Here is a 72089-nt window from a genome sequence, read left to right on the forward strand (position 1 = left end):
GAAAAACATACCATGCTCATGGATAAGAAGAATCCATATCCTAAAAATGGCCATACTGCCCAAAGTAATTTATAGATTCAATGCTATTCCCATCAAGCTACCATTGACTTTCTTCATAGAATTAGAAAAAACTACTTTAAATTTCATATGGAACCAAAAAAGAGCCCATATGGCCAAGACAATCCTAAGGAAAAAGAACAAAGCTGGAGGCATCACGCTATCTGATTTCAAACTATACTACAAGGCTATAGTAACCCAAACAGCATGGTGCTGGTAACAAAACAGATATATAAATCCATGGAACAGAACAGAGACCTCAGAAATAACACTAAACATCTACAACTATCTGATATTTGACAAAACTGACAAAAACAAGTAAGAGGGAAAGGATTCCCTATTTAATAAATGGTGTTAGTGAAACTGGTTAGCCATATTCATAAAACTGAAACTGGACCCCTTCCTTACACCTTATACAAAAATTAACTCAAGATGGTTTAAAGATTTAAACGTAAGACCTAAAACCATAAAAACTCTAGAAGAAACCCTAGGCAATACCATTCAGGACATTAGCATGGGCAAAGACTTCATGACTAAAAAAACCAAAAGCAATTGTAACAAAATCCAAAATTGACAAATGGGATATAATTAAACTAAAGAGCTTATGCACAGCAAAAGGAACTATCATCAGAGTTCAACAGGCAACCTACAGAATGAGAGAAAATTTTGCAATCTATCCATCTTACAAAGGGCTAATATCCAGAATCTACAAGGAACTTAAAACTAATTACAAGAAAAAAACAAACAATCCCATCAAAAAGTGGGCAAAGGATATGAACAGACACTTCTCAAAAGACGGCATTTATGCAGCCAACAAACATATGAAAAAAAAAGCTCATCATCACTGGTCATTAGAGAAATGCAAATCAAAACCACAATGAGATACCATCTCACACCAGTTAGAATGGTGATCGTTAAAAAGTCAGAAATAACAGATGCTGGAGAGGATGTAGAGAAATAGGAACGCTTTTACACTGTTGATGGGAGTGTAAATTAGCTCAACCATTGTGGAAGACAGTGCGGTGATTCCTCAAGGATCTAGAACTAGAAATACCATTTGACACAGCAATCCCATTACAGGGAATATACCAAAGGATTATAAATCCTGCTACTATAAAGACACGTGCGCACATATGTTTACTGCAGCACTGTTCACAATAGCAAAGACTTGGAACAAACACAAATGCCCATCAATAATAGACTGGATAAAGAAAATGTGGCATATATACACCATGGAATACTATGCAGCCAGAACAAAGAATGAGTTCACGTCCTTTGCAGGGCCATGAATGAAGCTGGGAACCATCATTGTCAGCAAACTAACACAGGAGCAGAAAACTAAACAACACACATTTTCACTCATAAGTGGGAGTCGAACAATGAGAACATACGGGCACAGGGAGGGGAACATCACACACTGGGGCCTGTCGGGGGTTGGGGAGCAAGGAGAGGAATAGCATTAGGAGAAATACCTAATGTAGATGACAGGTTGATGGGTGCAGCAAGCCACCATAGCACATGTATACCTATGTAACAAAGCTGCATATTCTGCACATGTATCCCAGACCTTAAAGTATAATAAAAATAAATTTTAAAAATAAATTAATTAAAGAAAAAAAATCTGAGTCAGTGCTCTTGCCTTTGCCAATAATACTGGGACATCTTTTGTAATAAAACAGAGGTGGGCTCTGAACTGAAAGTGGCATTTATTTAGTTATTTATTTATTTTAATGGAGTTTCACTCTTGTTGCCCAGGCTGGAGTGCAATGGCGTGATCTTGGCTCACTGCAACCTCCACCTCTCAGGTTCAAGTGATTCTCCTGCCTCAATCTCCCAAGTAGCTGGGATTACAGACATGCACCACCATGCCCGGCTAATTTTGTATATTTAGTAGAGACGGGGTTTCTCCGTGTTGGTTAGGTGAGTTGCGAACTCCCAACCTCAGGTGATCTGCCCGCCTCAGCCTCACAAAGGGCTGGGATTACAGGCGTGAGCCACCGTGCCCAGCTGAAAGTGGCATTTTTGAAAGTGAATTGCCCTGTACAGTAAGAGGTAACTCCGGATCACTAATGACCCCATACATACAGTAGATGAAAGCTAATATTTTTAAGTTATGTCTCCCTAATTGTCCAGGTTGCCTGGTAAGGGTAGAAATGCATCCCACATTGCTAGGCCAAGCCAGATTCTTACTAATAATTTTATATTTTTTACATGTACATTTACGTACCACCTTCTGCAACTATAAATCTTCAGAAAGTATTGAGATGTCATTTCAACAGAACTTTGTTTCTACATTTCATTTTGGCAGAACTGTAAAATAACCAAATATTTGGCAACACAAAGTGCTACTGAAGGGAATTTCTTTTTAGTTTAGTATGTTTTTCTTCCTAATTCCTTCCTACATGCCTTGTCACTCTGCAGCCAGAAAAACCTTTCAAAATACGCCACTGTTATGACATGCTTTACCCACCAGATCACGTGTGGTACACAGTAGGTGCACACGTATGTGCACACACACTCTCGCGCACCTCTGCAATGTTTACAAGCAGTGGTGATCTTATTGTTGTGACCCCGAGAAGTAAATCATAACTGCTTATGGAAGATAAAATGGTGAGATGTGTTTTGAATCCTGATCCCTCCACTCCAAGTCCTGTATGCCTTCCGGGTCATGGTGGCTCCAAGTCCTGTATGCCTTCCGGGTCATGGTGGCTCCAAGTCCTGTATGCCTTCCGGGTCATGGTGGTGCTCTGCAGATTTCAGCTCATGAACTCGTGTGGACGCCAACATCCTGGAGTGCTGCCCTATCCACCAGCTGTTTCAATCCTCTGCTAAAGCCCATATAGCAATAAGGATGTTTCACAATTCCCCCACACAGCTTTTCATTCATCTAGATCAAGTCGCTGTGTTTCACACCAAACCCTTTCGCACACACACAATTAGCTGTATTATTATCCCACCAAATCTCAGCCCTACAGACGTCAGTCAGTAAGCATTTTCAGAGTACCTCCCGCAGGGTAAGTATTTCAGAGGAGATGCAAAGAGGGCTAGGTGGAGCCCCCTGCCTGCAATGAGCTTGCGATTGTGCAACGCCGTCTTGGAATCCTTTCCACCTGTCACAGCCCACGTGTGGTCCTCTGCTTTGGTTATCCTGTTATTCCTGACAGTTGCGGCAGAGCTAGTGCTTTAATTGCTCTTTAATTGTATGCTTTGCAGTGTGTATCTATTCCCTAAACTCAGTTGGGAAACTCCTTAACAGATCATATACCATTTAGGAAAGAATTTACCTAGGTTTGGGGGAATTAGATACATTCCCCATCAGTGGAATGCTCAAATTTGGCAAGCTTACCTCTCTGAAAACCAAGGCCTTAAGAAAAATTAACCATGTGGGATGGAAATCTTTCTAAAACATTTTACACATGGAATGGCCTTAAGAAAGAGAACATTTGAAATATATATTATCCTGTTTCTCCTGACTCAGGTCTTCATGAGCTCCAGCTGTTACATTCACACATACAGTGATTTTCTTCCCTACTGATGAGAGGGGAGGCGCGGTGAAAGCAGACAGCTCCTGGCCTCAGAATGTGTGATTTCTTTGCTCTCATGATTCAGGAGAATCGGCACCTCGCTCTCTACCTGGGTATCAATGGGTCCTCAGCTGCTGGTCACCAAGGCCGCCAGATATCCTCTGCCCACTTCCTCCTCACTCCCAATCTGCTTCCAGTTGTTGCAGCCTAGGAAAGCAAGGGTCAAGCTCATTGGAAATTTTAAAGACTTTAAATGAGAACAAATGGGCCAAAAGCCGCTTTCCAGGAGTTAAATGCACACAGTTTAGCACAAGGATTTGGCATGGATTTTGCAAGCTCACTGGCCCCTTTTTGCTTTTATTTAGAAAACATGGCAATTGTGCATCTCTGCAATGTTTACAAGCAGTGACAATCTTAGTGTTGTGACCCCTGAGAAATAAATAATAACCTTTTTATGGAAAATAAAACAGTGGGACAGATTGAACCCCAGTCCCTCGGCTGCAAGTCCTACATACCTTCCGGGTCATGAGGGTGCTCTGCAGTCCCTGAACACCCACTATAGGCCAGGTCCTATGCAGGAATAAAGAAAAAAGAAGACACATAAAAATTCCTGCCTTGATGAAGTTCACATTCTAGTGAGGGGGGAAACAAAGATAAATCCATAAGGTATATGTTACTTTAGCAAATGATGAGGGCAATGAAGAAAAATAAAGCACGGATAAGAAACAAGGAATGTTAAGAGCCATAGAAACTGCAACAGGCATATCTGAGCAGGGACCTGAATGAAGCAAGGCAGCACAGCTGCAGGTATCTGCAGGAAGGAAGTCACAGCAGGAGGGAGAGGACAGGGCAAAGGCTACGGGGAGCTCAGGAGATGATGGAGGCCACTGGCGTCCCCTGGACCTGAAGCAGGTCAGCCAAGATGGAAGGAGGGACCCTTGCAGGGTCTTGTAGGTGACTCTTACAAGGTCGGCTTGGACTTGGAGTGAGATGGAAAGCTATCAGAGTTCTGAGCAGAAAAGTGATGTGAAAATTTCTGTTTTGAAAGGATCCCTTCCAGGCAAAGTGGCTCACGCCTGTAATCCCAGAACCTTGGGAGGCTCAGGCGGGCGTATCACTTGAGGTCAGGAGTTTGCCCAGCCTGGCCAACATGGTGAAACCCTATATCTACTGGGGGAAAAAAAATGAGCCAGTCATGGTGGTACACGCCTGTAATCCCAGCTATTTGGGAGGCCGAGGCAGGAGAATCATTTGAAACTGGGAGGCTAAGGTTGCAGTGAGCTGAGATTACACCACTGCACTCCAGTCTGGGTGACAAAGTGAAACTCTGTCTCAAAAACAAAAAAAATTCCCCTGCCTGCCAAGTTGAAAATACAGTAAAGTAAGGAAAGAAAACATGAGAAAATCCAAGGAAAACAACTTTGAGGCCACTGCTGCCATCCAGCAAACTGGACCTCAGTGGTGGCAATTAAGGTGGGAGTAGGCTGTCTGAGCCTGTGTGGAAGGTAGACCCACTACGGCTTGCTGCTATGTTGAATATGGGATAAAAGAAGAAGAGGTGGGGAAAAAAGATGACTACAGGATTTCAGTCATGAGCAGCTGGAAGAAGAATTAAGCTATTTACTGGGATGCAGGTGGAACTGATTTGTGATGCCCTCAGGTAGCCAAGCAGAGAGATCAACAGCAGTTTCTGTGTGATTTGGGATCTCAGGGAACATATCTGGGCTGGGGAGTTGTCAGGGGCAATGGTATAGAAAGCTGTGATACTGAGGTTCAAAAGGCAGAGATTCCCTAGGGTAGAGTCCTGCGCCACTCAACGTTCAGAGTCCAAGGAAATGAGAAGCAGCTGAGAAGTCTGAGAAGGAACAGGGAGTGAGGCCAAGACAGAGGTGAGGAAGCTGGAGCCAGGGTCACCTGAAACGACCAAAAAGTGGGCAACAGGAAGGTCATCAGGAACCAAGACTTACACAGCTCAGGCGTCCATGAAGGAGTTCAGGGAGATGATGCAGACCACGCATGTGGATAACTGCCCACAAGCACTGCTACGAAGACAAGGACAGACACATGGGAGTGGTAGGAGGGAAAACAGTCAGAGAAGGGATATGTCTGTGTGCTGAGGGGAAGGTCCTATAAAGAGGGAAGCATTGATGCTGAAGAGAAATACAGGAAAGAAAAAGAGAGAAGGAAAGGGAAAGGAAGGAAACCAGGAAGGGAGGGAGGGAGGGAGGGAGTGGGGAGGAAGTGGAGAAGGAAGGAGAGAGAAAGAAAAGAAAGAGAAGGAGAGAAAGGGAGAAAGGGAGCAAGAGAGAAGAAAAGAAAGAAAGGAAAGAAAGGGAAGGAAAAAAGGAAAGGAAAGGAAAAGGGAAAGGGAGGAAGGAAAAAAGAAGGGAGGGAGGAAGGAAGGAGGGAAGGTGGGAGGGAGGGAGAGGAGGGGAGGGAAGGAAAGAAAAAAGATGGCTGAAGCGATGTCCTTCAAAGGGCGAGTAGAGCTCAGGTGCTTGCCCCACAAGGAGGGTGGTCTTCACTGCCAGCAGAGCCCACCCCCGTCACAGAAGGAGGGCAGAAAATGGGGCATAGGCTCAATGCCAGGAGGCATGTTGTGCTAGGGTTAGGGTAAAAGACTGAGAAAGTTCTCTATTTTCTACTAGTTTCTCACTAAAATAGAAAGCAGGGTCATCGGCCGAAAAGATAGTTTGAGAGAGAGAATGATATTTTAAAAATCACATAGAAAGAAAGCAAATGTACTAAGGAAATTCAGAATACCCAACCAAGCAGTGCAGTGCCCCACCACCGGTCAGTGGCTACCATGCTACAGGCAGATGGGCAGCAGGCAGCTGGCTTTTCCAGAGGCACATTCCACTGTGTGGTGCAGCTATGAGTAGGCATGGAGGTAGATATTATTCCAACTAGGCAAGAGAGGAGTGTGGAAGAGAAAACAGCCAACTCTTGAGAAGAATGGAGGGAAGCAGATCAAAAAGGGAAGCTGCCTGTGGGCAGGTGGAGGAGGCAGAGAAGCATTCAGAGAACAGCTGATGGCAGAGGAGACTTTGCAAATGGTTATGTGCAAAGAGTTATGGTTAATGCAATGGCATGCTTGATATCATTAATGTAACAAGGTAATGTAACATGAAATATATGACATAACATAAAACATAAGAATCAGTGTTCAAGGAACGTAAGCGAAAGCACTGCCAATGTTAGGTTACTAGAAGGATTGAGCCGGTGAAACATGAGCTGGCCTCACAGTAGACACCAATGCCACGAAGGCATTGCAGTTACCGGCAATGGCAGAGTCAGGGGTGTGACCTTGTGAACAAGCACTTGAGATGGGCTGCAGGACAAATAGGAGGCAAAGAGGTCAAGGAAGTGAAAGGCCAGGAATTGCAAGAAGTTCTAGGAACCATTTTGAAATCAGCAACAATTCAAACAACCGCTGTTGAAGACAGTAACAGTACTGGAGCCTAAGGAATGGGGGTGGGGGTGGTAAGCCCAGCATCTGTAGATGACAGTGAGCACAGGCTTGATGATGTGAGATGCATACCTGGGAGTTTTAGAAAGGAAGAACAGAGAATGGTCCGCAAGTGCAGTGGGGAGCCGGGATGACTGAACCCCATTAACATCCAGGCCAATGGCGAAAGAGCATGGGGAGAAAACAGCCAATCCTTAGGGAGACGCAGGCAAGCAGAGTCCTTCAGGACAAGGCTGCTGTACAGAAAGCAGTGGGAGAGTTGAAGAGGTCAGAGAGTTTGCAAATGACACATGCCAGGGGGCACCCGGTGTGGGTTTTAGGAATCAAGAAGAAGTCGGAGTTGAGGGTTGGAAAAGAACTAGCTACAAATGAAAATTCCTTGTTAAAGATGATTCAGAAGTTCAAGATGGCAACCTCAGCACATTAAACCAGACCTTGGTCTGAGTGCAGGGCTCTCAGTTAAAACTTCACGTTACACATTTCCTTGAAGGATGCCCATGGAACCAGCCTGCGTCCTGCGTCAGAAAGGGGGATTCCAGTTCACAGGGAGAGAGATGCCCTGGAAAGCTACAACAGCTTTCTGAGGTGGCCCAAACACAGGACAAGGGACAGCGGAAGTTATCCTCATGGCTCCCAAATAGATAATGGTGGCATTTGACAGGGGACGGGGGAGGCAGGGGTCGTGCCAGGAACAAGCAGAAGCCTAGGATGTGTGTTCTGCTCTCCCTGATGCAGCCTTGAGAGCCGGAAGAGGGTCCCTGATGCAGCCTCGGAGCCGGAAGAGGGTCCCTGACGGGGCCTTGAGAGCCGGAAGAGGGTCCCTGACGGGGCCTTGAGAGCCGGAAGAGGGTCCCTGATGGGGCCTTGAGAGCCGGAAGAGGGTGACTTCACTCTGGACCCAAACGCTGCCCTGATGAAGCAAGGGTTTCCCTGCCTTTTAAATTGTGTTCCCCACAGAGGAAGCTGCAAGGCCTGCAGGCGACCTGGAAGGGACAATGTTCTTCCCTGGTCCCCAGGGCCCACAGGACATCCTTGGGTCCTTGGAAGGGTTTGAATAATAAATACTCTTAATACATTGGAGGTTTTCAAACATTTCCCTTCCTTGTATTGTTAGACCATGGGAGGTAGTGGCAAAAATCATCAGAGAGGTCATCTAAGTATCAGAGTAGGGGGCTCTGCAGTTACAGGTATCCTCTTCTAAATCTCTGAGCTGCTCAGGATGAAAATCTCCGGAATAAACACTGTTTTCCACATAAACACTGAGAGCACTGGGTATTGGCTTGGGAATCAGACCGATCTGGATTCGATTCTAGGCTCTGCCAGGTACTACCAGGGTTTCTTAAGTTACCAGGTGACTGACTCAGTTCACTTCATGGTTGAATCAAATAGATTAAATGAAAATGGGAGAATGTATATAAAGTTCCTTACTTCTTGAAGATGCGCAAAATGGTAGCTGTTAGTACCACGGCATTTATCGGGGGCAGAGGTGGTGAATATCTTCCAGTGGGAGGTCTTCTCCCCTCTTGCAAGGAATGGGAGGGACCCTGTGCCCCTCCCGGGCATTGCCCAGTTGTGTGCCCTGGCGAGTGACTGGGGATGATATTAGGAGCCTAACCCTGAGCCCCGGGCTGCCTCTTTTCTTGCTGACTTCCCTTGCTGCAGCATGATTTGTATTTATTCCATATTAACGTCACTCACCCATTTAGAGCCACTAATGAAAACAATTTATGTAAGTAATGAAAACAATTATATAACAAATGGCTAATTATGTGACACTTGGAGAAGAATTAAACATTCAGAACATGAAATTCAATCATGTGTACATGTGATATCCAATTTACCACAAATGTGGGAACCAGGGACAGATTTTAAATCAAGTTGATTTTGTTGGCTACCGTCAGAATGAGCCGAGCGCTCTTTCCTTTTCCACAAACCAGCCCCACATCTCCCCGGGGGTGGTAACCTTGGAGGCCGGAAAGAGCATGGGCCCAGCATGACACGGACCTGGGTGCTAACTCCTACTCTACCACTTTCCCAGTTTGCACCCTTGAGGAAGGCACTTAAGTTTTCTGAGTCCCTGTGGGCTCATACATGTGCTTTATAAGGTGCTTGTGAGGATTGGTACTTTACCATGTCAGCAGAGTACCGAGCGCCTGGTCCGCAGCAGGAAGCTGATAAATGTGAGTGCTCTTCTCTCCAGGGTGTGGGCTTCAGAGTGGATGCCACTTAATTTTCTGCACAGCACACTCATCCCCGACACACACAGGCACACGCACACGCACACAGAGATAAAGGTAAGGTGGCAACCAGGCCAACTCCCATGAAGAAGACACCTCAAAGTCAGCCTGAAAGGCAAAGGCGGCACCCGAAAGGATGGTGTCCAGAGGACTCCCTGCAGAAGCGAAGTTTAGCAGACACGCAGAGGACTCTGCCCTCTTCCCCAGGTGTTCCTGGGTGTCAGCTAGAGACAGTTCCGATGGTGCCATGAGTCCCTGCTGTCCTCTTACTGGACTCTGAGTGGCAGGTGAGAAGCAGCAGGGTGTGTGGCGCTGCATCCCAAAGCAGCCCTCAGCTAAGGAGAGGAGAGCGCCCTCCGATGAAACCCCCAGCCCTCGCCCTCAGGGCCCGGCTCTAGGCATATTCCATGTATGCTTTCAGAGGACACTGAGGCACCTGTGCCACGTCTCCTACATCCATCACCTGCTCCATAAAGTGCCTCTTGTTGACTTTGCTCCCTGTCTTACTTCCCCAACCCTAGAATGCTTCCTGGAATCCTTTCCAGAATCAACGAATAGAGTCCTAAACCTGAACTAAGGTCAGCCTTGGGTTGGGGGGTGTTCCGTAGAAGCCATGGTCAAGCCTGCATTGCGTACACAACCTGCTGAGAAATCTCCATAGAGGCCTAAACAATCCCATTCTCCGAAATGAATCCTAGAGGAGCTCAAGTCCTGGATCCTGTCTAAAAGGATGGCTCCTGTAAAAAGAAATGCGTTCACGAAGGGTCCATGCCAGACACTTTCCTGAGAAGGGGCACTTCAGATGTGCCTCCCAAAGCACCCACTGGCCAAACGATGGGACCTATTAAAAAGGAACAAACTACAGACAGAGGCTGCTGAGGAGCAGGAAGATGAGGACGTTCAGAGCACTGTCCTGGCTCTCGCCTAGAACAGACCAGGCTGAGCAGAGTATCAGCGGGTGTGCAGGGCCGTCCATGGTGACAGGTGCCTGGCCGTGGAGAAGTCACAGGACCCCACCCCCTCAACACACACACAGGGAAAACAGTGGGCTCAGCCACGCCAAGGCTCTAACACTTTCACTAACCCTTGGCTGATCTCATTTGCCACTTTCTGTACCTAATAATGCCCGCAGGGACCAGTCAGGTCATATTACTGGTTGCATTATAGACTCAGCCAGACATCGGTGACAGGCCAGCCGAGTCCCTCCCTGCTGTGACTAAACCTCTCTGAACGGGATTCAAGGGTCCAAAGTCCTAACTGGAATAAATAGTACAGATAAATGTGGCACTTTATACTCCTTGAAACATGTCCCAGGGAGACAAACCCTGACACTGCTTCTGCCTGCGTGCTGAAAGGGCTCACCCTGTCACTCCATCCCCTCAGGAACACAACCCATGCCAATGATGACAATATTATCCCAGTTATCCTGTACCCCTTACAAATGTACCTGGCTGTACGTGTGTGTGTTGTACAATTAATAAGTATTTCAAAGCTAAATGGAAACTATTGTAGAGGATCAAGTCAGACACTGGAGCCCCCTCCACAGCTGGCTCTGCTGCCTCTGGAAGGGCAAGCACAGGGCCCCGGCACCCGAGTCCTGCGGCGAGCCCATCTGAAACAGGAATAAGCACCTGCTCTGGGTTTGTGTGAGCCACACTTTCATACGATTGGACGGAGGGGAGGAAGCCCAGCTACACTGGATACACAGCTTCTGTAGTCAGTCAGGTCACACCAAATCGGCAAATGTGACCACAGAAGGCAGCTTTTGCCTCTCACTAGTGCACCAGGGCACTCCAGGGTGAAATGAAGTTCCTACTGCTCCACCCAATATGTTCATCACCAATGTCTTCCCTAAGGTGAGTCACCATGCCCTGCAGGATGTGGCGCTGAGGACAGGACTGTGCCCCACTGACAGAGTGGCCAAGTGTGAGGTTGGAGCCCTTGTTGGGAGAATGAGTCTGACTAGTAACAGGCTCTGAGGAGGAAGGGTGTTTGGTCTTATGGTTTCTTCTCTGTTTTTCTTTTGGTGGTGACACTCGGCCAGAAAACTGCAGTTACTAAGCTGGATTGTTTCCAAACGAATGGCTAAGGCCTCCAATGTACTTCTACCTGGAGAAGTGTTTTGATTCATGAATAAAGCTCTTATAAAATTAGAAGAAAGGGGAACAGCTGTAAACCTACAGGGACAGCTTCTGTGGCTGTTGTGGTCTTCATGTGGCCGTGTCCCTTGTCCACACCTGGAAAGGGGCAGAGTTTCTCTGGCCACTTCATAAAAGCACATTAACAGACCCCGCTCTGAGAATCAGGACCAGAAACCTATACATTTTAAGGCATCACATTCTCACTGTCAGGTTCCGGGTTTAATGGGTAAAATTGAAACGCCCTCGTCCAACATCTGAGGACTCCCTCGTGTGGCATCAGCTCCTGTTCTCACCTCTTCTTCCTCCTTGTTCTTGACATTTTGTCCCCCAGATTCTCTATTTGCACTGAGCACCTCCACTTTTCCCTCTGTTACAGGTTAGGTTGTGTCCACCACATATCTTGAAGTCCTAATCCCCAGCACCCTGAGAATATGACCTTATTTGGAAGTAGGGTGGGCCCTAATCGATGTCTGGTGTCTGATAAGAAGGAAGAGGACCGCATGAAAACACAAATACACAGGAGATGGCCACGTGACCACAGAGGCCGAGATGGGGGAGAGGCGTCCACAAGCCAAGGAATGCAAGGATCAGAGCAACACCAGAAGCTGGCACACAGCGTGGCTCTGCCAACCCCTGGTCCCCTGTGCCTGTGAGACCAGGCGTCCTTGCTGTTTGAAGGCACCCAGCTTGTGGTATTTTGCTACTGCAGCCCTAGGACACAAATCCACTCTCCTTTTAGAGAATCTACCTCAACTCCCTACCACATTCCCACTCACATCAAAGTCAAGCTCCACGTGCTGTTTCCAAAGCTGTGTCTCTGTCTGTTCTGCAGCACCCGCTGTCTAGGGCCCCTCTGGCCCAATCATGAGCTGCATCCTCCTGCACCTGCCCATTCTCCAACATTTCTTTTATTATTATTATTATAGTTTAAGTTCTAGGGTACATGTGCACAATGTGCAGGTTTGTTACATATGTATACATGTGCCATGCTGGTGTGCTGCACCCATCAACTCGTCATTTACATCAAGTATAACTCCCAATGCCATCCCTCCCCTCTCCCCGCTCCCCACAATAGTCCCCGGTGTGTGATGTTCCCCTTCCCGTGTCCAAGTGATCTCATTGTTCAAGTCCCACCTATGAGTGAGAACATGCAGTGTTTGGTTTTCTGTTCTTGCGAGAGTTTGCTGAGAATGATGGTTTCCAGCTGCATCCACATCCCTACAAAGGACACGAACTCATCCTTCTTTATGGCTGCATAGTATTCCATGATGTATATGTGCCACATTTTCTTCCTCCAGTCTGTCACTGATGGACATTTGGGTTGATTCCAAGTCTTTGCTATTGTGAATAGTGCCGCATTAAACATACGTGTGCATGTGTCTTTATAGCAGCATGATTTATAATCCTTTGGGTATATACCCAGTAATGGGATGGCTGGGTCATATGGTATTTCTAGTTCTAGATCCTTGAGGAATCGCCATACTGTTTTCCACAATGGTTGAACTAGTTTACAATCCCACCAACAGTGTAAAAGTGTTCCTATTTCTCCACATCCTCTCCAGCACCTGTTGTTTCCTAACTTTTTAATGATCGCCATTCTAACTGGTGTGAGATGGTATCTCATTGTGGTTTTGATTTGCATTTCTCTGATGGCCAGTGATGATGAGCATTTTTTCATGTGTCTGTTGGCTGTATGCATGTCTTCTTTTGAGAGATGTCTGTTCATATCCTTTGCCCACTTTTTGATGGGGTTATTTGTTTTTTTCCTTGTAAATTTGTTTGAGTTCTTTGTAGGTTCTGGATATTAGCCCTTTGTCAGATGAGTAGGTTGCAAAAATTTTCTCCCATTCTGTAGGTTGCCTGTTCACTGTGATGGTAGTTTCTTTTGCTGTGCAGAAGCTCTTTAGTTTAATTAGATACCATTTGTCAATTTTGGCTTTTGTTGCCATTGCTTTTGGTGTTTTAGACATGAAGTCCTTGCCCATGCTTATGTCCTGAATTATATTACCTACGTTTTCTTCTAGGGTTTTTATGGTATTAGGTCTAACATTTAAGTCTCTAATCCATCTTGAATTAATTTTCGTATAAGGAGTAAGGAAAGGATCCAGTTTCAGCTTTCTGGTTATGGCTAGCCAATTTTCCCAGCACCATTTATTAAATAGGGAATCCTTTCCCCATTTCTTGTTTTTGTCAGGTTCATCAAAGATCAGATGGCTGTAGATGTGTGGTATTACTTCTGAGGGCTATGTTCTGTTCCTGGGTACATAACGAAATGAAGGCAGAAATAAAGATATTCTTTGAAACCAATGAGAACAAAGATACAACATACCAGAATCTCTGCAACACATTTAAAGCAGTGTGTACAGGGAAATTTATAGCATCTCCAACATTTCTTATGCACAGACCCCGCCTCTCTAACCTCACTCCTCAAGGCAGGAACGACAAGTTTCATTTATCATTCTCCCTCATCTTGCCTAGAACTTATGCATCCAGTAAATAATGAACACTTGTTTAACACCTTATTTTGAATCAAGAAGTGGAATTAATTGACAAAGCTGCTTCTCTGGTGGAGGAGTTTCTCTGCTTTTGTCTTCCTTTTCCTCTCCATTCACTGAGACAAGGCAATAAAAAGGCCCCAGCCACTGATCATGCAGAGTGTAGCACAAATGTGCTGTCACTAAGCGTGGCCCATTAAATACTACGTAACGTGTAGTGAAAATTACAGCCTCCCCTTCCATTCCTGATCATGGAATAGTCTATTTATTTATAAAATGGTTGACATCATGAATAGTTATTTTGCCTTTGATTAACGTGTGGTTAATATTTATCACTTAATTTTCCTGTCCTAAGAAAAAGAGAAAATCAACATTTGTGTGACTTCAAAAATTACAAGGGCAATTCATACTCAATAACAATCTGAGATAGTCCTTTACAACAAATGGTGTGAAATCCATGCAGCACCAGCCCTAAGTCCAATTTCATTATAAATAATTGTGGAAGACTTCTGCAGTGTGAATAACTGAAGTCCACAGAACATTCCAAATTGGGGGCATCACTATTCCCGGGTAACAAGTTGCTCTGTGTCTCCTCAAACACAATTGTCACCAAATCATGTTTTATGATAATATTATAAAGCTACCCTATGATCAAAAAACAAAACAAAAAAGAGAGCCAAAATAGGAATAATTCATTTATAACAGTTAATATAAGAACAGGATTGCATTTTAAATAATAAAAGGTTTGTTTCCAGCCAGGCGCGGTGGCTCACACCTGTAATCCCAGCACTTTGGGAGGCCGAGGTGGGCAGATCACGAGGTCAGGAAATCGAGACCATCCTGGCTAACACGGTGAAACCCCGTCTCTACTAAAAATACAAAAAAAATTAGTCGGGCGTGGTGGCGGGCGCCTGTAGTCCCAGCTACTCAGGGAGGCTGAGGCAGGAGAATTGCAGTGAGCCGAGATTGTGCCCCTGCACTCCAGCCTGGGCGACAGAGCAAGACTCCGTCTCAAAAAAAAAAAAAAAAAAAAAAAAAAAAAAAAAAAAAAAAGGTTTGTTTCCATATGAAAATAGTGACTATTTTGAGAAATGACTAAAATTCTTTTTTTCTTGCACATATGTATAAAGCTTTAATGTCACCCTAGCAGCACAACACCACGATAGTGAAAGATGAGCTTGTTTTGTTTTTGTTTGAACTTTCCAGTGGTTGGCTTAAATTGTGAAGACTACACAACTTTGTAAGGCTTCAAATAATTAAGAATCTCTTGTACAATCTACAAAATACTAATATGAAGTTAACTAGAGCGGAGATATCTATACTCTTAGACTTCCTCTTAAGAAACACCTTTTTCCAGTTATGATTTTACAACATGCAATGCAAGAATATCCTGCATTTTATGTCACATTTTCAAGTTTCCAAAAGTAGCTGCTGTATGTTCCGTGAGCATAGATGTGTTTAGAGCATCAAAATTATTAATATATTTAAATTCATAAATACCTGCTCCCTCCTCAAATGCAGGCCCAGCGTCAATCATTTTGGGGTCCATCATTCTTACCCCATGTAGAGAAATCAGGAAGCCGACCTTAGGTGGTCTGGAAGTAGGGCTGTCCTGTGAATGTGGGTCAGTAGGGGTGTCCTGTGACCCTCTGGGTCAGTAGCGGTGTCCTTTGACCCTCTGGGTCAGTAGGGCTGTCCTGTGAATCTGGGTCAGTAGGGGTGTCCTGTGACCCTCTGGGTCAGTAGCGGTGTCCTGTGACCCTCTGGGTCTGACCACATGAGGTGAGACTTAGGGGAAGAGATTTCTGAGAATAGCACCTGAGACAGTACCATGTACAGAATGCAGGTCCCACTCTGTGGCATACACAGCTGTATAAACCTCAAAGAGAAACTAGATCCCCCAAGCATCTGGCAATGCCCTGGTTTAACCAGTACTTCATCCTGAGGCTTTAGTGCAGCTTTACATATTCTGAAGATTCCACTCTTGGCTTACTTATGCCACTAAAAATTAACGGAAGGAATAAGATTTTCACCATACCAAAATTAGAGGGTTAGTAGTTTTTCTTAAGTAATGAAGAGAGATCACCAAAAGAAAAGAGAACGGAAAATCTCTCAAGCCAGGAATCAGGCTGGGCACCCCTGTGGTGTGTAACCCGTAGCATGCTCCCACACACTGACACACATACACTTTATTTCCACATGGGGGAAAGTTACATGGTGGTTTAGGTTTCTGATTACACCCCACTAGTGTAGATCATTCCATCAATAAAACACACAAACAAGCAAAACATATTAAGCACCATACTAGCTCCTAGGGACCATAAAAAGGCATAATTTTCTAAGTACCTATTGTATCTGGATAATTACAAAGAACTATCATGGTCAATAGCAGCATTTTTTACATACATGACTCTGTAATGTAACTACTTGAATTATAGGAAAGTGGCAAAATTCTCTAGAGTATTTGTGTTACTAGAACAAATCTAGCACACTTTGAAACCAATCTAGAATAATAACTTTTAAAAGAAACAGAATAGGATTTCTGTTTCTAGGTATGAAGGGGAACAGAAATCTAAGATTATGCAACTGGTCAAAATAGAAGCAGCAACAGCTTTCGTGTCTGGGCAGCAGAAAGTGCAGGATTGCAAAACTTGGAAGGAGAGCAGGGGGTCCACATACTCCCCAGGCTCCTTCAGTCACACAGGGTAGAGCCCATGTCGCTGTGCTGAGGAGGTCGACACCATAGCCTCAATTACGATGGCCCAAACCAAACAGTCTAACAGACGTGGAATTGGTCCCCACCATAGCCTCAATTACGATGGCCCAAACCAAACAGTCTAACAGACGTGGAATTTAGTCCCCAAGTGATAGGAAAAAAAATGGAATGGACAAAATATATGAGGAAAAATGGCTTAAATTCCCCAAATGTGTTGCAAAACATCCACCCAGATATCTAAGCAGCTCAGCAAAGCCCAACCATAATAAATATAAAGACAACCACGCCTCACTCAGCAAAGTCTTGAAAACCAAAGAGAAAAAAAACTAAAAAGTCACAAGGGAAAAAAACTATTTTTAATACACAGGAAAACAATGATATGAATTTGAGCTGACTTCTCACTAACACAGTGGAGGCCAGAAAAAATGGGATGAAATAATTAAAGGAATAAAAGAAAAAATATGGTAAACCCAGAATTCTCTAACCAGCAAAAAATATCCCTCAAAAATTAAGGTAAGAGAAATATCTTTTAGAAAAATGAAAATTAAGAAAATGTGTCACCAACATATCTGCATTAAAAGAAAGAGTAAAAGAATTTAAAAGAATTTCTGCAGGATGAAGAAAAATGACACCAGTTAGAAAAATTACAAGAGAAGGAAGAGCACCAAACACAGACATAGAAATAGAACACAGACCTAAAAATCTACAATAAAGAGTATGTATTTACCCTTCTCAATTATTTAAAGAGACTCTTTTCTTAATGACTTTTGGCAGTTTAAAGCAAAAATAAAAATTTGCACTGCAGAGTTTCATAGGAATATCGTGTAAAATATGAATACATTGTACCACGAAGGAACTGTTATGTAAATGGATTACAGTTATAAGATCCTTAAACTTTGCATTAAGTGATACAGCATAGATTCTAGATAGACTATAAAAAATTAAGGATGAATATTAAAATTCTAACAATGACACTAAAAATGCAACACAAGAAGCTATAGCTTAAAAGCAGTAGAGGAATTGTAATGGAATGCAATAAATCAACAAATAACAACAGAAGGGAGTGGAAAAAGAACAGAACAACAAAATGTAACAAACAAAAAGCAGCTGGGATAAGTAAAACAAATAGCAAAATGGTACACTTAAACAAACTACATCAACATGACCTAAAATATCAACAGGCTGAATGCCAATTAAAAGGCAGAAATTGTCAGGATAAAAAAAAAAAGCCAACTGTTTGTGGATATAAACAATATATATTAAACATTAAGACAAACATATCATCTTAAAATATGATAAGAAAGACCTACAAGGTGAATTGTTTGCATAAGAAAGCTCACAGAGGCTGGGCATGGTGGCTCACACCTGTAATCCCAGCACTTTGAGAGGCCAAGGCAGGTGGGTCACTTGAGGTCTGGAGTTCAATACCAGTCTGGCCAACATGGCAAAACCCTGCCTCTACTGATAATACAAAAATTAGCCAGGTGTAGTGGCACATGCCTGTAATCCCAGCAACTCAGGAGGTTGAGGCAGGAAAATCGCTTGAATCCGGGAGCGGAGGTTGCAGTGAGCTGAGATTGAGCCACTGCACTCTAGCCTAGGTGACAGACTGAGACTCTGTCTCAAAAAAAACAAAAAACAAAACAAAACAAAACAAAACTCACAGGCTTGTTCATATGACACAGAGCCTAAGTCAAGGCAAAGAGAGATAAGGAGAGAAAATGCATAATGAAGGGGTTAATGTTGCCAAATGTGAGTGTTCCTACTAACAGAGTTTCAAGATGTCTGAGGCAAAATGTACTCCAATTAAGAGAAAAATAGAAAGCTCAACATCATAGTGATTTTTACATAGTTCTCTGTTACATGAAGTTCAAAAAGTGACAAGGCTAATCTATCATCATAGAAGCCAGGATACATTGTCTATGGGGGTGGGAATGGACTGGAAGGAGCATTAGGGAACCTCAGAGGTTAAACTATATTGATCACATAAATGTGATGCATAAATGTGTATGCATGTTTATGTGATCAGTATAGTTTAACCTGTAAAGTTTAGAGGTAAAGTTTAACCTCAGTATAGTTTAACCTTTATCAGTAGAGTTTACCCTCTATATGTGTGTGTATGTCAAAATTAGTCAAGCATGCATTTGATTTTTTTTACAAAAGGAAAAGATATTAGATAACAAGGGGTGGTAGAGTGGATGAGTTAAGAGTCCCAGACTGGACAGCTTGAACAACAGAAACCTGCTGTGTCACAGTTCTGGAAGATGGAAGTCAAGATTGAGGTGTCAGCAGGTTTGGTTTTCTGCAAGGGATGATCTGCTCTGGACATTGCTCTTTGGCTTGAGGATGAAATTGTCACCCTGTGTCTTCACATGAGCTTTCCTCTGTGCCAATCTGTGTCCTAATTCCTTTTTCTTAAAGGACACCGGTGACCCTAATGACCTAATTTCAATTTAATTGCCCATTTAAAGGCTCTATCTCCAAATATGGACACATTCTGAGATCCAGGGGATTAAGATGCTGACATATAAATTTTGGGGGAGACACTATTCAGCCCACCTGACTAAATAGAGAAATCACAATCGAGTAAGACATCAGAAAAAAAGAACTTCACGATAATCCAACTACAGTCATCAAAATCAGTATTATTTATGGCTTCAATAAAAGCAACCTAAGTTAAACAGAAATCGGAAAAATACTTCCTAAAATAATTCAAATGTATATCTGCACTTTTTTTCTTTTATTTAGGTTTTAGGGTTTGTTTTTCTTGCTGATAATTTTGGAATCCACAAGAATTTTTCAAAAATCGTATTACTGGTTCTGATCCTGGCAATGGGGATTTTTAGACGGGGATGTGGGGGATGTGGAAGGAAGGCTTGTGGGAAGATGTTAACACTGACAGAGACTTGCTTGAGCAAATTCAAGAATGCAAGCCTGGGCCAATGGGGATCAGGAGGACAGGAGTCATCCGGAAAGGCAAAGTGGCTGTTGGTATCCTCCTGGGATAATGACCTTCCCCTTAATTTCAGTGGCAGATTAAGGTCTTTTTCCTCACGGACTGGCACTTCCTCCAGAAGTTCTCCATGCAGATTGGAGAGAACCGTCTTCCCCGGCGTAGAAGAGCCATTCTGCACGCTCAGGTGGAGCCCATGCACCGGTGCGGTGAGAGCACTGGTCCCAGCCTGAATAACGTCTTCCAGAGATTGCCTGGGAGACCGATGAATAAGCCTTTTCTGTGTTAAAAGAATTAAAATCACGTGGAGCATTCAGAAGGCGATATCCGATGTAGAGTCAGATGCCAGGGAGGGTTTTGTTGTTTTTTTTAACCATCCATAACCCTGCACGGCACAGATGTTCCACAGCAGGGGTCCTGGGTTGTAAAACACGCAAGACCAATATGGAAACCTTGAATACTGTGGCCAAATGCAGGCAGGCAAACCCTGCTGCAACGAATGCAGACTCGTTTCACTGCCGTGATTCCAAGTCAGTCATCTGGTTTGCGTAAAAGTACCTAATTTGGGGTACGATGTACATTATTTGGGTGATGGTTCCATTAAAAGCCCAGACTTCACCACTACACAATATCTCCACGTAACAAGATGGCCCTTGTACCCCTTACATTTATATAAATTTTTTAAATAAAAAAGTAAATAATGTATTTAAGTCAAGAGGTGTGTTACCTTTAAAAATACATCCCTGATAAAATTGTTCAATTGATAGTATTTCACAAAACTGTGCCACTCCAAATTCTGCTCTCTCCACTGCAACCATTAAAACTAGTTTCTCATCCCAATAGTGCATTCTGAACAGCAGGGATTTTACTTGCTAAAAGGGTTGGGGGTCAAAAAAGCCACATAATGACACATGAGGTGTGTTCCATTTAGGAAATCTAATGAAATGGGGGCTCGGCCATTAACCTTCAAGGAAGAAAAGCTGGGCCTGGTGCTTTCAAAATTAGCGAGGCCAATATTTCACCATGACAAGCATTAGTAATGAATAATTAAGTGTTTAATATAATGTTGCTTCGGTGAAAAATGATAATTTTACAATTGATGGGCCTTAAACCTATTCTATCCTATTACGTGGCATTAAAATGAAAGGGAGGGAGTGCTAATGAAATAAATGGTTTTCTGATGGCTGAGCTGTAGCAATTCTGAGGTTAAAAATCTTTTCAGAACCCAACAGTGACCCTGCTGAGAGAATTTCATAAAAAATTTAAGAGGAAAATTTCAACCTGGAACAAGCTCATGTCTCACGCCAGCTCGCCTGAGGTCAAACAGTGTTTTTTTCCTATAATGCTTAGTTAATGTCACAGATATAAATCATTCAGCAGATGCAGATGTTGCCATATCTTAAAATGAAACTTTAGCTGTCCTTCAAATCCTATTTTTATTAGGTGCTGGAGTTATTTAGAACAATTTAACAAATGCATTCATGCATAGCTTCCTAGGAAAAATGTTTATTGCAAGATCTTTTTTTTTTTTTCTCTCTCTCTCTCAGTAAATAGAGATACTACACCGAGCAGCCGGTCTGTCACTCGAACTGTTGCAGAGCATGCTGGCGGGCGGGCATAGCTGTCAGCAGCAGCACTGTCCTTGCTGAGAATTATCACTGCTATCTGAAAAGAAAAATTGCATTTCAAAGATCATCTATTTCTTCCCAGTAACATTTCTTTAAGTAAGGGGAAGAGTAATTTCTTTAATAAGCAGGAAGCGCTAATTAGAATCTGCATTTTTATTCATTCATTCAAATTTCGTTGAAAAGTACAAAAGTTCTGGAGAAAGGTTTAATTAGGGCAACATTTAGAAGGGAGAAATTAAGAGTTAGCCACAAGGAATCACACCAGAGATTTCTGTTGGAAGTAAATAAAAATATGCTAATTGTTTTCTTTGCGTTTGTTGAACTGTAACTTAAACAGTAGAACCACGTTCTGTGCCTTCCGTCTGAGACATGAATAACTTAATTTGTCAAGAATCTGACCTTCGGAGAATCAGCCCTCAACGCAGAAAGAATGGAGATACTTGGATCAACATTATACTGACCACCTGTGCTGGTACAGCTCTTCAGGCAAAGCTGGTTCAATGTCCAGGACGGGGACAGGGACACCCAGATGTCAGGTTTTAGTGCAGAACAGACTTCTGCTTCCATCTGTCATGACTCCCCTTGACCTGAGGCTCCACGCCACAGCAGTTGGATACCTCCAGCCCTGGCTGCCACAGGGTTGCTGGCTTGGCACACACACCCCGCTTCTCTCTCATGGTCACCAAGGCTGCTCCCCAAGGCCCTGCAGCTGCCTGGACTCCCCAACGCCAATCACCCTTCCCTCCGCAGTGCTCCATTCACCCCTCAATGCAGTGGCCTGGCCTGATGGGATTTGCGATTTTCACTCGTCCATATCCCCGCCTTCCCCAGAGGATGAGCTTCCTTCCTCTTCTAACTATGGTGCCTAAATGAATCCAAAGCTTCGAGATTACAAACCAGGGGTCCATGCTCATGGACATTCAGGGAACAAAAATTCCCTGAGTGCCCCGCAGGCAGCAGGCACTCACAGGGTCACATGAACATGAATCACTCAGTTTACAGTGGCTTGTGCACCCACCTGAAAAAGGCAAATCCTCTTAACAATTCTTACCCTTTCCTCCAGCCCCCCAAATTCTCACAAACTATGCGGGTTCTTCCAGGGGCTGGTGTTTCAAAGTTATCACACGTGGCCTTCTCAGATTCTGCCTGAGCCCTCCACAAAGCCACTTGCCAGAAGCTCACGTCCAGCCCAGATTTCTCCTCCAGGGACATCCAGGGCAACCCAGATATCTGTGCTGGGGGCCCTTTCTCACTGTTCCCGATGCTATAGGCTCAGGGCCAAAGATCAGTGACAAACAGTTTATCCCACCTTGCACAAAAACAGAAAACGTTTCTGCCCAGAAGTGAGGCTAGGGTCCCTCTAGCCTGGCTTGTTATGCCCTTTGCCATAGGCCCCAAGGCTACATGGCTCACATCCTCCTTTTTCTAGACTTCCTTAGAGAGCTAGCATCTCCCCTTCTCACGACGAACCTTCTCTCCACAGTTAAACATGAGTTAAGGGCAAAAGCCCTCGGACAGCCTCTGTCGTCCTTTCCTTCCTCCATGCTTCCCCTAGGTGCCCACAGGCCTTTCCTCTACTGTGAGCAAATCACTCATACAGATGCCTGGTGACACTTGCCCTCTGAACAGACCAGATACTCTCAGAAGGCCAGAGTCCAAGGTACAGGCTCAAAGACACATTTGACTACACAATGAGCATTTCCTCTGTCCCAAGCACAGGGCTCAGTACCCACCACGACCCTAGGAAGGAGGTGTAAGTAGTCACGCCTTACGGATTATGAAACGAGTCTCAAAGAAGGTAGGACATTTCCCCAAAACAGAATCACAGAACCAAGTTGCACTAGGATTTCAACCTGGTCTATCCAACTCCAAATTCCACGTTTCTCACACTGATGCAATAACACTCCTTGATACAAATACTGCCTACAAGACATGCAAAATTGTACTGACGCCAACACAAAGTAGACAAAAACTTGCTATTTTCATTTATATTAGGAGCAGCACAATACAGCAGCAAAGATGACGAAGGGGCTGGGAAGCAGAACTCTGGGGATCTGGTTCTGGATCCGCCACGTATTAACCTGCATTACCGTGGGCAAATCTGTGTCAACTTTCTGAGCTCCAGCCCCTTGGTCACTAAAACAATGATAAATTTACTCATTCTATCACCTCTTAAAATAGTGAAATTCAAGTGACATCATGTTTGGGAAAAGCCTTTGAAAACTGTAAAGCCAGTGCTACCATGAGAAAATGAGAATAACGGTGATTACTTGACCTGGAGAGAATCAGTCTCCTTCCAGTGTTTCGCTATGATGAGAAGCAGCATAACGTCCCACAGGAACCCAGACACGATCAAGTGACTACAGAGGAAAAAACAATGTGTAATAGACCCTCTTCAGCTAACGAGAATCTATTTTACGCATTCCACATGGACCCTCAGACTCCTCTCCCCGAGGCTGCTTCCGACATACTCCTCAGACCCTTTCCTTACACACTGCACGACTCTTGGTGCACAGAACGCGTATCTGCCCCGTTCGTGCTGCACGCAGTTCACGACGAGACACTCCCATCTGGACATTTTATGTGTCTGCTTGCCATGTGAAGTTTCAAGAAGCTTGTAGCTACTCATAAATGTAGGGGCGTAATTAAAAAAAAATAAAAATAAAAAAACAAAAAAACAGAAACCAAATACAAAATATTTACTTCCAGGAAGTCGACTGTTGGATCTACTGTAGAAAACATTAAAACATTCTGCTTTTAGGAACCAGACTGTGTTAGCCACCTGGCTTCAAAGAGTGATTTTTATTTATGCTCATGAATAAAAACAAAGAATAGCTGTCTGCATTTTGCTCATCAACTAGCAATTCTTTGGCCACAGCAGTTACATTAATATTACAGGCTCCATTTACATTTATTTAAAAGGGAGTGCGTACTAAAGCTTTGCATTTTCCTCTGTGGAGCATGCGGCCTCAGTGAAGACAATGATGCCCATATTTCCGGGAAGCTCTGCAACTGCCGGAATTCCACTTGCCAACAGCTCTCAGTGAACACCGACGACCCCCAGCCACAGGGTAATCTATTGGCATTTATTATTCCGCCTTGTCCTGGACCACAGAGAAGTAGGCGCGGCCTCTTATTCACTGCCGCTTCTGTGTCTACTGGGGTGACATGAAATGGACAGTATTGATGGCACAATTAAGAATTGCGTGGTTCCTTATATCTGCAGGAAGTTGTGCAATCATCGTGAAATAATGTGAACTCAAATTTAACACACTGGAGGCCAGTGAGCAGGCAAAATAACACAAAAGCAGAAGCTCTCCTGGACGCCAGTTTATAACCTGCCCTGAAGCCTAGGAGGAGAGCTACATCTTGTGGCTTCAAGGTGACCCAGTTCAAACTCCCTCCCGGAAGCTGCAAGTAGAAGACTGACTGGGGAGAAATGTCTGAAGCGGGTGGTCTGAGCAGAGAAGTTGCTAATTAACAGAATAATCTATGACTGGGTTTTCATTACTTAGTGATAACAAATCTCTGCAACAAGTTTCAGGTCTGAAACATCCACAGAATGGCAGCCAAATTAAAAGAGCAAGGTGGAATTACAAAACTGTAATCATCAGGTAGGTACACAGAGTTTTATTCTAGGTATTACACCAGTCCTCTCTCCATCGTCCTGCCCTGTCCCTGAAAGCCCCGCGGGGCAGCCAGCCCAGAGCGTGTTGAGATGTAAAAGGGTATTTTTCCTGCAGCAGCATATCTTCTTTTAAAATAATTGATACCAGCCATGTAGTCATCAATACAAACTACATAATTTTCTATGACTTCTAATATTACATGAACGCACAGAAGTATCTTTAAGGCTGTCTAAAATGCTTGAGATAAGAATTACAGATGTTAGAAAACCCAAGGAAAGGTACTTTTGAGAGCAATGGCCCGCTTCTGAAGCCATGCTACTTTCACAGCTACTTGCCAATAATGAAGTCAGCAGCACCATCCTCTTCTAAGAAAAATAACTATGAAGCAAGCCCTTGGCTTTCCTTTCTTCTGGGCTCTTCTGTTCTCATTCTTTATGACACGCAAACACACACACACAACGCACACTCAGATGAATGTGTGCATGCTCAAATCTTCTTGAATTCAAGTGCCTTAAAATATTTTTGAAAATATGAACAATCGAGGGCTTTTCAGACACTCTTACCTTTTACAGGGTGCAAAACAAGGAAATAAAGTACTTATTTCAAAATAATTCATCAAAAAATAGCCATGTAATTGCTATTTTTAAAATGCATCCTCCTAAGTGTATTGACCAGCTCTAACCAGAAGAAAGCTAGAGTCTACCTTTCAATTGTAAACCAAAGACCACAAAGACCAGACCTGTTTTCTTTTCTACTGTTTTGTAGTTATAAAGGGTTGGACCCATTTTGTTTTGCCTGTGTGCAGCATTCTTTGAGTTTAAAAATGGAAATCATCATAGAAAATCATTTAATGGTATCAACAGGAAAACAAGAAAAGATTACACTCCATCTTGTACAAAATTGGAAAACAAAGGTAAGCCTGAACAAAATACCCTTGAGAATATCCTAAGGCCAGGAAGGCATGCCCATACCATAGACCTCAGATATAACCGGCAGAATGCATCTCAGATTTTCTACGCACCAGGTAGCAATCCTGGGCTTTATATACTTGTTCATGTCTCCTTTTTCAATTACATGAAAAAATGCTCACCATCACTAGTAATCATGGAAATGCAAGTCAATACCAGAATGCAATATTATCTCACCCCCATTAGAATAGTTATCAAAAAGACAGAGAATAACAAATGCTGATGAGGGTGTGCAGAAAAGAAAATGTTTATACCCTATTGGTGGGAATGTAAACTAATACAGTTATTATAGAATACAGTATGAAGGTTTCTCTAAAAACTAAAAGTAGAACTACCGCATGATCCAGCAATCCCGTTATTGAAAATTTACTCAAAGGAAAGAAAATCAGTATGTTGAAGAGATATCTGCAACCTCATGTTTACTGCAGCACAATTCACAATAGCCTAGATGTCCATCAACAGATGAATGGATACAGAAAATGTGGTACATACACACAATAGAATACAATTCAGCCATAAAAAAGAATGAAATCCTGTCATTCTTGGCAACATGGATGAACATGGAAGACATTATGTGAAATGAAATAAATCAGATTCAGAGAGGTAAACACCACACATTCTCACTCATATGAAGGAGCTGGAAAAAAGCCGATCTCATAGAAATAAAGAGTGAAATTATGGTTATTAGATGTGGGGAAGGGAAGGGGAGAGGAGGATAGGGAGAAGTTGGTTGCCAGATACAAAATTACAGCTAAATAGGAGGAATAAGTCCTAGTGTTCTATATAATACTGTAGTGTGACTATAGTTAACAAAGGTTTATTGTACCTATTCATAAACCTAGGAGAAGACTCTGAATGTTCCCAATATGAAGAACTGACAAATATTTGAGGTGACAGATATGCTAATTACCGGTTTGATCATGATACATTGTGTACATGTATTGAAATATCACTCTGTACCCCATAGATATGTACAATTGCTACATGACAACTAAAAATAAAAGAAAAAAATGAAAAAAATCCCTCTGAAAATATTTTCCTTTTCTTGGATGATCTGCTGTGAGCTGATGGCTGCAAACCGAGAATGAGACACAGCAGCTGCCCATCATCTTCCTAACTCATTGTGACTGTGACTACGCTCCTGCATTTACCTCTCATCTCTCACTGACTCTTTTCAGGAGCCATTCCCAAGCTGTATCCTGCACCTTGACACGACAGGACCGAGGCTCTCCTTGATCTGACAGCAGAAACGGCACTTGCCCCAGGTCGTCCACTGGACCATCTGAGGAAGAGCTCAAATAACATTAGCCTGAGGATGGTGTGTGCAGAGAGAATGTATTCCGTGCTCAGAGTCGGCCATGTCCTGGGGTCTGTTTAATTTCTGCTGAACAAACTATTCTCACCTTTACCAAGGCCCCTTCCAAGCTTGGAATCGCTCTGGATGAATCGATAGCTTAATGTGTCGCCATGGCAACAGGAGAACCCCACAAGCCTAAGCACAAATTGTATCGATTTCTTTTTTGTTCAGTCCAAGATAACACAGAGCTTGAGTGTCAGAATAACTCCCTTCTTTACAGCATGGGCTGCCACTTCTCTTAAGAGAGCTCCGCTTTTGTGAAGATATAATTATATCAATGTATCTGGAAAAAAAAACAAACTCCTCTAAACAAAATGTACTGATGCTGGCTAGACTCACAGCTTTAATAACCCCTGAGTACAGAACAGCAAATGCTCTCATAAATCCCAGGCATCCCGGCTCCCTTTGCTCCCATCATTTCCTCTGACCGGCCACCCTTCAGCACCTGGCCTGCTTGGGTCTTGCTGGACCCTGAACAAGCAACAGAATCCCTGGAGACCTCCTGTGGCTCTCAGGGCAGGTCTAAAACAATGAGTGTTATTACATGCAACTAAGACTTGAAAGGGTTTAAGGATGCAAAGGAAGACTTCTCCCAGCCCACCACCTCTAACATCCTTGAAATCAATCTCAAGTCCTTATGCAGCCTCCAGCTGTCCCAGAGCCGGCAACAAGTGGGAACCTGGAGATCGGAGATCGCCACAGCCAGCCGTGTGCTGCGCCCATCACAACCGACTATGAGTAGAATACCACCACCCTCCCCTCCCCCGAGGGAAACAAGTCACATACACAGCCCTGATGACAAGCCACTTTCCCCCAGGCCTGGTCAAGGTATTTTAGCTGTTGTTATGTCATTGCAGTTTTGGGTCAACATATCCTAAATCCCCAGTGGCAGTGAATGCTTCTCAAGGCGGGTACAACGCCTCCTGTGACTTCCTGGGTATCCTTAGATCCCCGATTCAGACTCGAGTGCATAGAAAGCACTCAGTAAACATGTTCACTGCTTTTAAGAGCAGCATAGCAAAACATATCAACGTAAAAGACACCATGAGACTTTGAGTCATGTCTTTTTTAACCCTAGATAGGCTAACGTCTAAGTTGGAGAAAATAAAAAGAAAAGCTAACATTGACAGACGGCTTGCCATTTACTCACATTGGATGCAATGCTTCACTTAGTTCACACCACAGCCCATTTTGCCGAATAGGAAACTGCCAATGGGAAAGACTGCATAACCAGCCCAGAGTCAGCCAACTTATAAATTGTAAAACAGGATGCAAGAGGAGAAGGAAAGATTCTCAGGCTCTGACTTTAAGCCTGGTTCTGAGTCATTAGGCTTTGGAAGAAGGAAGGGAGGGACACCCAGAGCCACCATGGTCTCACATATCAGCATTATCAGTGGGTAAAATCAGAGGCCATGGCCACAGATGGGAGCCCAGGGAGTTGCCTGGGTAGGCGGAGGCTGGAAGCAAGCCTCACAGCCCAGGGGTAGCTCTGGGGGAAGCACCAGCACCCTAGAGGGTGAGCGGGCTGCTGAGGGGAGGGGAGGGGAGTACCTGCATGATGTGAGGGCAGCAGTGAGACATTCACAGGAAAGGGCATTTGGAAACAGAGGTTTGTATTCCTAGGGCTTCCACTCCACTCTTGCTTTGATGATCTCCACATCTGTCTCCTGTCTATTCCTTCTGTCCCATGCACATCCAACTGTCAATGACATCTCTATGTGAATGTCCCACACATACCTCAAACTCAACCCATGCCAGACAAAACCACCTGGCCACACACTCCCAAACGCCTCCTCTTTATCCCCCTCTCTCCATGGCTTCGTGTTCCACAGTGCCTCAACCTAAAACATCTCATGGTATCGGTCACTCCTCAGCTGCCTAATCCATCCAAGCCATCGAGAACCGCATTCACCATATCTTCAGAAAGGTCTCACGGTTCTCCCAACTTTCCATGCATCACATGTTGTGGCTTCAGCCCTTTTCTTCCCATTTTAATTGCTCACAAAGTTTATTCTCTTAATCTGTCTTCAAACCAATGCCCAAAATGTCTTTCAAAACACACTTTTTCATGTTGCATCTCCACATTTTAAAAACGTCTAGATTCCCCGACACATGCAGAACCAAGGTCATACCCTTAGCCCTGAAGGACACAAAGGCCCCACAGAAATGGGACCCACGGATCTTATCTCCTCACACCCCTTCCCAAGAACACCCACATTCCAGCCCCAGGGACTACCTGACCTGCCAAGCAGAGAATGACTACAGGTTCACGTCTGGACTCCCACTCTTTCCTCTTCTGCAAGCCCCTCTTCCGCTCTCTGGCATACCCATTCTATCCCTTAGGACCCAACTCAAAAGCAATTCTGGTGAGGGCTGGGTCCCATGGCAGCACCAGTTGCTCCATTTTCTGTGATCTTTTAGGACTTTCATATTGTCTAGTGAGGCATTTGTCAGGTACACAGCAGCCATTCTCTCTCTTCCTCCGAAAGTCTAAGGGTAGGCTACTGAGTATCACTACTCGCCCTTCAGTTGGGCATGAGATGTCATGTGTGACTGATCTTTCTAATGAGGGAAGCTCTGAACAACTACATTGGTCCATAAACTTCTAGGGAGGGATGTGCCTACTGAGGCTACTGTGTAGGTACAATGCATGCTTATTGAATGAATGAGATTGTGCAGAAATGCTGGGAAATCAGGCTGGACAGGAAGGCTGAGACCATAAGACTCAGGGGCCTTGAAAACCAGTAAGAGGAGTCTGGCCTTAACGTGCTAGGTTGGATTTCATTGGAACTGAGGATCTATTTGGGCTTCTTCCACAGTCAGCAGAGGCCAGACTTACTGTGCAGCTCTTTGAATAAGTAATTGTAAAGCTCAATAGTGTTTTGGAATACATTTTCCACTCCCTTGTTGTGATTCATGTGGACATGGAAGTAAGGCCCAAGCACTTCAGTGTTGAGTGGAAAAGCCAGGTCTTTGAGCACTTTCAGTCCAGTCAAGGCTGAACGCAGGTCATACAATGCCAGGGCAAAGAGGAGAAGGGTGTAACACACACCTGGAGGGAAGGGGCACTTGGCAATGACAACGGGCTTATCCCTCTCTCCTGACAATGCTGCCCACATGCCCTTGCTATGCATACAGCCCATCAGGTAGCAATGACAGATAGATGATAGATCTAGGTAAATCAATCAATCGATTGATAGGTAGATGATATATGAGTAGATGCATGGATGGAAGAATGGATGAACACATGCTTACATACATACATAGATTTAGACGTAGATATAAAATAACGAAACCAGGAATTTTGGTGCCACGTTGAAGTGAAACTGAAATGAGAAGATTGCCTACACAGGTATTATGTGTTAGGTATTATCCTACTGAGTACACCTACAATTATACAGCGCCCTACTGAGAAAAGCTGTTTCTTATGAGATACACTGGTCAAAAATCTGTACCTCTGAGATGGTTTATTTGCCGGCTCCTGGCTAGCCCCTGGTCGTGAAAATCACTGCATTTCTGAAGAAACAACCAGCTACATCAGCCTCTGACTGTGTAATGTAGCTCCAGACCATCCAAGAGTGAGACCTCCAAGGCAGAGCGTAGCTGCAGGTAAGAGGCAGAGGCAACAGGGCAACTTCGCAGGTTCAGGAGCCAGGAAGGACGGTGTGGCACAGTGAGAGCAACGCTGAGTTCAGACAAGCTTGGATTTGGATCCCAGCTTCTTTTATTATACTAACTGTGTGATCTTAGTCAAACTGCCGAACTCTATTGAGCCTCAATTTACCCATCTGTAAAATGGGTATAATTTTTCCTATAAGGCAGCTTAGTTGTCCCACCTACAGAGGAAATCCTTTCGCGTGTGTGTGTGTGTGTGTGTGTGTGACTCTGGCTCTTCTATTTTTGTTAATAAACATCTTCAAGCACGAGGCCAATTTCTTTTCTGATTAAATGTAGGTAGTATTTGTCATGATTTTACTAGCAACTTAATGATGAACCTATGCTATGTTTATGCAAATAATCAGAAAACATGATTGATAACTACATCATCCAGTGATTCATCAATAACTAGAAAATGCCTTGAAAGTTCAGGGAGTTCTCTTTTTTTTTTTTTTTTTTAACACCACTTTCTTTTCTTTCTTTCTTTTTTTTTTTTTTTTTTTTTTTTTTTGAGACAGAGTCTTGTTCTTTTTGCCCAGGCTGGTGCAATCTCAGCTCACTGCAACCTCCGCCTCCCAGGTTCAAGCAATTCTCCTGCCTCAGCCTTTCAAGTAGCTGGGATAACAGGCACCCACCAACACGCCTGGCTAATTTTTTGTATTTTTAGTAGAGATGGGGTTTCACCATGTTGGCCAGGCTGGTCTTGAACTCCTGACCTCAGGTGATCCACCCACCTCGGCCTCCCAAAGTGCTGTGATTACAGGCCTGAGCCACTGCGCCTGACCTTTAATACTACTTTCAATGATACCTGTGTCATTTACAGGGTTCTTCAGGGCAGACAATATTGGAATCTCTTTTGCACAATAGTGCAGATTAGACTTCTGGATGTGAAGACAGTGAGGCCAGCAGTACCACGCTTCCCAGCAGCCGCCTCCATGCTGTGGGCTGAGTGTGTTCCCAAATCCATGTGTCAAAATCCTCACCCCCGAGGTGATGGTGTTAGGAGGTGGGGCCTTGGGGTGATGATGAGGCCATGAGGGTGGGGCCCTCATTATGGGATTAGTGCTCTTGAAAAAGAGACCCAAGGAGGCTTATTCACACATCCACCATGTGTGGACACTAGAGGTCAGAGCCATCCGCAGCCTGGAAGAAGGCCCTCTGCAGAAGCCAAACATGCTGGCACCCCAGTCTCAGACTTCCCATCTCCAGAACTGTGAGAAATGAATTTCAGTTCTTTATAAGTCACTCAGTTTACAGTAGTTGTTACAGCAGCCCACACAGACTAAGACACACAATCTCTTCACTTCACTTCTTTTAGCCTCAAACTCTCCGATGGAGACCTGCCTATCTCAGAAGATTCATGTAAATGTTGAATAAAAACATGCTCACACTTGACAACACGTGGGCACTGTTATCATCTACATGAAACATTCTTAAGGAAGTATTGTTTTGTGTGTTTGTTTCCATCTAAAGTAGAAGAGGATTGGCCACTTTTTCTGTAATGACCCTTTATGTTTTTGAAGGTTTAGTAAAATAAATGGATTATGGGAATTTGTAACTCTCCAAGGACTTCACCTGTATCTGTTTGGCTCCTTTGGCAGAAAGTAAAACCAAAATAATTACCCAGTTAACTCTCACCTTCAGCAGCAATGAGTCATTTTTTCTTAAAACTAACTCTAGAAAATAAACGGATGATTTCTAGCAGGGCCAATAATTTATGATCACACCTAATAGAAATAACTGTGCATAAATGTAATTTACTGAGATAAACCCAGTTGCTGATGTCACAAAGGGACAGGGGAGCTCTGTCCATCTGTGACCCCCAGTAATCCCAGCCACAGTGTGGCATCCCGGATACTGGGCCCCTCCTCAAACTCCAGGGCAACAGGCTACAAATGAAGGCGCCAACCAGAGCTTCTGAGTGGTGGTCGGTGGAACCTAGGGCCCCACGAGTGGGCAGCAGCTTCTCCTTGCTCACTGGGCAGCCGGGACCCTCAGACACAACAGACATTCCAGGAGCGCTGATGTGTCTTAAAACTCAACACCAGCATTTCCCTACGCTCCCCACAGCAAGAAAAAAACACTGCTACGAAACAGACAGCTTTTAAAACATGACGTGCCTAAAGACAAAGGAAATGTGCTTTTACACAGTTGTCAACTTCAGTCACAGTAATACACATTTCCTTGTCATCAAAAATATCTCCCAAGAACTTGATGTGATAACACACATGTAAAATGCAATGAAGACAGTTGTTCCTTTAGAAGGCTTAGGCAAAGCTCGAATATGCAGAAAAGCCTAGTAGGCAGACAGGGAGGAACTCACTGAACGCCATACATTATATCTACTGTTTGCATTCCACTCGGAAATGGGATGAGAGCGCTCACTAAGGTGATAAGGAAAATAGCAAGGGGGCGTGGAGATGGAGCTCACGCACGCTGACTGGCAGTGCACAGAAAGCAAGGGTCTATGTTAACGTTCATTGAAAGTGTTCACTGCCTTTGGGCAAAATTTCCTAACATGTATTTTTTATACGCTTTATGTCAGTACATCATAAATTACAAAATGGCAAGAATAGAGACGAAATGGCTTGAGAACTCGCTATGTGCAAGGGACTATGCTAAGCACGTTAACATGGCAAGTGATTTTAAACTTTCTAAGAGACAATCAATTTTTAAACTGCTTTAGTTTTTACAAAAGTGAGTATCTTCTCCTTTTGTTAGGAAAGTAAATGAAAATGCTTTGAGGAGATTTGCTCTTCACAACATCAGTGAAGGATTTAACTAATTTTTTTTTTTGTCTTTGTGGTCTAGGCCCTGAAAACAATGGATTTCACAGCAAACATAGTATCAGTCCTAAAACAGTGAAAAAAATCACGGGCTTTAGCAAACTTGGGTTCAATCCCAAATTCATCTCCTAGCCAAAACTCAACCTTAGCCAGAGCCTCTGCTTCCTCATCTTCTAAAACAGATTTGTAATCTTCGCACACTGAGTTACTTCTAATAATAATAAACACCAGTAGCTAATGCTCATAGAATGCTTACTGTTTACCCGACAGTTTTGTAAACATTGCATTATTTGGCTCATTTATTCTCCATAACAAACCCATAGCATGGTTAGAGACGTCTGGTTGTTCAACAGGACCGCACTATCTTTTTATTCTGAGTCCATGGGTAGAATCCATCCCCAGACTCCCTGCATGCCAGATGAGCCACGGGACTGACTGAGAGCCGGCAGAGTGTGAATGGGAGTGGGGTGTATCCTCTTGCAGACCTGGCCTGTAAGAATAGCCCACCCACCTTCTCCATCACACTCAAGCATCCTCCTAGAAATGTGGAAGGAAAATGTCCCTGGAGCAAACCAGAAAGCTACATGCTGACGTGGGCAGAACTTTCATCAGCTTAGGCTCCTGGATAACTGACAAACGGGAGTGAAGTGAGCAAGAAATACACTTCTATTGGGTTTGAGCCACTACACATTTTGAGTCTCCTGTTAGCCCACCTTAATCCAAGCCCATACTGAAGGACAGGCGTATTAACTTCCCTAGGGGCATACCATTACCAATGGCAGAGAAGGGATTTGAATCTAGTCTAAATGAGATCAGATTTGCAAGACTCCTGGCAAACAGAATGTGTCCAGTGTATACCACCCATTAATGTACACTGTGTTCACATGAGAACGAGATCCTAGCCAACAAAATCAGAAAGGTGGGTGCCTCGAGGAGGACAAAGCACGCCACCTTAAGGGTCCAGCCTTTCCGAGCGGGACGCACAGCTCCTGTCCTGGCACTGGGGACATGGCATTGCCTAAGTAGGGCTCTCTGTGCAGGGAGCGAGGTGGCTTTAGAGTTACAGACTTAAATGGGGTCAGCGAAAGGATGCCCTAAGCATTGGAAACGTGATGCAACTGGGAGACAGGTTTGCTTAAAAGCCAAACCAAGATAAAGACAGGAAAGGATGAGTTCACTGGAGCTGACTTCTGGAAAAAACCAGGTCATCCAAAATGCTCATCAGAACCAACTTGTGCCCAATTTTAGAGAACAAAGACAAGACTATAAAATTGCAACGTGTCGGCTCTCAGTCCCTCCTTCCAGGCCATCTGACACCACCACCTGGCATGAAGATACGCGACTGTGGTTTTCCTCCTCTGTTGCTACACAGCACTTAAACTAAAACAAGTGGCCGTCTTGGGCTGGAAACTCAATCACATCGATGCTGCCCTTCTCCTCTGCTCATTTGCGCTCCATCTTGCTGTTGATTTCCTCCCATTTTGAATTTTATAACACAGCAATGTGTAATCTGAAAGGGCCCTTTTGCCCTTGTGGATAGACATTGTGATTTGCAAAAGCGAGTCTATCTTTGCTCAATTTGGGGACTGTAGATCCCGGTCTGCGTGTAATGTCAGGACCCTGCATAAAGTGACAGAAGCCTCCAGCAGACTGGCTTGCTTCCACACCATCCAGGCTGTGTTTTTGTCATCATGCATTTAGAATATGTGCAGATGCCCATCAGAAAGCACATGGGGGTGTGGGCTGGGCCCCTGTGAGAGCCCGCAGTTTTTGATAAAAACCGTTATAAAATCTCAGGAAACATAGAGCTGAAAATTCATTGTTGGGGCATCACTAACAGTCACTCTCTCTCTTCCCCTCAAGTGACACGGGAAAGCTTAGATTGCCAAACCAACTCCGTCCTGGCTCTTCCATCTGGTACTCACCACCGTCACCAGCAACGCACCTCACTAAGCCGAGAATCCTGCATGCCCAGGCGGTCTCATAAGATGGCCCAATCCTGTAGCTCTGTGAAGAGTCACTTCCAGGGGCACAAATGTGTCTCCTCTAACTCCTTTCTCTGTGCCAGATTTCCTAACATCTGCAAAAATATTTAGAATACAGACCTATTATTAACTTTTATTTATACCATTATATTTCAAGATGATAAACTCAGTGCATATCATAATAGCTTTTACAATGGACTTATTTTGAAAGAAATCACAGTCAATATAAACAAGAATATATATTTATAGGAAAATTACAAAATATTAAGCATCACTGTTCTTTGAAACCAATGAGAACAAAGACACAACATACCAGAATCTCTGGTACACATTTAAAGTAGTGTGTAGAGGGAAATTTATAGTACTAAATGCCCACAAAAGAAAGCGAGAAAGAGCTAAAATCCTCACCCTAACATCACAATTAAAAGAACTAGAGAAGCAAGAGCAAACACATTCAAAGGCTAGCAGAAGGAAAGAAATAATTAAGATCAGAGCAGAACTGAAGAAGATAGAGACACAAAAAACCCTTCAAAAAATCAATGAATCCAGGAGCTGGTTTTTTGAAAAGATCAACAAAATTGATAGACTGCTAGCAAGACTAATAAAGAAGAAAAGAGAGAAGAATCAAATAGACGCAATGAAAAATGATAAAGGGGATATCACCACTGGTTGCACAGAAATACAAACTACCATCAGAGAATACTATAAACACCTCTACTCAAATAAACTAGAAAATCTAGAAGAAATGGATAAATTCCTGGACACATACACCCTCCCAAGACTAAATCAGGAAGAAGTTGAATCCCTGAATAGGCCGATAACAGGCTCTGAAATTGAAGCAATAATTAATAGCCTACCAACCAAAAAAAGTCCAGGACCAGACAGATTCACAGCCAAATTCTACCAGAGGTACTAACAGGAGCTGGTACCATTCCTTCTGAAACTATTGCAATCAATAGAAAAAGAGGGAATCCTCCCTAACTCATTTTATGAGGCCAGCATCATGCTGATACCAAAGCCTGGCAGAGACACAACAAAAAAAGAGAATTTTAGACCAATATCCCTGATGAACATCAATGCAAAAATCCTCAATAAAATACTGCGAACCGAATCCAGAAGCACATCAAAAAGCTTATCCACCATGATCAAGTGGGCTTTATCCCTGGGATGCAAGACTGGTTCAACATATGCAAAGCAATAAACGTAATCCATCATATAAACAGAACCAGACAAAAACCACATGATTATCTCAATAGATGCAGAAAAGGACTTTGACAAAATTCAACAGCACTTCATACTAAAAACTCTCAATCAACTAGGTATTGATGGGACGTATCTCAAAATAATAAGAGCTATTTATGACAAACCCACAGCCAATATCATACTTATGAATGGGCAAAAACTGGAAGCATTCCCTTTGAAAACTGGCACAAGACAGGGATGCCCTCTCTCACCACTCCTATTCAACATAGTGTTGGAAGTTCTGGCCAGGGCAATCAGGCAGGAGAAAGAAATAAAGGGTATTCAATTAGGAAAATGGGAAGTCAAATTGTCCCTGTTTGCAGATGACATGATTGTATATTTAGAAAACCCCATCATCTCAGCCCCAAAACTCCTTAAGCTGATAAGCAACTTCAGCAAAGTCTCAGGATACAAAATCAATGTGCAAAAATCACAAGCCTTCCTATACACCAATAACAGACAAACAGAGAGCCAAACCATGAGTGAACTCCCATTCACAATTGCTACGAAGAGAATAAAATACCTAGGAATCCAACTTACATGGGATGTGAAGGACCTCTTCAAGGAGAACTACAAACCACTGCTCAACAAAATAAAAGAGGACACAAACAAATGGCAGAACATTCCATGTTCATGGATAGGAAGAATCAATATCATGAAAATGGCCATACTGCCCAAGATAATTTATAGATTCAATGCCATCCCCATCAAGCTACCAATGACTTTCTTCACAGAATTGAGAAAAAACTACTTTAAAGTTCATATGGAACCAAAACAGAGCCCACATTGCCAAGACAATCCTAAGCCAAAAGAACAAAGCTGGAGGCATCACGCTACCTGATTTCAAACTATAATACAAGGCTACAGTAACCAAAACAGCATGGTACTGGTACCAAAACAGAGATATAGACCAATGGAACAGAACAGAATCCTCATAATTAATACCACACATCTACAACCATCTGATCTTTGACGAACCTGACAAAAACAAGAAATGGGGAAAGGATTCCCTATTTAATAAATGGTGCTGGGAAAACTGGCTAGCCATATGTAGAAAGCTGAAACTGGATCGCTTCTTTACACCTTATACAAAAATTAATTCAAGATGGATTAAAGACTTAAATGTTAGACCTAAAACCATAAAAACCCTAGAAGAAAACCTAGGTAATTCCATTCAGGACATAGGCATGGGCAAGGACTTCATGACTAAAACACCAAAAGCAATGGCAACAAAAGTTAAAATAGACAAATGGGATCTAATTAAACTAAAGAGCTTCTGCACAGCAAAGGAAACTACCATCAGAGTGAACAGGCAACCTACAGAATGGGAGAAAATTTTTGCAATCTACCCATCTGACAAAGGGCTAATATCCAGAATCTACAAAGAACTTAAATTCACAAGAAAAAAATCAAACAACCCCGTCAAAAAGTGGGTGAAGGATATGAACAGACACTTCTCAAAAGAAGACATTTATGCAGCCAACAGACACATGAAAAAATGCTCATCACCACTGGTCATCAGAGATATGCAAATTAAAACCACAATGAGATACCATCTCACACCAGTTAGAATGGAAATCATTAAAAAGTCAGGAAACAACAGGTGCTGGAGAGGATAAGGAGAAATAGAAATGCTTTTACACTGTTATTGGGACTGTAAACTAGTTCAACCATTGTGGAAGACAGTGTGGCAATTCCTCAAGGATCTAGAACTAGAAATACCATTTGACCCAGCCTTCCCATTACTGGGTATATAGCCAAAGGATTATAAATTATGCTGCTATAAAGACACATGCACATGTATGTTTATTGTGGCACTATTCACAATAGCAAAGACTTAGAACCAACCCAAATGTCCATCAATGACAGACTAGATTAAGAAAATGTGGCACATATACACTATGGAATACTATGCAGCCATCAAAAAGGATGAGTTCATGTCCTTTGTAGGGACATGGATGAAGCTGGAAACCATCATTCTGAGCAAACTGTCACAAGGACAGAAAACCAAACACCGCATATTCTCACTCAGGTGAGAATTGAACAATGAGAACACTTGGACACAGTGGGGAACATCACACACCAGGACCTGTCGTGGGGTGGGGGCAGGAGGGAGGGGGGAGGGATAACATTAGGAGAAATACCTAACGTAAATGATGAGTTAATGGGTGCAGCACAACATGGCACATGTATACATATGTAACAAACATGCACGTTATGCACATGTACCCTAGAACTTAAAGTATAATTTAAAAATTTTTAAAAATTTAAAAAAGCATTACATGAAAACAGGCATATTGGACAATAAAGAGGTAACCCACATAAGAATATTTAGACAGCAAATTACATTCGAAGTATAAAACAATTGGATATTGGGATTTTGGAGAAATGGAGCCTTTCTAGGAGAATGTGTGGCCAATTCCAGGTTATACCTTAGTTCAAAAATAAAGTTTTTGTTTTATTCAATAACTAGAAGAATGTAAAGCTAGCTGGGCACTTGCTCTTTGTAAGATACAGATCTCTCCAGTTCTGGAACTTACATATTTGGCTCAAGGGAGGTTGTTCCCCAATGGTTTTGCTAAGTAATGATAATATTTTTCTATTGAGGGGAGTTAAAACGTTTTACTAAAAATGTATTCGTCATGGCAGAAAAATGAAATGTCCCAGGCATATGTTCTAGCAAAAGTCTTCATGGAATTTTATAAGAATAAGACTTACCTGACACTTATCATCATAGCCTCTCCATGTCCAAAACATTGTACACACATCACCAAGTGGTTGTCATTAACAAGGGGTTTCATATGTGGAAGACCCCAGAGGTCTCTCTTATCTTCCAGGCAGCTCAGTATTTCTGTGGAGTCTCCTGATGAGATTTTTCAATACCATAGAGTAACATATGTATAATGGGCCCATCTATCCTCCTCCCCGCATCCTAGGGCATCTGAGACACGCAGTGTTCTCCATGCCAGGGTTCTCCAGTGTGATTGCCACTTGGGCTGAGCTGAGCTCTCTCATTATAACCTAAAGAATAAATAAATGCAGTTATTGGGAACATTTAAGAGCTAAAACAAATAGCATGAGGGCAGCTACAATTATCATTTAAAAATTTCTGTTGAAAGCTATGTTCTAAATTCAATTTGTAAATATGACTTGCCTACCTTTATGAAGACCATCTTTCCCATTTGGTTTCAGCATTACCCATGTGAAACTCCTGTCACTGAGATCATTTGGAATATAGATTTTGAAATCTTAAAATCAAGGCTAACTCTTGAGATGTTTGACCATTTTACCTTGGTTCTCTAGACCATAAAACAAGAGCCAACAAGTTTTGAGAACTAGAGTTATAAAGTTCCAGAAATTGGAAAGCTGATAATTAATTTTTGATAATATCTCTAACAGTATATCTCCTATTTTTTTTTTAACAAGTAAAATGGGAAACTTCAGTGATAGGTAATAAAACAAAGATTGATATTTATGATAGGTGATAAAACAAAGATTGATATTAAAGCAGAGAATATAGATTAAATATATTTTATAAACTATAAACCTCTCTATAAATGTTACTTCTTATGCTACTCTGATGCTGGTCATTTATCACGGATAAAAGGGAGTGGCAGAATATTTGAGTTGCTAGCAAAAGACCAACATGTGTAGAACAACATTGTCTGTGCTCTACAAATTATTTTTTCTGAATGCAAGGTTCATGTGTGCTTTTCCTAGAGTTATAAAAAGAAATATGTCCCTAACATTGGGTCCCTGCTTTGTTTCTGCTAACAATGGACCACTGAGCTACACATACTCCTTAAAGTCACATAATGTGATCAGCGAATTAGATAAATAGGAGGACAAAAGGTTCAACTTTGCGGATTTATGAACTCTTTGATCTTTTAAAAGAAGCATTCTGAGTATAGTATAGTTGCTCTCAAGGTATTGGATAGAGGAGACTGGCTGTTTGCATCCATGGAAGTGAGAAACTGGGGGAAGGAAGGATGCAGACACTCAGGTGGAGCTGAATGAAGCAGTGGGTGATAAGAGGGGAGGTGGTTGAGGTGGCTGCCGCCCTGATCTTCATGTATTTACAACCTGGCATTTGGCTGCTCTCCAGTCATTTAATCTGGCATTCAATCACAAACAATAGTTCTATTGAGTTCCACAAAGTCAATACTTCTTACACTCTTTCATTCAGGCAAAGCTCCAATAGAGAGTATTCTGTTCGTTTAACGCTTTCAATGTCTATTCAGTTGAACCAGATTTACAAGGTTATGGTATTCCCAAGTCACTTCAGAGCACTCTCTTATCTTGCAGTCTCTCTGCTGAGGAAATATGCTTGTCAACTTAAGTAGCATTTTCTTAAAAGAATAAAACATGAATATGGTCAAATGCTTATGTCCTCTGACGTCCTAGGGGCGACCACCCCAGCATCAACAGCTCAAGGCCACCCATGTACCAGCCCACAAGATTCATAGTATAATTCTTTGATTTATATAGAATCTAGAAATGTTAAGAAAACAGCATTGGAGGGTAAGTTCCAGCCTGAAAGCAACAAAGAGTACATAAACTCTGGTTCCTGGCAATAAGTGGGCTAATGACAATCTCCACTGCAGCTGAGGCTTCAGACCTAGAGAAAAGCTGTTGAAGGTGGAAGGGGGTTACATAGTGATAAATCTTTCTCATGTATTAAAAAAAAAACACCCACATTCTCACTAAAGAAAAACTAAGAGGCAAGCAAAAAGAGAGTTTAAAAAAATGCTTACAATACCAGATACACCCTCTGTTGGCACCTCAGTATATATTTTTCTGGACAGAATTTTATGTTCACATGTACATGTTCTTACCAAAATGGAATTGTAATATAAATAATATTTTATAACCCATTTTGCCTTTTGAAACTTACAACTTTGTGAACAACATTCCATGTCAATAAATACTCATCTATAAAATTTTGAAATAGTTGGATAGTATTTCAGTGTATAGGTGGGCCATATTTATGTAATCATTTCCATATCATTGCTTAGAAAATTCCCCATTTCAAATATTATTAATATCTAAAATTAAAAGTTTTGCCTTTAAATGTTAATTATTTCCTTTGGATAGTGCCTAATCTTGACGTTTGCAGATGTATTACAAACATGTCTGAGGGCCAAATTGTCCTTCAGAAGAACTGCATCAACACCTAGGCCTACCCAAGTAGAAGGGAGTGCTCACTTTCCTACACAGGAAATGATTATTTTTATATTTATCAGTATTATACAGGAGAAACGCTATCCCTACTGGCTTAATTTTTGTTTGTTCAGTGAGTATCCAGGGTCAAACTTTTCTCCCTATTCATATTAACTATTAGAACCGCATCAGGGCACATTGCCTGGCCACAGAGAACATTCACCTCTACGAAGCAAGAAGATTGTCCTGTGTACTCACATCCTTTGTTACGAGTGTGTAATCATGAGCGAACGAGAGAGAGACAGACAGACAGACAGACAGACAGAAAGAGAAAGAAAGAAAAGAAAGAACCCTGTGTACTCACATCCTTTGTTACGAGTGTGTAATCATGAGCGAACGAGAGAGAGACAGACAGACAGACAGACAGAAAGAGAAAGAAAGAAAAGAAAGAACCCTGTGTACTCACATCCTTTGTTACGAGTGTGTAATCATGAGCAGACGAGAGAGAGACAGACAGACAGACAGAAAGAGAAAGAAAGAAAAGAAAGAACCCTGTGTACTCACATCCTTTGTTACGAGTGTGTAATCATGAGCGAACGAGAGACAGACAGACAGACAGACAGAAAGAGAAAGAAAGAAAGGAAAGAAAGAAAGAAAGAAAGGAAAGAAAGAGAAGGAAGGAAGGAAGGAAGGAAGGAAGGAAGGAAGGAAGGAAGGAAGGAAGGAAGGAGGGAGGGAGGGAGGGAGGGAGGGAGGGAGGGAGGGAGGGACGGAGGGAGGGAGGGAGGGAGGGAGGGAGGGAGGGAGGGAAGGAAGGAAGGAAGGAAGGAAGGAAGGAGGGAGGGAGGGAGGGAGGGAAGGAAGGAAGGAAGGAAGGAAGGAGGGAAGGAAGGAAGCAAGGAGGGAAGGAAGGAAGGAAGGAGGGAAGGAAGGAGGGAAGGAAGGAAGGAAAGAGGGAAGGAAGGAAGGAAGGAAGGAGGGAAGGAAGGAAGGAAGGAGGGAAGGAGAGAGAAAGAAAGAAGAGGGGAGGGGAGGGGAAAAAGAGGGAGTCAGGGAAGGAGGGAAGAAGGAGAGGAGGGGAGGAGGAGGAAGAGACAGAGGAAGAGGGGGAGGCAGGGAAAAAGGAAGGGAAGGGAAGAGAAGGGAAGGGAGACAAAAAAGCTTACTGGGCCTTCTATAGGCTCAGTAGGTTCTTATAAATGTAAATGAGGTTATATATTAGGCTAAAAGTATAAGGACTTCTGAAGGACTAAAAGAATATTCTTAACCAGCTCTGATGTCAGAAATGCGTAATAAAATTGTAATGGGTTGAGTTGAGTTCCTACAAAATTCCCATACTGATGTCCTCACCTAGCAGAGCCTCCAAATGTGACCTTATTTGGAGGCAAGGCCTTTGCAGAGGTAACCAAGTTGAAATGTTAGGGAGGTGCTAATCCGATATGACTGGTGTGCTTATAAAAAGTGGGAATTTGGACACACACCCTAACAGCACCACAGGAACATAAAGACAATCATCCCCAGGCCAGGGAGAGGGCCCTGGAGCAGCTTCTCCCCTACAGCCCTCACTCAGAAGGAGCCCACCCTGCTGACACTTTGATCTCAGACTTCCAGTCTCCAGAGCTGCGAGAGAGCAGATTATCGTCACTTAAGGCCCCAGTGTGCAGTACGTTGCTGCAACACCCCAAGGAAACTAATATGAATTCACCTTTATTTCAAACAGATACTAACAGGTAGGATTTCAGTCACCTGGTCCCTCGCCACAGTAACAGCAACGGAGGTATCAAATACTGTTTATGAGGAACCTCACACACGCTACCTCCAATTCTAGAAGAATTTTCCAAAATAAGCATTGGGCTCTCAAGTTTCCAGGTGGTAGAGTGAAATTCAGGGGAGTGAAGCCATGTGTCTAAGGCCACGTAAGCAGCACAGGTCTGAGCCCGGTTGTAGTCACACCAGGTTCCTGTGATCCCAAGACATGGGCTTTGAGTTCCGATATGCTGACATCATTCCTGACTGCGTAAGAGTCTAAGAAAATGAAATGAGCCTTTGTTGCGTTTTTATTAGTAAACAGCTTCTAAGGATTTTAAGACGTGAAAATGAATACTCTGTAAAGCAGCTTTTTGGCACCTTTTTGGCACCAGGGACCAGTTTTGTGAAAGATAATTTTTCCACGGGCAGGGGTTGGGGGTGAGATGGTTTCAGGATGAAACAGTTGTACCTCAGATCATCAGTCATTAGATTCTCATAAGGAGCACACAACCTAGATCCCTCACACACACAGTTCACAGTAGGGCTCTGATATGGTTTGGCCGTGTCCCCACCCAAATCTCATTTGTAGTTGAATTGTAGTTCCCACAATACCCACGTGACATGGGAGGGACCCAGTGAAAGGTGATTTAATCATGGGGGTGTTTACCCTCATGCTGTTCTCGTGATCGTGAGTGAGTTCTCACAAGATCTGATGGTTTTATAAGGGGCTTTTCCCCCTTTGGCACTTCTCCTTGTTGCCACCATCTGAAGAAGGACATGTTTGCTTCCCCTTCCCTTATGATTTTAAGTTTCCTGAGGCCTCCCCAGCCATGCTGAACTGTCAATTAAACCCCTTTCCTTTATAAATTACCCAGTCTCAGGTATCTCTTTAATGGCAGCATGAGAATGGACTAATACAGGTTTACACTCGTATGAGAATCTAATGCAGCCACTGATCTGACAGGAGGCAGAGCTCAGACAGTAATACGAGTCATGAGGAATGTCTGTAAATAGTTATGAAACTTCACTCCCTCACACGCCACTCACCTCCTGCTGTGTGGACGGGTTCCTGACAGGCCATGGACCACTACCAGACAGTGGCCCGGGGGGCTGGGGACCCCTGCTGTAAAGGGAAGCCTAAAACATGTTTAGACTCATCTATTGTAGAATGGCTTGAATATCAGCTATAAATTACATTTTCCGTAGCCTAATTAATTTAATGAGTGTCCTATCTTCTTTAAAATGCAGACTTTGGTGTTTTCTCAGGACATGCTATGGAGCCCATGGGCTGAAGTTCACATGAGCCCGATTATGCAAGCAAAGATCACATCACAGTGACAGGGAAACGCTCGTGGCACACAGCGGTGCCAGGTGCTGCTTGGAGCATATTGCACATGTGAACACATTCCACTGCCCACACACCTGCTGAGGTGGATGCCATCCTGTTCCCCATGTCCCGGGCAGGAAATGAGACTTGTTTGACATGCAGTGACTGGCACAGGCAGAATATGGGTGCAGGCCACACTGCCTCTCCACCCTGCCTTCACCCCACGGCAGAAGGGCTGTCTGCTCCAGGCTGTGTCCCCTCTGGCCTCAAGGTCTTCGGCAAATCCCAGGTCCTGTGTGAACCTCAGCATTCAGTTGGTAACTAGGAAACCCTGTGTCCTGACCTGAGTGCCCGCTGCACAGCCAAGCAGGCCTGTGAGTTCATGGGTTAAAAAGCATCTTCACTTTAACAGAATCCAGCCCTTTTCGAACTGTGCGGTGCCGCACACGGGGCCACAGTGAGTCTGCCTGAGGCTCTCGTGCTGAGGCCTCTCCTGCTGGGTTTTAGTTCAGCTATGGGGAGACCTCGGTCCTGGAGGCTCCTCCCTGATCCCAAGCACAGGCTTTCTTGGCTTCCCTGGCAACTGACCAGGACCCAAATGTGTTACCTCCAGGCACAAAGGACAGCTTTTCCATTCAGTTAAGCTTCCCTTAAAGAACGAGGGCAAGGCAGAGTCTCCACTAAAGGGAGCAATGCTGCTTATGTTTGCAGTTTTACGGAAGTTAAAAAAAACCTCCCACAAACAGGAGCTAATTTTATAGCTGTTCTCCCTCTCTGTCTCTCTCTATATATGTACACACGCAAACAGATATCTGCTTTTATCATCATTGTGATGTATATTTTTAAATATATATATATCTATATATAATAGAGCATCTCTCTACATAAACATATATAGCTAGATATAAAAAACATATCTATATATTTTTAAATATATATCTCATTATCGCCCGGGGGGCTGTTCATCTGAAAATCTGTTTCTAGGTTTATTCTACTAGGGTTACTTACGTTTTCTGGTTTTCTGATTTTCCACATATGGATTTGTTTTTTTTTTCTGAATAACCCAATCAATCTGAAGTTACAAAGTAATTATAAATAAGTGGGTTTGATTTATGTATTATTCTGATTCAAACTTAAATAGTCCAGCCTACGCAATATAGCAAAATCCCATCCTTACAAAAAAAAACTACAAAAATTAGCTGGACGTGGTGATGCATGCCTTAATCTCAGCAACTCTGGAGGCTGAGGCAGGAGGATCACTTGAGCCCAGGAGCGTGAGGCTTCCATGAGCTGACATCACACTACTGCACTCCAGCCTGGGCAACAGAGCAAGATTCTGTCTCAAAAAAAGATGTGAAAAAACTTAAATCACCTCGCTTTAGTGTCCCCTTTCTATGCCTCATCTGTCCCCCAACACCCCTCACCATACACACATGCACAGTGGCAAACAAATACGTCTTTTATTGCACTTCCACCTTCCAGTTTCCTCCACCCAGTATTCATTGAATCCATGAGTCAAAAATAAATACTTTGCCTTCTAAGACATTGTAAGCGTTCATGATTTGAAATGCATATTTTGTTCTAGCAGAGGGTACTACCTGTCATTATTGATAAGCCTGTCAGTATTTCTGTGTTCTGTAGTTTTATTCATTTGTTTTGGTTTTCATTAAATGCTCCTGTTTAAAACAAATCCGTGATATCTGATCTGCACTATTTGAGCAGGTTTTAGCCAGGCAGAAGAAAAATACTTCATGTATAAGCTTTCTTAGTCCAAAGAAAACGTGGAGAACACCAGCTCTGGGCACTTGCATCAGGAATGCAAACCAAAAGCTATTCAGCCTGGGATGTGTGTGGTGGAGCAGGAGAAGGAATTCATGTAATACTCAAATGGATTATAAAAAGCAAGGCATTAAGTGTTGGAAAAATCTAGCAATTGGTGTTCGAAGTAAATGGTGAAGTCGTTTTCACTCTAAGCAGGTATGAGAATAGCCAGTGCCAGTGAGAGAGACCACCCAGGAATGGCCAGACAGGCCACGTTGGTTGTAGCCTAAGGAGTGGAGCTGCGGGCATGGGAAAGGCACACGCTGGGCTGCCTCACCCTCCCTCCCCCTCCGAAGGCTGAGACGCAGGCTTGCAGGTCTGTTTTGTCTACTCCGCGCCCTACGTTCACCCCTGAATAACTTTCTGCCTGGATGTAAGAGAAATCTTTGTGCTTCAGTTTCTGCACTGCAACTATTCCCATCCCCAGCCAGTAACCTCACAAGGATTCTGAGAAGGTGGAAGAAATCAGATGGCAAGTTCCACTTGACTTTTCAAAAAAAGGGTGCCATGTTATTGCACCAACTTAATAGTTATTAACCATATTATTGGTCATTATTAATCATTATAATTATAATTTTATCATTATAATTTATTTAATATAATATTGGTAATATGTTGATATGTTCTATATTAATGTTATATTAGTATATTCTCTGTATTAGATGATTAACAATTGTATATTCATATATTGTATATATCATGTGTCATATGTATTTATATTATACTATTAATACATAATATGTGTTTTATATATAATGGCAATGTTAATGCATATGCCACATTAACATAAGTTATACTGTAATTAATTATAGGCAATTGCTAATTATTATTAGTTTTTTATTAGTCACATTAATTATGGGTATATGATTTAAGAAACCCCAATAAAGATTTGTGAAAGAGACCAAGTTTGGTTTTTCAAACCTCCAAAATGATTCTTAAGGATTTTTACAAAAAGCAGTCTCTTTTGCGATTTCCCTTTACTTAGTGCTTACAAAAGTGGCTGGGAAGACCAATAGAGCAACAAAACTGAAATAATGGCCCCAGTGGCAATTACAGATCAATCAGATACTAAGTCATGATTGACATAAAAATCAAAATGAAAATATAATTTAATTTGGTAAAAAGAGTTACACATTTTGATTAACTGCCTCTATTTTGTGAAGCAGGAGGCAGGGCAACGTGGTGAGAAAGACGCAGGGTTCAGAGTCCATGAACTCTCCTTCAGGCACCCAGCTTCCTGGCATCCCTGCTCAGCGACATCTGACCCCTGTCACCCACCTCAATTCCCAGGACTCTCCCAAGCACAAATGTGAACACTCATCCTCTACTGCAGCGTTTTGTGCAAACCCAGGACATGCCTGAATGCCGGCGCAGCGCGCTGGTGGTTACTGGATCACTATTAAAGAATTCCAGAAAGCACAAGTAAAAATGTGTCCTTTTTGTTGAACCTTGACAACTCTCCTTTTTTCCAACAAAAAGAATGCCTGCTATTTTCCCTAATTAAAGCCATCAGATCTCGTAAGAACTCACTCACTAATAAAAGAACAAAATTAACTTAGATTTTGTAAGTCGCCTCACCAAATCTATAAGAGATTCCTTTGCAGCCACCTGAGTTCCCACCCATGAAGCACCAACTGGGTCCATAAATTCTTCATGAGAACAGATTGAAGGCTGTGGGCTTGGACGGCATGAGAAACCTCTCACGAGGCATCATTGGCTCTAAATGGAACCTCTGCTTTGCTTAAAATGTGGAGTGAAATATACTTTTCAAAGTATATTTGGAAACAATTACAGGATTAAAAATTTGGTGGACCTAATGTCTTTATCAACATATGGCAAACAAATGGATTACTAAAGTATGTTCAGTCTGAAGGCCACTCCATACAGAAATGGCTGTGGCAAAAGTGATATCATATCTTGAATAGTCAAGAAGAAAATGACCTTCAAACTCCCTTGTCAACGTTTAGACTAATTAGCTGGAGTCATTATAATTTTGTGAAAATATACATGAAATGAAAAAGAAATTAGGCATAAAATCGCTGACCTTCCCTGAGTGCTCGTTCTGCTGTAGGCACTGTTCTGATCACTCTCTGCACAGATGACAATGGAAGACTTTATTAGCTCATTTTCACACTGCTATGAAGATACTACCCAAGACTGATTATTTTATAAAGGAAAGAGGTTTAATTGACTCAGTTCCACATGGCTGGGGAGGCCTCAGGAAACTTACAATCATGACAAAAGGGAAGCAAGGACCTCCTTCATGTGGTTGCAGGAGAGACAAAAGAAAGCAAAGGGGGAAGAGCCTCTTGTAAAACCATGAGATCTCATGAGAACTCATCCACCATCATAAGAACAGCACGGGGGAAACTGCCCCCGTGATCCAATCACATCTCTCCCTCGACACATGGGGATTACAAATTTTTTTTTTTTTTTTGAGACAGATTCTCACTGTGTTGCCCAGGCTGGAGTATAGTGGCATGATCTCAGCTCACTGCAACCTCTGCCTCCCAGGTTCAAGTGATTCTCCTGCCTCAGTCTCCCGAGTAGCTGGGATTACAGGCACCCACCACCATGCCCAGCTAATTTCTGTATTTTTAGTGGAGATGGGGTTTCACCATGTTGGCCAGGCTGGTCTTGAACTCCTGACCTCAGGTGATCCACTCGTCTTGACCTCCCAAAGTCCTGGATTACAGCCATTGGCCACTGTGCCCAGCCAGGGATTACAATTTGAGATGAGATTTGGTTGGGGAACACAGAGCCAAACCATATCAAAGACTCAGGAAGCATTGACCTGACCTCTAAGCATGGCTCCTCTCCTGTGGCTTCCAGCCCTGGCCAGGCTACTCCTCCTTAACCCCCAAGAGAACAAGTTAGATTCCTCCATGACCTAGTTGTGAAATTGCTGTTTCATTCTTCAGTTTAAATTATTCTCATTTTTAATAAATATAATCATAATCCAATTTTACATGCTGGGCTGGCCACCCATAATTAATAGAATTAATCCAGTGGAACCATTCCTGTTCTCACAGAACCCTTTATTAACAACTGAATTACGGTTCACAGCACTGAGGGCCTCTTCTTGCTACTGCATCATGAATTGTACAAAGTATTTTAATCTTTATTCCAAAACTGCTATAGGAAAAAAGGAAAGAAAGTGCTAATGCTGACTGAGGAAAGGATGCACACTGGAAATTTAAGAAGAAAACCTGGTAGTCTAAGTCCAAGTGTATTACACCGTCAGTGACAAGTCCCTCCCCATAAAACAACGGAAAAGACCATGAGACAGAAAGTTGGTTTCTACTCCAAGTAAATTTGTAAGAACTCTGCAGCAGCTCGGCATGAAAAGGATGTTCATCTGTTAATAACTTAGCTATCACACAATATGAAAATGTTTTATGGTTTTATACCATTTTAATAAATCATATTACCCCAAAAAATCTATGTGTATAACTAGATAATCAAATTTAAACATACAATTAAAACCTCCCTGGGTTGAAGGAAACATCACACACCAGGGCCCATCAGAGGGTCGGGGGTAAGGGGAGGGAGAGCATTAGGACAAACACCTAAGGCAAGTGGGGTTTAAAACCTAGATGACCGGTTGACAGGTGCAGCAAACCACCATGGCCCATGTAACAAACCTGCATGTTCTGCACATGTATCCCAGGACTTAAAGTAAAACTAAAAAACAAAAAACCTCCCTGGGTTTCCCTTCTAAGTTCTTGTATATACAGTATTCAATTGTTATTATACTTTGAATAAGGGAACCATTCTCATTGTGATATACTTTGGGAAAATTCAAATTACCTAAAATCCTTTAAAACTTTTTTTCTGTGATGGGCTATGCAGTAATGATGTGGATGTGGGAAATCTCAACTCACCAAGAGAAAGGGAAGAGCAGAGGAAAGTCTTCTAGGGTGAGGAGACCACAGAAGCCAGTGCCCACGTGGCCTGTGGCAATAGTGAGGGCTGGAAAGCCAGGCCGGGGACAGGTGATAAAGGACCGGGAAGGGCCCGTGCAGTCAGTGTCATTGGCCATCTCTAAGTCTGGATACAGTATGAGCAGCTTTATCCCAGCAACTGAGGTCCAGTGGACTGGGGACTGTCGGGGGTGGGAGTAGGGGGCTGGATTAAATGGAGGAGTAAACATGAGAAAGACACATTAGCAGGTCATTCTGCATGGGGGCCTGGTGCCATTGACTATGTGCCAGCCGTAGGCTGAAGGAAGGAACAAAGCCCAGAGTGGTTTCATTTTCTGTATCAGTTCAGTCGGTGATCAACGTGATGGCAATTGTTAAGAAGTCAAGGGTGAGTTCCATCTGCCTCAGGCTGCCTGAGAACTGTGGGTGGGTGGGAAGCTGGTGTGGGGGAATCTGCAGCCTCCATCCACCTGCCTGCTGGGAGCGCTCCCTGCTCTCACTTCCAGTGGCCCCCCCTTGGAGCTGGATTCCTTCCCCCAAACCTAAAATAATCTCGAATCGAGAAGCGCAGGCCTATTACCATGCTTTCAAATCTATTTTCCACATGTGTAGAGGGCAAACAAATCAATAACGTCTCAACAAGTTGAATATGCAAATATTTGCAATGGTAGTTATTAAAACTCGTAATTCAGTCTCCACAGTCTCCGCAGTTTGCACTGCCTTTATTAAAGAAGTTTCTCAATTCTTTAGCCGGTATATAATGTGAGCTAGAAGTTAATGATATTCATTGCCAGGTCTGAGAACATTCCCTTTCATTTGAAGGATATAAACACTGAATATTTATATTTTAAAGAAAAGGATGAGTTATGCTATATTACTTTTCAATAATTTTATATGAATTCAATAAACAGATTATGAATATCATAAATCTCATTTTATTAAAATAATGATTATCTGCTGGGTAAAGTGACAGGTTATTTAATCAAATAAGGAAAATATCAATGTTTGATCTATAACACCTTTTTCATTGATCATGGTGTTCCATTTGTATTGGTATCTATGGACCTAATTTTAAGATCTTCCATCTCTACTAAGGCACATGAGAGAAAGCACTCAAGCATCAGCAGCTCACAGGCACGCCTCACCAGGAGGTGAAGTATAATACCAAGGAATCAGAAAACCCTCATTAGAAAACCTACTCCTGCCTCTCTGGGTCCAGAGGTGAGACATGCATGTTCCCCAGGCCTCCTTCTCCTCTCACATGTGCTTTTACAGTTTCAGGATTCTATTTGCTTTCTGGAAGCCCTTGGGTTGCAGTGCATCTCTGTTTCCTATGAGCCATCTCCATGTAGGGAAACTGATAAAGGAAGAAAAACTGACAATCTTGACCTCAATCCTGGAAATTTTTTATAAGTCCAAAAGAGCAGAGCTCTGGTGTGGAAAGAAAACAAGGGAAGAAGAAAATTAAGTAGGAAAAAAGAGAAGCTGGAAACACTCCTCCAACTCCACTCAGATCACACTGGTTAAATAATACTCGATGGTTAGTGAAGAATTTAGAGACAGAAAGGCTGATACAGTTTTTAATAAAAGAGTGCCCACCCAAATAACAATTAAGAAGAAAATAAATTCCAGTAGATTTACAAAACAGAGCATTAGACATATGACAACATAGATGAATCTTGAAAACACAATGTTGAGTGAGAAAAGCAAGTCCCAGAAGACAACAAAATATGTTTCACCATGTTTATGGTGCTCAGAAATAAACAAAAGAAAACGTGTTTTTAGACTTACGTACTACTTGTCACTCGCGTCCCTGTGAAGAAACCACCAAACAGGCTTTGTGTGAGTAATAAAGCTTTTTAATCACCTGGGTGCAGGTGGGCTGAGTCAGCGAAGCGAGATAGGGGTGGAGCCATTTTATAGGATTTGGGTAGGTAAAGGAAAATTACAGTCAAAGGGGGTTGTTCTCTGGCGGGCAGGGGTAGGGGGTCACAAGGTGCTCAGTGGCGGAGCTTTTGAGCCAGGATGAGCCAGGATGAGCCAGGAAAAGGAATTTCATAAGGTAATGTCATCAGTTAAGGCAGAAGCAGGCCATTTTCACTTCTTTTGTGGTGGAATGTCATCAGTTAAGGCAGGAACTGGCCATCTGGATGTGTACATGCAGGTCACAGGGGATATGGTGACCTAGCTTTGGCTCAGAGGCCTGACACTACTGCATTAGGGTTGCCATAACAAAGTACCACATACGAGGTGGCTTAAACAACAGAAATGTATCATCCCACAGTTCTGGGGGCCAGAAGTCTGAGGATCAAGGTGTTGTCAGGGCTGGTTCCTTCTGAGGTTGAGAGGAACATGTGGTCCAAGTCTCTCTCATCTGCTTGTGATGGCCATCTCTATGTTCCCATGATGCTCTCCCAATAATGCCTGTGTCTCCAAATTTCCCCTTTTGATAAGGACTCCAATCATATCAGATTGGGGCCCACACTAATGACCCCATTTTAACTTGATTAGTTTTATAAAGCCCCTATCTCCAAGTGAGGTCACATTCTGAGATACAGGAGGGAAGATTCCAACATAAGAATTTGAGGAGGAACAAAATCCAACACACAACAAATACATACATTACAAAACCACTGAAAAGGACAAGTGGATAATAAACATACAATTGAGAGTCCAGCTCCAAGGGGCTGGCACGAGAATGGTTATGAGATAGGGGACAGAGACTAAGGTAGGTTCTAGCCCTCAGGAAGGTGATGGGTTTACAGGTGTTCATGACAGTGTCACCATTTATAACTTCAGCGTGCCATGAATACTGGTTTATGTATGCTGGGTCTATATTTTAAAATGTAATAAAGAAGAAAACAGAAGAAAGTAAGAGAGTGATTTGAACTCTGTGAAAATGAAAGAAATGAAGTCCCTCAAGCATAAAGAGAACACTCCCCTCCAGCTGAGACGCTACGAAGGCAGCAGTGAGTCTTTATAAAACCTAACAAATAATAAAGGTAAATAGAGTTCTATCTGTGAAACAGTTCCCTTTTTCTAATTATTTATAACGATCATGGTTAGCACTATCGTAAAACACATATCCTCAACTTGATTTAAAGGATCTGGGAAATAAGTCATCCTTGATGGTACTATTAACACAAACTGGTTGTTGCCAAGCATCTTCCTGAACAGGAGATAAACACCACTGCTGGAACTCCAGTTTCTTGATCAAAAGCCTCAGGACTGCTTTCAACTTTCAAATGCACCTTGTGAAGCCCTCCTGCATAGTCCCTTCCCCACAGAATACTCCAGGATCCTAGGCTCATGGCTCCCTGAGGCCCATTTGTATAGGTGTGATTCCCGGAGTCTCAGAACTGTTTTTGTGTTTTTGCCTTCTTCATGGAGGGGTATTTATCCTATTCTGCTAAATTCTGAATAACAATAACTAACACTTCCATAACATTTCCTGTGTTTCAGGGAGAATTTAAACACTTTGCACAGATTAATTTACTTAACAACTCAATGAAGTAGGTGCGATTAGCAAGACGGAGAAACAAGATGATTAAGTGGCCAAAGTCTCACAGCTAGTAAGTAAAGAGACTGGTGTTTAAATCCTTTATCTAAAGACTTAAAGCACACACAAACCTACAAACCCAACTTGAGGTTCCAGCCTGACTCTCAGTGCTAATTTCAACATCCAGGAGACTGGATTATCTTGTGTGATATTTAAATTCTTCCTGAAGGAAGCAAAAAACTATTTAGATATTACTCAATAAACAGAGAACTGAATTGAACTTATTTGCTTTACTGACCAAAATTAGTCTTTTTGACATGACTGGCCTTTTAACATGACTACTCAGCTCTCTGCATGTAACTAATAATTGCATAAAATGTGTAGTACATGGTGCTTTGCCCAAACAGAACTTTCACATGGTCTGAAAAAAATGGCCAGTTCCTTGAGTCACCCGCCTCTGAAAATCACAGAGCAGAAAGTCAATTGCTATCCAAGGAGACTCATGAAAGTGCCTTTTACATCCATCTTCACCACAGTCCCAGGCCCATGTCTGAGTTTCACCAGACTCCAGAAATTTCCAGTGGCCATAGTGGACACTTAAAAGGTTTGTTATGGCCAGGCACAGTGGCTCATGCTTGTAATCCTAGCACTTTGGGATGCCAAGACAGGTGGATCGCTTGAGGCCAGTCTGGGCAACATGGCAAGACCCGATCTCTACCAAAAAAAAAAAAAAAAAAGTAAAAAAAAAAAAAAAAAAAAAGAAAATCCAAACATTAGTCAGATGCACACCTGTAATCCCAGCTAATTGAGAGGCTGAAGTGGGAGGATCCCTTGAGCCTGGGCAACAGACGTTGCAGTGAGCCAAGATCATACCACTGCATTCCAGCCTGGGCAACAGAGCAAGACTCTCAAAAAAAGCAAAAAAAAAAAGACTTGATGTTGTGCCCTGAGCTACCGTGCATCCACCTACAACATGGCACGACTATCAGGAGCTTATCCTCCATGTGAGTGACAACAATAGGCCTACCTTTTCTGGTCTCCTTCTGGCGAGACTCATGACTCTTTTCGTGTTCCTTTAACATGGGCTTGATCCAAGTTCCCTTAAGCCAGCTGGAAAACATTAATTAATTTCCCTATGCCTATTATACATGCTATTTGGTAATAAAACAATTGTTCATTCTAGTTCTTTTTAATAACATCCAGAGAATGGTTTGGTTGTATGCTTTAGATGTGGAGGAATTACCTATGTGTGTGTGTGCACATGTGTGTATACATATGTATTAGGGTTCTCTAGAGGGATAGAACTAATAGGAGAGATAGATAGATAGATAGATAAGAGATATATATATATCCTATTAGTTCTATATATATTAGTTCTATATATATAGGAGTTTATTAAGTAGTATTAACTCACATGATCACAAGGTCTCATAATAGACTGTCTGCAAGCTGAGGAGCAAGGAAGCCAGTCTGAGTCCCAAAGCTGAAGTACATAGAGTCCAATGTTCAAGGGCAGGAAGCATCCAGCACGGGAGAAAGATGTGGGCTAGGAGGCTAACCACTCTAGTCGTTTTATATTTTTCTGCCTGCTTTATATTCTAGCTACACTGGCAGCTGATTAGATTTTGCCCATCCAGATTAAGGGTGGGTCTGCCTTTCCCAGCCTACGGACTTAAATGTTAATCTCCTTTGGCAACACCCTCACAGACACACTCAGGATCAATACTTTGCATCCTTCAATCCAATCAAGTTGCCACTCAGTATTAACCAGCACAAGTTCACCCTTTGTCAACTTGAACCCATACGCATCTCCAAAGATCACACATAATCTTCAAATAAATGCAATAAGATCATAATTATGCCTAACATAATACAACCATCCTTTGTACAACTGGAAATGCATCAATCCCCAAACCAAATGGTATTACATAAAGATAACAATACTTAAATGCCGATATGAAGTTAATAAATCGTATGTCACATGATAAAGGAAAAAGGAAATAAAATGAAGACATTTTCTTAGTACAAGTGTACACATACAGAAACATGTTTTTAACAAAAGGAGGAGGAAGTACTCACGACAATTACAACCCTCATTTCTGCAACTGGTCAGGTGGTCATAGCTGGTATTGATGACTACCTTCTTCTACTGCCCATTCTGTATTCCCTTTGCCTTCAGCAAGCACCTCAGCAGGCCATGGCTTTTTTTCCTGGTAGAGTGATCCCAACCTTCATTCTTGAAGGGTCTGAGCCATTTGTAGTCCTGCCTGGATTGGGCTGTTGTAGTTTCCCATTGATCTTAATCACAGGGCATAGTAATACTAGGAGACACCCTAATGGATCTCCTATATTCCATGCATACTCTTCCTTACCTCCATTGTGGAGTAGCAGACTGAATTCATCTTGATACTCCAGGTCAATCACCCCAGCCAACACTGTAACTCCCTTCTTAGTCTCTTGACTTAAAGTTAGGAGGAGCCCAAAGTGTCCAGGTGGCAATCTTAACTTCCAGTTTAATGGAATTGTTGTTGGATCTCCTGGTGGCAGCATTTCTCCCCCTGGAACTAAGACCTCCAGGCCAGCAGAACATAATGTTGTGGGAACAGAAAGCAAAAATCTTGCTAGCGCATCACTAGGGGTGATGGTGAGTGGTGCCACTTCCACTTCCATCCCTTGATTCTTGGACCCATGAATCCTGGCTATGGGAGAAACAGGACCATATATTGGACACTGATTCAGAGCATACACAGCCTTCTGGAGAACTTTGCCCCAGCCCTGCAAAGTATTGTCACCTGGTTGACATTGTAATTGTGACTTCAAAAGGCCATTCCACCATTCTATAAATCCAGCTACTTCAGGATGATTGGGGGAACATGGTAAGACCCATGAATTCCATGAGCATGAGCTCATTGCCACACTTCTTTAGCCATAAAGTGAGCGGCTTGGTCAGAGGCAATGCTGTGTGGAATACCATGACAGTGGATAAGGCCATTTCAAAAGTCCATAGGTGGTAGTCTTGGCAGAAGCATTGCATGCAGGATAGGCAAACCCATATCTGAAGTAAGTATCCATTCCAGTGAGGACAAACCTCTACCCTTTCCATGATGGAAGAGGTCCAATATAATCAACCTGTCACCAGGGAGTTGGCTGATCACTCCAAGGAATGGTGCCATATCGAGGGCTCAGTGTTGGTCTCTGCTGCTGGAAAGTTGGGCACTCGGCATTGGCCATAGCCAGGTCAGCCTTGGTGAATGAAGTCCAAGTTGCTGAGCCCATGTGTAACCTCCCTCCCCTGCCACCATGGCCACTTTGTTCAGGGCCCATTGGGTGATGACAGGGGTGGCTGGGGAAAGGGGCTGAGGGGTATACCCAGAACGGGTCATCCTATTCACTTGATTATTAAAATCCTCCTCTGCTGAGGTCACCTGTTGGCGAGCACTCACATGGGATACAAATATCTTCACAGTTTTTGACCACTCAGAGAGGTCCATCCACATACCTCTTCCCCAAATTTCTTTCTGATCAATTTTCCAATCATGCTTATTCCAAGACCCTGACTATCCACCCAAACCATTGGCTACATGAATCAGTATATAAACGCACATCTGGCCACTTCTCCTTCCATGCAAGTGCACAACCAGGTGCACTGCTCAAAGGCCAGTTCCATTTGGGAAAGGCTAAATGGAAGCCATTAGAGCTGGCTTTACTTAGAGAAATAGTAAATAAAAAACAATACCACATCTCAGGAGGGAATGTGAAGATTAGTGTCACCATCAAGGAAAATTTCCCTTTGCCGCTGTCCTTCAGAGATACCCTAGACAGGGGCTGTAGTGCCACAGCTGTCCACTTTTGGATGATGCCTGCATACCATTCAGAGCCTTCTGTAAACCAGACCCTTGTCTTCTCTTCCTCTGTCAACTGATCATAGGCAACTCCTTGTAAGGCCAGCAGTGCAGGCTGGGGGAGAGAAGGCAGGGTGGCAGGAGTGGAGCCCATGGGCATTTGAACGATTTCCTCATGTGATGCACTTGTGCCTTCAGGACGTGCTTGAACCCAATCACGTACATTACCACCTCCATTTGATGATTGAATGCTGCTGTGCATGACCCACTTTATGGCTAGATGGGTCAGAAAGCACCCAGTTCATTATTGGCAGTTCAGGTCACATGGTGACTTGAAGACCCATAGTCAAACATTCACTTTCGACCAAAGCCCAGTAATAGATCAAGAGCTGTCTCTCAAAAGGAGAGTAGTTATCTGCAGAAGATGGCAGAGACTTGCTCCAAAATCCTAGAGGCCTCTACTGTAATTCACCTAGGGGGGCCTGCCAGAGGCTCCAAACAGCGTCCCTATCTGCCACTGACACCTCAAGCACCATTGGATCTGCCAGATCATATGGCCCAAGTGGCAGAGCAGCTTGCACAGCAGCCTGGACCAGTTGCAGAGCCTTCTCCTGTTCTGGACCCCACTCAAAACTGGGAGCCTTTTGGGTCACTTAATGAAAGGGCAGGATTAACACACCCAAATGAGGAATGTGTTGCCTCCAAAATCCAAATGGCCCCACCAGGCATTGTGCCTCTTTCTTGGTAGTAGGAGGGGCCAAATGCAGCAACTTATCCTTCACCTTAGAAGGAATATCTCAACAGGCCCCACACCACTGGACCCCTAGAAATTTTACTGACGTAGAAGGTCCCAGAATTTTTGTCAGATTTATTGCCCATCCTGTGGCCCACAAATGTCTCACCAAGAAGTCCAGTGTTTTTCCTATTTCTTGCTCACTGGGTCCAATGAACATAATGTCATCAGTGTAAAGGACCAGTGTGATATCTTGCAGAAGCAAAAAGCAATCAAGGTCTCTCTGAATAAGATTATGACACAAAGCTGGAGAGTTGATATACCCCTGAGGTAGGACAGTAAAGGTACATTGCTGGCCTTACCAGCTGAAGGAAAATTGCTTCTGGTGGGCCTTATGGACAGGAATGGAGAGAAAGGCATTTGCCAAGTCAATGACTGCACACCAGGTCCTAGGAGATGAGTTAATTTGCTCAAGCAATGACACCACATCTGGTGCAGCAGCTGCAGTTGGAGTCACCACTTAGTCAAGCTTATGATAATCCACTGTCCTTCTCCAAGATCCATCAGTCTTCTGCACAGGTCAAAAGGAGAGCTGAATGGGGATGTAGTGGAAATCACCACCCCTGGGTCTTTCAAGTCCTTGATGGTGGCACTAATCTACACATTCCCTCCTGAGATGTGTATTGGTTTTTATTTACTATTTGTCTAAGTAAAGGCAGCTCTCATGGCTTCCATTTGGCCTTTCCCATCATAACAGCCCTCACCCTACCAGTCAGAGAGCCAACATGGGGGTTCTGCCAGCTGCTAAGTATATCTATGCCAATTATACATCTGGAACTGGGGAAATGACCACAGGATGAGTTCAGGAACCCACTGGACCCACTGTAAGTCAGACCTGAGCTTTCATTAATTATGTGACCTTCTTTAACTGGAGGACCACAGTGACGTTTTGGGTTCCTGGAATCAACTTCAGCTCAGAGCCAATGTCCATTAGTTCCTAAAATGTCTCATTATTTCCCCTCCCCCAGTTCAGTTACCTTGGTAAAAGGCTGGAGGTCTCCTTGGGGAAGGATGGGAGAAAGATTAACAGCATAAATTGTCAGGACCTTGAAATTGTGGCAAATCAAAGATCCCCTTGAGGAAGGACCTGGTCTCCCCTTCATTCAAGGGGTTTTGTGTCTGTAAACTGGCTCAAGTCTGGAAATTGATTGAGGGGCTGTGACACTCTGTTTTTCTCATTCAAATTAGTCTTCTGTCCATCTGACCTGGACATTTTTTGCTTATATAAATTAAGTAGGAACGCAGTAGGCTTCCTAACAATTTCACCTCTAGAAACACTGTGATTAATTAGCCAATGCCAGACACTCTTCTGATTGCTGCTTTGCCTCTGCTGTCTATTACGGTAGCTATGCCTACCTTGCCTTTGACCGTTGAGTGCCACTGCCTGGCCCCTGCCACCTCGGGATACAATTATTCCCATTGTGTTTAAATTTTGTAGTTGAATGACTGTGGTTCCCACTGCTAGATCTGATATACAGAGAAGAGCAATTACAGGGCTCTCCAAAAATGCAGGTGCTACCCTCACAAATCTATTTCACAAAGCATTGGTTGAGGGTGTATCTTCTGACCCTCCAACTGGGATAAGTAGGTCTAAAGTCCCTAATCCACTTCACCATCCCAATCTCCCTAAATGTTTGCATCCCTTCCTCTACATTAAACCAAGGGATATCAGGCATTTCCAGTTCACTCACAGTGGGCCATCTTTTAATCCATGTTTCAGCTAGCCAAGCAAATAAACTATTAGAACCTTGTGGAACTCCCTGAACTGCAACATTAAAAGCAGAATCCCTACTTAGTGGGCCCAAATCAATAAATTCAGCCTGATCCAATTCTATGTTTCTTCCAACATTATCTCACACCCTTAGTATCCGCTCCCATGCCTGTTCTCCAGATTTCTGTTTATATAAATTACAAACCTCAAGCAGTTCTTTTCAAGTGTCGCACACCTCCTCATGGATCACACTCTCAATCTCACCTCTAGGGGCCTGCCAGGACTTTAGTCAAGTTATAGGTCTAGAAGCAAACAAGGGTGTTGGGGATGGTTCCTGAAGAGAATCAACATTATCTTGCCTAGCAACTGCCTCAGGGGTGGCCATAACTGTTACCTCAGGTAGTGCAGGGTTTGTCTCCTCAAACAAAAGTGAGAAAGCTGATGGAAGCATGGGTCAGGTAGGGGATGTTGCCACTACTGAGGATGTGGAAGCTGTTTCTTCTGGCAAGAAAGGTTCATCGGAGTTTATAAGCTCAGTGTCCCCAGCTTCATCAGGGTCCTCCCACACATCCCCATTCCAAGTTTCAGGGCCCCATTCTTTTCTAATCCATGCCCTCACTTTAACAGTAGACACTTGGTGAGGCTGTGTATGCACATTAAGTTGCAGGTTAGCCACTCACATGGTAAGAGCTTGTGTTTGATTTACCACAGTTTCAACTCTTTCTCTACAGGAAATAAGACTCTGACTCAGGGCAATCTTAGATTTGAGGCTCAGTATCTGCTTCTGAAGCCAGGAGTTAGAATCTCTGAGTTCATCCATTTTCTTTCATCACTTTGTCCAGTGAACTTAGGAGCAACCAGCCAACTTCATTATGTTCCTTGGTTCTCCACATATGGTCAAAGGTATTATGTATAGAGTCACTAAACTCCTTGTCTCTCACGAACAGTGAATCAGGAGTGTCAAATGCATTTATTTTGCAAAACTCTCTGAACAGTTCACACCAAGGACTCTCAGTGTTCTCCATACCATTATCAGTAGAGTCCTTAGCATTTTGGGGTCTAATCATATTAGGCAGCCAACTGCAGAAACTGCAAAAACAACTGAGTCCCAAACTGAAGTCCCCAAACTGAAGAACTTGGAGTCTGATGTTCAAGGGCAGGAAGCATCCAGCCCAGGAGAAAGATGTAGGCTGGGAGGCTAACCAGTCTAGCCTTTTCATGTTTTTCTGCCTGCTTTATATTCACTGGTAGCTGATTAGATGGTACCCACCCAGATTAAGGGTGGGTCTGCCTTTCACAGCCCACTGACTCAAATGTTAATCTCCTTTGGCAATACCCAAACAGACACACCCAGAATCATTACTTTGCATCCTTCAAACCAATCAAGTTGAAACTCAGTATTAACCATCACAACATATATATTCAATTATATTCAACAGATGATGACTAGAGATTACAGAAGCAGATAATATAGGTAGAGATAAGAATATATAGATAAGCATAGGAGAGAGTCTTCATGAAGCAAAACTCACTTTAGAGTACGGAAGATGCTTTTAAAAGAAGCTTAAAAAAGAACAAGAAAATATTGAACTGAAAAGAAATCTATTTAAAATGCAAATGGAAGACATTTTAACAGAATCCATAGGCATCATCTCATAGAAGGGAGATGCACACACAAATATACACACACATATGCATACACACACATGCATGCACACACACACGGACACACAATCTTGGCCTTGACCAGTTATCAGATAGACTTCAAGAAAATGATAATTCTGTGACATTATTCTCTTGATCTATTGGGCGATATCCAGTTATGAGTTCTGGCATTTGAGAGAATCCTGCTTCCATTTACTTTGAAGGAGGAATTTGCAGTCATATATTCTCATAATTCACAGAAAATTTTAATGAGTAATAAATGAAAGTGTCATCAACAATCAAAATATGTGAGATAGAAGGAAGAAACTTTGCTGAATGAAGTCTTAATTCTAGACTGGAGACATGGTAACATCAAGTGATTTCTCAATCTAAAACCCTTTCTAGATAACCGTTGGCTTCTCTGCACCATGCATGAGTAGTTAAAATAATTGTTTAAATTATATCGAGGCCGGGCACAGTGGCTCAAGCCTGTAATCCCAGCACTTTGGGAGGCCGAGACGGGCGAATCATGAGGTCAGGAGATCGAGACCATCCTGGCTAACACGGTGAAACCCTGTCTCTACTAAAAAATACAAAAAACTAGCCTGTAGTCCCAGCTACTCGGGAGGCTGAGGCAGGAGAATGGCCTGAACCCGGGGGGCGGAGCTTGCAGTGAGCTGAGATCTGGCCACTGCACTCCAGCCTGGGCGACGGAGCGAGACTCCGTCTCAAAATAAAAATAAAAATAAAAATAAAATAAATTATATCGAGCTTTGAAGCTAAATATTTTACCTATATTGTTAAAGTGTAAGATAGAGTCTAAAGCCTAACCACATGGCAGAAATTATTTTTCTCAGATAAGCCATGGTGAGAAATGAACCAAGCATCTAAGAGGCACAAATCTTGTTCATTTTCTTTCTCCTTGGACATCGCAACCTTCTTATCAATACTAATCATGAAGTAATAATATACATACAGTATGCCTGAGCTTTTCAGGAAATGAATGTGTATATCTGCTTAAAAGTGATTTTATTGTATTGTTTAAAATGTGTAATGTGATAAGCAGAATGACAATTTTTTTAAAGCAAGCAAAGTCACTTGCGTTGAGGATGCCAGCCCTATGAGAAAGTCAGATGATATGATGTAGAGTAATTAGCATGCTTCCCTGCTCACAGAAAGGAAGCCAGAAGCTGTAGTCCATGGGAAAAGTGCAGCCAGCCCTGAGCCAGCTCCTTATCTTTTCCATCGTGTGTGTGATACCAGTAATGTCGGTTATTTGTTGACAGTTTGGTAATGGAGAATGTATTGTGTTATGTTAAACTCCTATTATTTCTGTCTCTGAAACCTCTAATGCATTTCAAGAAGTGTAGACATTTTACACATTTTGAATTGAGGTCATCCAATCCTCATAAAAAAAATCTGGAAAATAAATATTATAACCAACACACAGAGGGAAAATTTAATAGCTTAAGGTAAAGTGAATTTTCTCAAGGTTATAATTAATAAGGTGCCTAGGGTAGGGTTAGGCAGGAGTCAACTCAGTGTGGTCTGAGGTGGTCAGAGGTCACTGGAGCATTTGGAACACATGAAGCCACACACTGTCACTGTGAAATGTTTGCTTGCTGTCTCATCTTGGAAAATACAGACCCTCAAGGAGCCTGTGTGAAAACAATTTGAACTCAGTTTGTCTTGCACATCACGCTTTTGTACAGTTTGTGCGTTCTTTGAGTTATGCTTCATTTTGCCAGTTATTTGTGTTGTTTCTCTGGCCCTTGGGATTACAGTTCTACTAATTTTTCTCCTGAAGCTAAAAGTCTAGTGCTAACTCCCTGACTTGTTCTCTTCTCCCATCATTCAAACAATTTTCAAAGCACCTAATTTTCTAAATAGTAGCAGTTAACAGATGTGTGTCCCCTAGTAAGGTTGTCTCTCATTTTATAATAATTCCAATTTAGATAAGATGACTTTTTAAAAAATTAAATGTCTTTCAAATATTAGGAAAATATGTCTTTTCCAACAGGTGGCAACCTCTCTGAATTGTAAATCCAAAACCCCAGAAAAATAACCATCCCTCAGATAGCCGGTTCTTCCCTCTGTCTGCCCTCAAAACTACCTACAGAATGTTTTAAAAGTAAAGATGCCTGAACCCCACCCTCCAATACTTTAATGCAGTGGTTCTGGGGTAGAGTCCAATATACTCTTTTTGTAATGCAAGCCTGTGTTTTCTATGGAGAGGATCCAGAGGCAAGGCAGACAGGAAAAATGACATGCACCCTCACCCCAGCCTGTGTGCAGAACAGGCTTCTACACCCAGGCCAGCCATCAGAGGTTTCTGCTGTGGAAAAAGAGAAGGTTTAGAGGAAAGATCTCCAGATACTGGCAGCTGGGGATCCCCGAGCGAAACCTCAGGAATCTGCCCCCATCACCCTCAAGGTCAAACATCTGTCTACGCACACGACGGTCTCAAAAAGCTTTTTTAATACCGTCAGCTAATTTGAATCTAGGGCTTGCAAATCTATGGCAGGCTAAATCCAGCCCACAGCCTGCATTTGTAAGTAAAGTTTTATTGAAACACAGTGATGCCAATTTTTTTTGTTTATATCTGAATTCTCACTATAGCAGCAGAGTTGAATAGTTGTAACAGGGACAGTATAGACACAAAGCATAAACAATTTACTTTCTGGCCTTTTACAGGACACATCTGCCAATCCTGGCCTAAACTATTAACTAATATCTAGGATCCTCAAATATTCAGTGGAGACCAAGGATAGAAAATGATAAAAATCAAATGAATAGAAGAATGGACACAAAGATGACACCTGAAGTAGAAGAAAACAAAAACAACAGAAATAACTGATTACTATTCAACTTGATAACATATACTTCAAAGAGACAAAAGATGATAGATATCAAATCCAAAATTTAAACAAACAGAAACAAAAAAAGCCCGGATCAGGCATCTTTTAAAAAGGACCAATCTGCTGGGAAGGAGGACAGTGAGGATGAAGGAAGGTTGGCTAATGGTGCAAACACAGAGCTAGATAGAAGGAATAAGTTCTAGTGTTCGATAGCTCAGTAGGGTGACTGCAGCTAGCAATTTATTATATATTTTAAAATAGCTAGAAGAGGAAAGTTAAAATGTTCCCAATACAAAGAAATGATAAATGTTTGAGGTGATGGACAGAATATTTGTACATCTATGTTTGTATATGTACATCTATGTTGTAATATTTGTACATACAATGTTTGATCATTAAACATTGTATGCATGTATCAAAATATTACATGTACCTCATAAATATGTACTGATTGTGTATCTTTTTTAAAAAGTAAAAACTAGAAAAAGAGCAATATGACAAGAAAAAAATTCTGAAATTTGTAAATGCTACTCCCATAAAATAATCAGTAAACAGGTCAGAAATGAAGTCAAGCAAATCTCTCAAAAAGCAGAAATAAAAGACAAAGAAGCCAAAAACATAGACCAGAAAAGATAAGAGACCAATAGAATCATTACCAATAAACCACCAGAAAAATAGTTCAAAGGAAAAGGTATTGAGAAAATTATCTAAGAAAATGTAAAAAAAAAAAAAAAAAAAAACCTTTATAAAACTTTATAAGTTTTCCATCTAAGAGATCTATCATATACCCAATACAATAGAAGACGCAAATACAGTAACTAGGTGCAGTTATGTGAAATTTTAGGAGATCAAAAGGCATAAGGCATTTAATCCGTAAAGCAGTGTCTTTGAAGAGAGCCATGCTACAGACCTAGGTAGAACTCAGTCCAGATTGGAGAGGAGGCTGGAGGGCTATGAGAAAGAAAATTTCTGGATGAAATAATGTGGTTCTTAACAACGTTCTGTGGCTAGCAAATCATCCAAGTGAAGAAATTTGAGAAAACCCAAGAAAAGCAAAACACTATGTAGAAAAGGAAATGCAATTTTAAAATGCAATGCAATTTTGCAATAAATAATATTATATAATTATAATGAGTAAATTCTGATTTAGGTAAAATAGTGTTATTTTAGAGGCTTAGAAGAGGGACATAAAAGCAGAGAGAGCTAAATTCTCATCTACTGTAGCAGGAGATCAATTGAGTATGTTTCAGCTTAATTAAGTAAGAAAAACCAACCAAACCATATTATATGGAAATAAAAAAGAAACCACTAAAAGAAATACAACAGTTACATTCAGTTATCACTGGGAAGCTGGTGTGAGTGCAGAGAGGTTTTTTGTTTTTTATTTTTTTATCATAAGCCAATGTTACTTTTTGTTTTTAGGTATATGTGTGAATTTTCTTTTTTTTAGATTTTTTTTTTTTTTTTTTTTTAAAGACAGGGTCTTGCTATGTTGACCAGGCTGGTCTTAAACTCCTGGCCCTAAAGGTCCTCCCACCTCCACCTTCCAAAGTACTAAGATTATAGGCAGGAGCCACCACACCCAGCCTAGATTTTTAATAAATAAATACAAATACATAAAGACATTACTTCAATGCTATCCAAATTTTTCTGCTGCATGGTCAAGTTTAAAGGCAATCATTACGGACTTTATTTTATTTTATGGTGAAAAATATTGCAAGACCATTTCAAATGGACACCATGATCTGTGTGGTATCCTTCTATGAGTCTAATGTTTGTTCACATTTTATTGACTGACTTCTTCCAAATAATTATTTTTATCAAGAGATGCATTAGTTACAAGATACAAGAAGGTAACTTAAATTAGTCAGACTTAAGAAAACATCTTTGTGGTCTATTGGTAGTTTTTGCTCATTTGCTTTTTTTGAAGAATAAAGACATAAAATGTGACTAATTATAAAGCCTATGAAAATATGTACTAAAGGTTTTATATTAATAAAGTTGGACAAAAAAACAGCTTTATATTTCTGTGAGTCACAATTATACAATTTGCATACTTAATAATATAAAAACAAACCAATCACTCAGAAGATATGCAACTATTGAGAAAAGTCATTTCCAGAGAGGTACGGAGATACCCCAATTTATAAGAAATGGACTAGTGTTAGAAGTATCGATCTCTGTCCAGTGAAGTTTCTCTGAGTTTGTAAGAGCTGTGAATGTATGAAATCCACATAAGATTCCTTTGGCTATAAAAATAGCCTGTTTCATGTCTGGGAAGATGATAACAATTCAATAAGCAAATGTCCAGAGTCTCAGAATCCTAGAACTGGATGTGACCTGAAAGGCCATTAGTCCACTCTCCTGTGTGCTTTGACAAATCGGCTGCTGAAACACTAGAATGATGGTCCTAAATAAACACCTTTGCAGCTTTCCCCAAAATGATTGTGTTCAGGGAGCACTGGTTTTTCCACCTTCTTGAACCTAACGCTCTACCTTCTCCCTCTAAGCATCAATCTTTCTCCCATTTTGGTGTCACTCAAACTTCGTGGAAAATGGTATGAGGAGTTTGATCAACAGCACGCATTTCAAACAGACTCTTGAAAATTTAATGAAATGATGCTCTAGTGACAGAATACCAGGTAGCGGGTAAATTGTCCTCATTCATGTTCCGCTGGATTCTGGGAACTTTCAGAATCACTTCCAAGCTCACAGAAGCGGGCACAAAAAAAGAAGTAAAAAATGAAGCTCAGAGTTAACAATATCCAGTCCACACCCACTCAGACTTGCCTGCCCCTTGCTGCAAAGCCACCCATTACCCATTCTCTGGTCCCATCTGCTCCCATCCTAGGCCGTGGCTTCTTGGTAGCCAAGAGGACAATCTTGCTAACCACTACACCCTACCCGTCAGAGTGCTAGGCTCACATTCCTAGGACACTGCTTGACATCCCATCCCATCCCATGCCAAACCCTGTACCCCCATTCAGGACACGTCCCGGATACTTGTTGCTGTTCTGATCATACCACGTAGATGTTATTCCATCCCAGGCTTTTCACCTAGGCTCAAGCTGTTCCCAGAACCAAGTCAGGTCCAGCTGCATTTTCTCGAGGTCTAATAATGAGAAGCAAAAAAACTAGGAAAGAAGAGAATTTATTGCTATAACTGGATACAGGAAGAAGGCCAGAGATAATTCCACCAGTCCAACTCAAAGTGTTACAATTTTCTTAGTGCTTACATAGGTTGGGGTTATGTGCCTACGAGCAATATAGCATTTGCCTAAGTCTATTGGTAACTAATTTTGTTTCAACTAGAAGGTCAGAGGCAAAAAATGCTTGTGAAGCATTAAAAGGGCCCCAGTACCTTCAAGGCCTGTCTACTGTGGTACCGGAGTGATAATTTCTATCTTATCTCCTTTACAGCTTGATCCGGAGAGCTGTCTTAGACCCTCCAATGAATCTATTCAAACAGCTGCCTCTGTTCCCTTGACTTGTCTCAGATTCCATCGACCTGAGATAGGTGCTGGCACTAGAAATGTAATGCTGTCTCTATTATTTTGGCTTGCTCCAGGTTAGGGAGAAGCCTGTGCAAGGCCCCTACTGACATTATGTTTTATTTCTAGCTTTGATGTCTGGGCACTGACTTCCCTAGGTTTAACTATTTACCCAACGTTAAGGCAGTGCTGTGGAAATCTGTCTGTGTAATTGGAGTGTCTGTGTGATTGTCAGGGAGAACCGGCCTGCCACGAAGCCACCAACTCAACGGCACACATCTCTCATCCTCTGGAATTCTTCAGGCCACCTTCCTACAGGCCATGCTCCACTCAGGCTCACTCCCTGACTCTTATCCCAGACCCCTCTGCTGAACACACATCTTGGATGAGCCTTCGCAGCACCACCTCCGTGTTCTCCCTCAGGACTTGATTCTGGTACTTAGCCCCCTAACGTATCTGCCGGGAGGCTCAACACTTGCTTTTGATAATGGTCCAAGATCACACATAGATGGACCAGTCTACCTCCAGGCCTTGCCATCAGCAAGTGTTTTCAGGCAGGGGCCAAACCGTCCCTGATAAGGGGCAACAAGCAGAGAAAAGCCCATGAATGACAGAAGTCTGTAAAAGTAATTCTCGGTGTGCATCTGGTCTTTCAGCCGTGTCCATGTTGCTTTTACAGGCATCGTCTCGTTGTCTCTTAGGAGATGTGCTGCAAAGGGATTGCATTCTTCTTTGACAAATAAAGTAACTAAACCTAAAGACCAGTCACTGTTTTATCTAAAGCTGCACAGATACAAAACAGTGACACAAACTAGAACTCATTTCTCACCAAAGTCTTTCCATGATGCCTGCCTGTCACTTAATTCAGTTAGGGACCTTCTCGATCCCAAATTCCCAGGATGTAAGGAACAATTCAAAATGGGAAAAATCAGAAACACAGGGTGAGAGCTAGAGATGCAGAATGTAAATGAGGCACGAAAGTACCAGGAAGTAAACCACAGAACATTCACCCAGTCCACATCCTGTGAGGGCAGGCAGGCTGCTGCCTGAGAACCAGAGCCGCTCACTGATGGGGTGGAAATGTGCTTTTCAGGAGGAGATACAGACTCCTATTTACTAGCGAATTAATATACAGCTACATGGGTTGCCAATTTTCATCCATTACAAAAGCAACTTTAATATAAAAACTATACAAAATATAACTTATCTTTTATGATGCAAAGGCATTTCTTGGTCCACGAGGCCCTCTGTTTCATTGCTATGAGTATCAATTATCACTTCTACGAAGGTATATGCTTCTGCTAATTAATGTCAGTTTCTGCCTATCAGAGAGGTTGCCCCAATGCTAACAGAGCCATGCAGCTAACAGAGTTGGCTAAGATGCAGACAGTGCAGCAGAGATAAGCTTAGCTACTAGCACAATTGCCTTCACCCTCCAATCACATTCATATCAAATGTATAAGCTTTTCTTTAACCCAATAGGGATGGCCCAGGATCAGATCTAAAGACCTGCCTCCATGCTATCCTCTGATATTCCCCACTCTCAAACTCTTCAGGGCTCACATGATTCATCGTCCTTCTTTCCCTACCTGAGACCTGCCAGCTCACAGAGCCAGCTGTCAGCCCGTCCTAAGCACCATGTTTCCCAGGGTGACACTGACGGACTGCAGAGTCATCTCCTCTGGGAAGCTGTGAGAAGCAAGTCGCTCTTGTTATTGAAAACTGAACTGGAGACGAGGCCTTAGGACCACACCAGAGGGACCAGGCTGCTTGGGAAGGTGTTGCGAATATCACATGCACAGGCTGCTTTAAATATAGCAGGTAATTAGAATCCAGTGAATCCACACAGGTGCTTAAAATTGAGTGTGCATACTGTCAGGATGCCCATGTGTTTGAAAGCTAAGATAATACTCTGAATTGCTAAGCATGGTACTTCATTTCAGGAGGCCAAGCGGCCAGTGGGAAGCATGACTGTGTATAATGGGGGCTGGGAGGGTGAGTGTCCATTGAAAACACGATAAGCAGAGTTTGCTCTTTTTAGGTCTGTATCTGTTCGATTGATTCATTAAATCTTCACTGATCACCTGCCAAGTGGGTAGTCCCATGCAAGGCAGTTTGAGAGACACAGAGCAAATATAAGGCAGGGTCTCTATACTCCAGAAACCTAACACGCCGGCGTGAAGATGCGTCACATGTACCCAGAGCCATCAGTAGCAGAAGAGTGTGAGTCATTAAACAGTCTGATGCAGGGGTCATGGTAGGCAGTGCCAGTGCTGTCTTCACCACTCAGGGAGCTGACTGATCTGTACATGACACTGTGTCCTGTGCCCAGTTCCTACAACAGAAAATCAGTCCTAAGACTGCAATAAAGCTAAAAAACAACGAGATGATATAAAATGAAATAAAAACGAAACAGCACATAACAGGAACTCAAAAGCAGCAATGCTAATAATGACAATGACCGTGATGATGATAGTGACAGAGTGTGTGTCTCCATATGAGACATGCTGACATGTTTGACCCATGGCAGATGTGCACCCACAGCCACAAAGTTGTGACATACACAATGGAGATCTGGAACCTATGGGTTCCAACTTATATCCATACATTATTATTCTAATGTCATCATGAAACACAAATTCCACAAATACAACGGTTTCAAATGCTTAAACAACAATAAAAAGCTCAAACTAAAACCTTATTTAATATCTTTCCAACCAAGAGAACAGGGAGAAACCCAAGAACAAAGTTTGGAATGTACCACTGCACAACTTTCCAGAGATCACAGATGACTGGATCGCTTACCCAAAAATATAGCATTCGCTCAGGAAAAATTTCCACATCCATAAATGCCTAAAGCACAAAGTTCATTTTTTACTGTATCTCAACACTCAGATTTTACAATGGAAACATATTAGGAACCATACATTTTATATTATAGACAGGAACTATGAAGAACACATCTTACATATGTGTGCATGTATGTCATGCACACATACGCACACACACACACGCATCCTGTATAAGATCAAGTCAATACATTATGTACAAAATTATTATATGTTGCAAATCACACATCAAACTGTTTGAAGAGTAGAGGAAATGCAGCAACTGAATTTTCATTCCAGGTTCCAAGCGGTATTTCACTAGAGAACCTCTTTGATCTTTTTTTTATTAAGTTTAGACTCCTCTTAATTACAACAACAAAAGTTCCTATTAAACAGTGCCTTTCAGCTCAGGCCCATTTTCGCAGCTATTGCAGGAGCCCTCCACGTCGAACCAGAGGCGTGGGCAGGCATGAGGTTCTGTGTATGTATCATTTTTGTTTTACATCCCATAGTCACCCTGGCATTAATCTCAAAGCAGGCCAACTTCAACAAAGCCGAGGTGTCTAATGTCATAAGCTATCAGCCAAAAAAGAGAAACT

Source organism: Macaca mulatta, chromosome 13, assembly GCF_049350105.2.
Source record: "Macaca mulatta isolate MMU2019108-1 chromosome 13, T2T-MMU8v2.0, whole genome shotgun sequence".
Classification (NCBI taxonomy): domain Eukaryota; kingdom Metazoa; phylum Chordata; class Mammalia; order Primates; family Cercopithecidae; genus Macaca; species Macaca mulatta.